Here is a 72,089-nt window from a genome sequence, read left to right on the forward strand (position 1 = left end):
CTACCTTTTATATGACAATAGGTAAGTAAGTAATGAATGAATGTTTCTTTATTCAGGCAATAGACCCATTACATTACAATCATGAGCAAATATCAAAAAGCAAAAATAACAAAAATAAACCGGCCAAGTGCGAGTCGGACTCGCGCACGGAGGGTTCCGCACCATCAACAAAAAATAGAGCAAAAAAATCGTGTTTGTTGTATGGGAGCCCTCCTTAAATATTTATTTTATTTTATTTTTAGGGTTCCGTACCCAAAGGGTAAAAACGGGACCCTATTACTAAGACTCCGCTGTCCGTCCGTCCGTCCGTCCGTCTGTCACCAGGCTGTATCTCACGAACCGTGATAGCTAGACAGTTGAAATTTTCACAGATGATGTATTTCTGTTGCCGCTATAACAACAAATACTAAAAACAGAATAAAATAAAGATTTAAGTGGGGCTCCCATACAACAAACGTGATTTTTGACCGAAGTTAAGCAACGTCGGGCGGGGTCAGTACTTGGATGGGTGACCGTTTTTTTGCTTGTTTTGCTCTATTTTTTGTTGATGGTGCAGAACCCTCCGTGCGCGAGTCCGACTCGCACTTGGCCGGTTTTTAGTATTTGTTGTTATAGCGGCAACAGAGATACATCATTTGTGAAAATTTCAACTGTCTAGCTATCGCGGTTCATGAGATACAGCCTGGTGACAGACGGACGGACGGACGGACGGACGAACGGACGGATAGCGGAGTCTTAGTAATAGGGTCCCGTGTTTTACCCTTTGGGTACGGAACCCTAAAAACTGCCACGCACGACGCAGTACAACCGACTTTGATAATGATAATAATAAAACGTCAATTATTATGACACTGCTAATTCAGTTGGTTCGCCGTTAGAGTCTGTGCGGAAAGAGAAGAGTCGTGGAAGTATGGGGCCCAATACATTCCACGAATTTCCGCACAGACTATGCTCACTGCATACAGTCTACATACAGTAGACACTATAATTAAAGGACAGTTAACAGAATACAACAAAATTGAACTACTTACAACATAAACCATTTTATTTGTACAAGAACACATGTAATAGATGATTAATTCGTATTTTTTATGTAAAAAATATACATACATATATATAAAACAACATACCTACAGCATTCTTCAACAAGCAATTCCTAAGATTGTGACACTTTCCCATAGGCTGTAAAATGTCCACTAAATAATATCAAAGAGAATTTGAAATAGAGGCGTATTGTCAAAGTAAATTATGTAGTCACAGTAAATTTACTGCCATCTTTCATACTCACAGAACACTAGAACTGTTAGAACGCCATTTGACTTTGATCCTTATTCTTTCACTGATGTGTTAATTTATCAAATATCAAAAAATAACGCCATCTACTCGACACTAGGCCAAAGGTATGGTGCACTTTTTTCGAGCAATGGCGCCATACCTTTGGCCTAGTGTCGAGTAGATGGCGTTATTTTTTGATATTTGATAAATTAACACATCAGTGAAAGAATAAGGATCAAAGTCAAATGGCGTTCTAAAAGTTTTAATCTTCTGTCGAAAGATGGCAGTAAATGTACTGGGGCTAGATAATTTTCCATGACAGTAACTCTCTATACACTCTGTTCTCTTTGATAATATCATACACTATAATAATATCCTTCTCAAGCAAAAGTTAGCTTATGCAATAGCCCTGCCTAACGCCATTTATTTATGACGCTTTCATATGAATGTTACTTTTCCTTTAACCTTTCCCTTAACCCTTAACCCCTTAACCTTTTCGACGCCGTGTCAAACACAAAAGCTGTCTCTCAGACGCCACGTCACCGAAGTGTCAAAAGTGAAATTGAACTTTATGCATATGCACCTAGGTCTATGTTGCTCTGTGGTCTATGACCGATTAATACGTGTTTGGCGTTGGACCTGCGGTGCGTATATATCGGTTATTGGCGTCCAAAAGGTTAAAACAACACACTTTCCGAAGTCCAGAAGACATAGTTGCGTTTGTCGAGCGACAATGATACGGCAAAAGACCAGTGCCTTTCTACCTATCAAACGGTGTCGCAAAGAGACACGTGGTTTACAGTGCCAAGCGAACACCGTTACTATTTTGTAACAGAACTGATATATGTTAACCCAGTGACATATATCTAAGGACGGGCCTTACGGGCACTAAGAATGGTGCTAGTTCAGCGGTGTCACTCACGAATTCGAGCCAATCGTGCAGCCTAACGAAACTAGTTGCGACCAATCGCGCGCGTGATGCGAACTCATCAACCAATCGCGTTGTGGCGTTAGACTGCTCGAATGGCTCGAATTCGTGTGCGTTACACCGCTGTACTGGCCTCATTCTTATTACCTGTAAGGCCCGTCCTTAAATATATGTAAATATGTTAACCTGTGTTATAATAACAGATATCAGTCTGTATCTTAAAAGAGAAAATCGTTACCCTAGGGTTACGGGTTACGTTGTACACTATCAATACTACCATACATTATACTGACAAACATAAAGTTAAGTTTAATAATTATAATACATTGTAATTTGGCAACATTAAATGTAAATGTTAGGTCAATGTGGCTAATTCCGTCATAGGAACTATTCCGTCCACGAGCGTATATTTCTTTGATTTTCAATGGAAAAAAACCATCTGTCTGCTTTTGATTGCTGAAACTAAAAGCAATCGCTGCTTTGACGATGAAATTATCAATTTTGTTCGTTGTTCGAGAAAAACGCTAGTAGACAGAATATATGACGAAATTAGCCACTATGACCTTATATAATATAAACATGGACGAATCATATTAAGTAATACAAACTTTGTATTGCTAGAACATTACTTGTCGGAGCCTAAAATAGATTAAAATACCCGAAAAACATAAAAAATATGTTACCTGTAACATATTAATATTAACAATTAATACCTATAAAAATACCTATAGCTGGTCAACCAAATCTTGTCAGTAAAAAAAGGCGCGAAATTCAAATTTTCTATGGGACGATATCCCTCCGCGCCTACATTTTTCAAATTTGCCGCCTTTTTCTACTGTCAAGATCTGGTTGACCAAGTATAGTTGTTTGTAGGATTACATATAGCGGATTAGATCAATCCCTCTCATTCCGATATGGTTGGAATGCACATATTTGCCGGTAGCTTGCTCCAACACCGTTATTTGAAACAGGAAAGGCTGTCGAAATGACATTTCTAAAGGTAAGTACCTACTAAAAGTTTGTATGGCGGGAAGTAATTTTAATTCATTTTTGCGAAAAGTACTCAATGGTTGATCCCGGATTGCTCCAAAATGGGAACTAACCGTATACCGAAAAACTCAAAACCACTTAAGACAATTTGAGTACTATTTTTACGTACATACCACACTTATTTGAGGCCCAACATACTTGTATCGTTGCGTATCATGAATAGTGGCACAACTCAAAATGAAATGCCATTGCATTTAATACTCTATCTTTTACTGGTACGAATTAAAATCGCATGGCATTTAATTTTGTTTTATGCCACTATTCATGATAAGCAACGATATGTACATAATGATAAAATTGGCTAGAACAGGATTACTACTACTGAGCGTTCATATGTAATAAATACACTAACATATATCCAATTCATAACACCCACTACCCACACCTACGTAGTTGCACAGAGTTTGAGTCAAATAAGTAAAAACAACAATTAAGTTCAAACTCCTATAGACAGAAATATTTTTCTAATTATAATCAAACTCGTTATTATCAGCAGGCGGTCTCGGGTTGTTCATAACCGACTCTAAATTCACCGTATGCACCGGCGGCGGGTTCAGGATCCTGTTTGCGGTGTGGTGCGGCAATCTAGCCAGTTCCAGAAGCGGTAACCTTAGAACATAGTCTTGGTCTAGTGATCTATCAAATTGTAACCTAGATCTTTCGGACCATGGGATGACCCGAAAGTCAGTAGAAGTGCCCGAAGTAGACTGTCCGGAGGTGCTGGCGACTATGGGGTTGAGCCGGGGGATCCTTTGGGCTAAAGCTCGGAGCCTGGAGTTCTCTGGCCGAGATTCGGGGACAAAGTTCTGCCGGGGCGGTTCAGTGCGCTCTCTAGATTGGTTGTTCGTGAACATGTGTTGGTACCTGTAAAAAATTGTTTAAATTGTAATCCGGGCTGACCGTTAAAAAAGTAGTTGAATATCAGTCTTACTCATTAAATGTTTGGAGTGCCGCATGTGGTCGCAAAATGCCTCTGCCTTGATAAAGGTTAGGTCCCGCCAAGTGCGAGTCGGACTCGCACACCAAGGGTACCATTACGCAAAAAACGGCAAAAAAAATACGTTTGTTGTACAGGAGCCGCACTTAAATATTTATTTTATTTTGTGTCTGTTGTTATAGCGGCAACAGAAATACGTCATGTGAAATTTTCAACTGTTCAGCTATCACGGCTCATGAGTTACAGCCTGATGACAGACAAACGGACAGACTGACAGACGGACAGCGGAGTCTTAGTAATAGGGTCCCGTTTTTACCCTTTGGGTACGGAACCCAAAAAATTCAAATCGGTTGAGAAATAACGGAGTTCTGAGGTAGCATACATAGAAAAAAACATACCACTTTTTTGGATGTTTTATATTATTTAGATAACAATAGGGATGATGACACATGTTGAATTTTATAACAAAATCTAGTAAAATAGATAGCAAACGAGCAATTTATCACAATAATTTATTTATTAAAATAAAATATTGAAAAATTACAGGACCAAAATTTAAGTTTTTTTTAACTTCGTAAAACGATAAAAGTAAGGGTACCATTCGATTCCTTACATTTCATCCAAAAAAATATTGTATAGCAACTATATACATAAACGCAATATTTCACCGACAAAAACGCAATTTTCTTGTTTTGTCCATACTACAAGATGGGCGATGACGTCACGGCCTCTGGCCGTTTTGTATAGGGCGTTTCGCGAGTCAAGTGCGACTGTCGGACTACAATTTCTGACTTTTGTGTTACTTTAATGCAATGGGTCCCATATAGACATTTGATCCTAAAAACAAACCCGATCGATTGATACCATAAAAAAAATTAGTCATGTAGCCCATTGATCGTTTATGTAGGTAAGTACCTGGCAATTTCCGAGTGGTTGAGAGGCCTCGCGTCCCGGCCTATCCGCTGCACGGTGACATGGCGCTGGCCCTGCGCGGGCGACGCCACGTCGCCAGTCTGCGTCTGCGCACTCGCCTGACTCGAACTTGGGAAGTTCAGAGCTAGGAAGTCCGGCAGGGGGACGCAGTATACGCCGACGTCCTCCTGAAATGTGCGGGAAGCGACTTTTTAGTGTCCATTGCTGGCATGGTTGCATTTTGAGATGCCACGAATAGTGGTTTAGGCCGAATACCGATACCAAATATTCGGCCATACTCTTGGCCGTAGCGACGACTATTCGGCCGCCGTAAAACAAATGTGTGTACATTTTGTGTACATTTTGAGAAATCAAAGAGGTAACTTCTTATGAGATGTTTGTCAATAAACTAAAAAAATACTTACCTAATCGATAGGGCCTTTTATAGTGTTAATGAATTTTATGGACATTAATAAATTATTATATATTTATTTTAAGAATTTATTTTGCGGTTATTAATATGTATTGTGTAATGTTTTATCTTTTAATTAATTGACAAGTGTATCGTTTAGACTTAAATTAGTTTTAGGTTTGTGTGTGTGTTTCTTATTTTGTATGTTTGTGACAATTGTGATGACATGGACGTTTACACCGTATTAACCCTTTAACCGCCAGAGTCTGATATATAAGACATTACATATCCAGCTCATTTCGCCATAGTATAAATAAGACAAAGATCTGATTTGGTTTTTACAATACATTTATAACTCCCGTAACTATGCCAACCTTACTCTGCGTGGTACAATTACGGTCGGTGGCGACACGAGCAAGCTCGATCAAAAATTGCTGGCGGTTAAACAGTTAAACAATTTGAATTGAAATGAAGTCACATTTGTTAAGTCAACTATTAGCCTTCCATCAATCAATCTTTACAGTATACTATACTCACACTAGCAGTCTGCACTCTCTCCGCACAGTGGTCCGGCACCGGAGTGAGCGCCTTAATCTCGTCAGGTTTCTCTTTGACCCTGTCTTCCTCCAGCACGACCTCGGGCACCACCTGCAGGTCGTCGGGGACGCTCGGGACTATCACCGAGCTAGCTATGATACTCGATAGCTGATCTAGCACCTGGAGAATATTATTATTTGTAATATTGGATTCATTCTTGCATATCCATATTTAGTTTAGAATATGACGACCCGCCCCGGCTTCGCACGGGTTAACAAATTATAGGTACATAAACCTTCCTCTTGAATCACTCTATCTATAAAAAAAAAACCGCAAAATACGTTTCGTAAAAGATCTAAGCATGCATACGGACAGGCAGACAGAGGGAAGCGACTTTGTTTTATACTATGTAGTGATATGAGGCATGGTGGGTGTTGTAGTGACAATGACCTTGCACTTTTGCCACAGACTGACGCTATTGCCCCCCCCTTCCCCTCCCCCTTCCCTCTCTCCCTACCTCCTGTACAATAAAATGGGAGCAGTTCAGCTTAAAGAAGATATATTGATTACGGAAGAGGTGTATAATCAAGGAAAAATCGTGCCACTGATTTTGATAGCTAAACTAGATGGCACTATACGGTGCGGTTTATGTTTTGCGGTAACTTATGACGATCAAAGGTACCGCTTAATGTACGGGGCCGTACGGAGACATCTACTTCTGCTGCCAAATTCAACGAACGACATTTATTCATAAAACGTTACGGGCCTGATTTAGTTAAATTATGTTTTATCCCTTTCTTACAAATACGTAAGGCAAAATGACAGATAAAGACAAACGATTATTAGCTAATTGAGGACTGTAGCGCGTTTATGAGTAAGGGGGTTAGACTTTACACCTCATCTACTATTTACTAATTTACTTTGGTAGTGCGAAAGGTCCATAAATAAAAACATGTCCTTAGCAAGATTGCGTTACAAGGAAATATTTCATTGGGCGTTTTCTAAAATAAATATTGAAAACCTGATTCTTTCAAATCTGCACTTTCTTGGGCTCATTCTACTCAGAATCGACAGCATTCTCCATCCCGCCATTAAAAAAAGATATCCTAAAATGTCCATTCCATTACGTCACGTTTTAGTATGAAAAATTTTTTCACTTGTATGTGCGTGACGTACAATTATTTTCATACAAATTTTTGGGACATTTTATTTTATCATCAGAATTGAATATGCTAGTGATTCTGAGTTGAAAGAACCCAAAAACACCAGGATCTGTGAGAATCAGGTTTTCGATATTTATTTTAGAAAACGCCCTCTTACCTCATCTGCCAACAGTCTGTGTTTCGGGTCTTTCACCAGCAACCTCTGGATAAGGAACACCGTGCTGTCCGAAACTTGAACAGAGTTACCATCGCTGCAATAGTTAAATTTTCTTTAATGTTAACATCTTTAATACCTGATTGCAAAACATTAGAAATTAATTACACAATTCCTACCATAATTGCTCAATTTTTATTTTTTAGTAATATTTATTACACAAAATTGCTTAATCTGCCACTGTGGAGTAAACTTACAAAGGTGAGTCAAATCTATTGCACCTTTTCGTGCAAATGTTGCTGTAGAAAAGGCAATAATTATCTTAATTAAAAAACCAATTACTACATAATTGCTTCTAAATCAATCTTAAGAATATCATATTACCTATTGTATCAATAACATTTGACAACTAATTGACACCTACATTTTATATTAAAGGATAAAATGGAAAAAGTTACGCTTCCCGTAGGACTTGAACCCGCAACCTCCGCAAACCGTGCGTTGCTCTTAACCAATATTTTAAAAAAATTTACACCTGCTTGTTTCGTCACAGTATTTAAGTGTATAATAAAGACCAAAACTTACGGCGGTATATTATAACTGGCCGCCTGTATCCTACTAAACAGCTGCGCGAGACTTGTGTCGCAGAATGGAAACTGGCCATACAACATGGTGTATAACACAACCCCCAACGCCCACATGTCTGATGGCTTGCCAAGGTATGGCTTGCACATTAGGACATCTGGTGATATGTAGGCTGGGGACCCTGGAATGAGAAAACTTGTATAATATTTGGCGCGTTTTACATAATGTATGTTGTAAGTTGTAACATATACTCATGCATGTGACATGACGGGACTGAACAGAAGCCATTTCCGCAGAACTCTGTTTTCTTTGAAGATTAACACTCTTATTCATTAAAACTCAAGAAAAAAAAAGTCGATATATTTTATGTTTAGTATGCTTACTGTTTTCATTAACTTTACTGCTTTGAATAGTACAGTGTATATTATGCAAGGATACTAAGTGAGGGCACCAACTGTGCATTGTATAATTATGTATGACAAAGAAGACACAAATACCTCTTTGATCTTTTAATAAGTCCCTGTCACTGCCCAGGTGAGTCCCGAGGCAGAAGTTTGTGATGGTGATGCGGCCAGTTCTCTGGTTCAACACAATGTTGCCCAGCTTCAGATCCCGGTGCACAACATTTCTCTGTAATATTATAAAGTAAGTGCATTTCAAACCACACTAACAAATATCTCGTTTTCTTTTTTCTGACTGAATAATGTTTTTGGTAAGTTTCATTAAAATGTTATCATACGAAAATTTTATTTAAGTACCTATAAGATGCCCATCAAATGGAAACAAGTTGTTCCAAAATAATTTTATTTTGTTCTGTAGGGCAAAAGAACAAAATAATTTTATTTGTTCTGTAAGGCAAGAGAATGGTGTTTTGGTGATGGAGCAGAATGAAACAATTAATGCTGACTAAATAATTATGGTAAACAATGAGTGAGGCTAAGAATACATTCATCCTTGTTATTACCTAATTGTGGAAGGAGGGGTTATTTGGAATTGGAGAAGATGCCCAGATGCTTTAGGTGTGTTTCCAAAATTAGACATAATATATGAAACTCATTCAGTTTTAAAATAGGTAGACAAAGGGCAGACCAATCATACTGAAATGAATAGCTTCACAAAATGTCTGTGATAACTACACCTAAACTAATAACCCCTTCTGATTCTTAGTCACAAATTGTCATTTTTAAACATTCAGTATTTAGTAATTTTTTCAACAAACTAAGTATATAAAATTACCTTATGCATATTAGCAACAACCCTCACAATATCATAGAAGATCAACAGTGCCTCCTTTTCTGGAACCTTCTTGACTTTTGTAACATATTGCTGGAGATTGATCAGCTCACTACCTTTCTCACTAAACTGGTGAGCATTTACACAGTCAAGTACTAGAAAGAGCCGCTCCCGGACACGCCCAGTGTAGATACGGCCAGATCCGCTGCCTTTGTATGCTCGGTTAGATCCCAAATAACTGGGAGCTTCCTCTAAAGCATAATCCTGGAAAAATAAATATGATGTTTGGAGGTAACTTAAATAATACTACACCTATGCACAAAAACAGTATCATTTACCCAGCTAAAATTGTATTGTTTAACACAATTTAAATTTAATTTTAAACTAAGCCTCAAACAGCAGCAACACAGTGTCATAGTCTAACAAAAAAAAATCATTTGCAGCTACACAAATAAAAAAAGCGGCCAAGTGCGAGTCGGACTCGCTCATGAAGGGTTCCGTATTTAGGGGATTTATGACGTATTAAAAAAAACTACTTACTAGATCTCGTTCAAACCAATTTTCGGTGGAAGTTTGCATGGTAATGTACATCATATATTTTTTTTAGTTTTATCATTCTCTTATGTTAGAAGTTACAGGGGGGGGACACATATTTTACCACTTTGGAAGTGTCTCTCGTGCAAACTATTCAGTTTAGAAAAAAATTATATTAGAAACCTCAACCTCAACCTCATTTTTGAAGACCTGTTCTAATTATGGGGAACCCCCAGAATTTATTGTTTTTTTTTCTATTTTTGTGTGAAAATTTTAATGCGGTTCACAGATTACATCTACTTACCAAGTTTCAACAGTATAGTTCTTATAGTTTCGGAAAAAAGTAGCTGTGACATACGAACGGACAGACAGACGGACAGATGGACAGACAGACAGACAGACAGACAGACATGACGAATCCATAAGGGTTCCGTATTTTGCCATTTGGCTACGGAACCGTAAAAAGTTACAATATGAAATAAGTTTGAGAAAATTCCTTAAAAATAAAAGATCTAAAGGTCCTTAATACCTCGAGTCAAAAAATGAGTCAAAGGTCATGGAAAATTAATAGTGAAAAACAAATTTTCAACCCTTGCCAAATAATCAAAACAGATACAACATATCTTATCATGCATTTCAACACTTTTAATGACATATTATAAAACGTATTTGGCAGTTGGCACTATAATCAAATAATTCAGCCGAAAATGAACATTGAAAATATTGAACACTTGCCGAATATACTGAATACCAATATGCTGCTAGCAAAGTTGTAAATATACATACACAGCTACAAGATTGCATAGTACTGCCTAATCTGTTGTTTTTGTAATGTATTTTAATGTATTGTTATTGCTTATTAATGGTGCAACAACAGAATGAATATGAATGGGTTTTACTGTATTGATTTTAGTGGTTTTATTTTTACCTTAAATAGTCCATGGTGATGTATCACTCCATCTTGATCCTTCAATAGTGACAATAAAGAATACTCAGTGTGCAGTAGCATCTTCCCCTGCCTGTCATCCTGTGTCTCAGCTTGATCCTCATGGCGTAAAGTCAAAATTTTTATTTGATAAAAATCATCAGTCTTTTCTTTTCTAGCCAAACATTGAACTATACTTTTCACAGGACTCGGACCCAGTTTAGGCCCTAAAAGATACGGCCCAGCCTTACGAACACGTTTCTCTGGCACGGGAGTGCCAGAGGCTGGGACATCACTAATATCATATGAAAGTTTATTCTTCTTTGGCACACTGGTCCTAGGACTTTTCTGGCAATTGGTTGATGGTTTGTCGTACATGGACAATCGAGCGATCTTTGGACATGGCTGTAATAAAAACGGCCGTGGCCTCTTTCCAGGGTTTGGTGCGTTTGAACTGCCTTCGGATTTATCTTGATCCATAATGACAATACCTGCGTTTATTTTTACCGAGTTCACTTACTTCACCCACTTTATGTAAAGAAATTGATGAACTAATATTATAAATCTGTACATACACTATTAACACACATATCACTTCATTCATTTACCCGTTGGCAATAGCAGGAAAGTAAAATTAGTAAACCATATTATTTACTTCATATTTCTGCGAAAATGAAATGTCTGATTTCTGTTCTGTTTAGAAATTATTTCTTTTCAATACAATTTCTGAACTTAAAGCTGCAATACAATTTTTATTCACGTTGTGTCATGGATGAATGGACTGTCTGTGTCTCATTTCAAAAATAGATAGAAAGAATCATACTATCTTTGTCTTACACTAGTACTAGCAGCCAAAAGAAAAAGATGTGTAGTTTTTTTTGTTCTTATTTACTGACAAATTTTGTTTGACGAACTATATTATTAATTTCATCGATTATACATTATACTGATTATAAACTGACAAAAAAAGAGTAGAATTTAAAAATTGGCAATACTGTAGTGTCATCCCGTTTTCTTTAGATTGATTTGAAAGGGATGACACTACAGTATTGCCACTATTTAATTTCTACTCTTTTGAAGTAAGGCCCCTTACACACTATCGCACCGCACCGCGACCTTGGAGCGTCGCACCCATGAATCTAGTATTTTAACTGGATCGAGCATGAGGGGGGGGGGGGGGGGGGAAATGACCGAACGGGATAGTCTTATGTATCTTTCAGTAGGAGTAGCAGCGAAAGCGCTATTATTGTTTGTTCTTGTCACAGTCTCACATATTTTTTATTCCCCACCATAAATTATAGTGTGTCAAAGGTCTGTTTGATTTCAAACATAGACAGAGAGAATTATACTATCTTTGTCTTACACTAGTACTAGCACACAAAAGAAAAGGATGAGTATAGTTTTTTTTGTTCCTATTTACTGACAAGATTTGGTTGACCCAGTATAGTATGGATATGGTGGGCAACAAATACTCAACTCACGGAGACACGCGTATACCACTTCTATAGGATCCTACCTTCTATGGTCGCACCCATAAGTGAGAGCGAGAGAGAGATATCTGTTTCTCGCTCTCACTTATGGGTGCGACGCTCCAAGGTCGCGGTGCGGTGCGATAGTGTGTTAACTGTGTTATCACTTTAAGTACAATATTACCGATAAGATGTCTCGTTTCTCGCCCTACCTATAAGCAGTGTTGCCAACTTGGCATAATTAATGCCAGAACTGGCATATTTTCACTCGCCTTGGCATCAAAATTCAAATTTTCTATGGGTCGATTGCCCCTCGCGCCTACATTTTTTAAATTTGCCGCTTTTTTCTACCGACGGAAATGGCTTGACAGACTATAAATAACAAACAACGGTGTAATTTACTGCATATTTTCAGACACCATATTATTTTTAAGTGCCCTTTTCAAGTGAAATTTTAGCATTTTTATTGCATATTTAAAAAAAATAGCAATTTTTTGGCATATTCTCGGCATTAGTCTAGCATTTTTTCAAAATCCGAGTTGGCAACACTGGCTATAAGTCAGTGCTGCACCGAACCGTAAATAGACTGACAAGAAATTTCTTAACCGTGTTTGTCAAATTGTCATAAGTCATCTCACAGTTCTCACACAATAATTGTTATGACGTTATTCTCAGTTAATTTTCAATAGTATTGTGAAATATAAATCAACATTAATCATTGTAAATAGTCATTTCTATATATCAGCATGTGGAAAGGGCTCAGGTTAACCCAAACTCAGTTATCAAAATTGCAATTCAATGGCCATAAAATTCAACCAGTCAGCGTTGCGGCACTGGATTCCGTTCTGAATCAGTGGTACAGATTTTGTGAGAAACCTCCTAAGGGCTTTGAAAAATATTTCCAACCTGGAACAAGTCAAAAGCAACAGAAAAAGCCGGACAAAGATGACAGCCCAGCGCCGTCAAAAAGCTCACCCCCGCCATCCAGACCAAGCTCGTCAAGAGATGACAAATGGAATATGAACATGTTTTCAAACACAGGCCCTGGTAGTAGTGGAGGTCGCGGCTCCTACGAAGGTGGCGACAGGGAAAAATGGATGATGTTCGGTGCAATGGGTGTCGTAACCTTACTCGTCTCGATAGCCTACTTCGAACTTAGATATAGAGAAATAAGTTGGAGAGATTTCGTTAATCAGTATCTGAATAAGGGACTCGTGGAAAAGCTTGAAGTGATTAATAAAAAATGGGTAAGAGTGAAGTTACAACCGGGAGCAGCGCTCGAGAACAAGGTTATCTGGTTTGCTATTGGCAGTGTGGATTCCTTTGAGAGAAACTTGGAAAACGCACAAATTGAAATGAATGTTGATCCACCAAATTTTATTTCTGTGATTTATAAAACCGAAGTGGAAGCATCTAGTTTAACTGGCATGTTGCCTACTCTGCTCATAATTGGGTTCTTAATTTACATGATGCGCCGCTCGGCCGACATGATGGGCCGTGGAGGCCGCAAAGGTGGTGGCCTCTTTGGAGGAGTGATGGAATCAACTGCAAAACTAATAAATCCAACTGACATTGGTGTAAAATTCCAAGATGTTGCTGGCTGTGAGGAAGCCAAGATTGAGATTATGGAGTTTGTCAATTTTCTCAAGAACCCTCAGCAGTACCTAGATTTGGGAGCCAAGATACCCAAAGGTGCTCTACTCACTGGGCCCCCAGGCACTGGTAAAACTCTGCTGGCGAAAGCAACTGCTGGGGAAGCAAATGTCCCATTCCTCACAGTTTCTGGATCTGAGTTCCTGGAGATGTTTGTTGGTGTTGGTCCTTCGAGAGTTAGAGACATGTTTGCAATGGCTCGTAAACATGCCCCTTGCATTTTATTCATTGATGAAATTGATGCAGTGGGTAGAAAGAGGGGTGGACGCAGCTTTGGAGGCCATTCAGAACAGGAGAACACTCTTAACCAACTGCTGGTAGAAATGGATGGGTTCAACACTACCACTAATGTTGTTGTTCTAGCAGCCACTAACAGGGTCGACATCCTCGATAAAGCCTTGTTGCGACCAGGGAGATTTGACAGACAAATATTTGTACCAGCACCAGATATTAAGGGCAGGGCCTCCATTTTCAAAGTACATCTTCAACCATTAAAGACTACCATAAACAAGGAGAACCTAGCACGAAAAATGGCTGCATTAACTCCAGGTAAATCTAGCTAGTGTTTAAATTGTTTCTTTGAAGCTAATTTACAATGTAGATGAATCAAAAGGAGCAAAACTCCTTTTCCCTTTATATTTTAATTAGACAACTCATGTGCTAAAAACTTATGTATCACCAGCAGCAGCAGCAAGCTAAAGAACTATCAACAACTTGTATTAATAATTGAGTAATAATATTTTTATTATTATTTCCAGGTTTCACTGGTGCAGACATAGCAAATGTGTGCAATGAGGCTGCCCTGATAGCTGCCAGAGAGCTGGCGCACAACATCACCCTGAAGAACTTTGAACAAGCTATTGAGAGGGTGGTGGCTGGCATGGAAAAGAAATCGAATGTACTACAGCCGGAAGAAAGAAAGATAGTTGCATACCATGAGGCAGGACATGCTGTTGCCGGCTGGTTCCTGCAGCATGCAGACCCTTTGCTTAAGGTCTCTATCATTCCAAGGGGAAAGGGTCTTGGGTATGCCCAGTATTTGCCAAAAGAACAATACCTTTACAGCAAGGAACAACTGTTTGACAGAATGTGTATGACTCTAGGTGGAAGAGTTAGTGAAGAGCTGTTCTTTGGTAGAATCACCACAGGAGCACAAGATGACTTAAAAAAGATAACTCAGAGTGCCTATGCCCAAATAGTTCACTATGGCATGAACCCTAAAGTTGGTAATGTATCATTTGAAATGCCACAGCCAGGTGAAATGGTCATAGATAAGCCCTATTCAGAGAAAACGGCTGAACTGATTGATGGTGAAGTCAGAGTATTAATTGATTCAGCACATAAGCACACAACAACCTTATTGACTCAGCATAAGGAGAACATCATAAAAGTAGCAGAAAGGTTGCTAAAGCAAGAGATTTTGAGTAGAGATGATATGATTGAGTTACTTGGACCTAGGCCTTTCCCAGAAAAGAGCACCTACGAGGAGTTTGTCGAAGGCACAGGATCTTTAGACGAGGACACCACATTGCCAGAGGGACTTAAAGATTGGAACAAAGACAAACCAACTGTACCAGCCCCAGAAAGTATAAAAGAATCCAAAACGAGTACTAGTACTGCCACTAGTCCAAGTAAAAACTAGGGTGTGATTACGATTAATGATTATAGTAGATTGTTGAATTGTTAGTCAGTTTTATGTGAAATAAATATTTTAATTACCTTTAAGATTTAAAGCTTTTTTTGTTTACAGTCATTGAGATTGTTTTGTTTTATTTGTTGTAGATGAGTGAATTAAAATCTGGAATTAAATCAAAACTTTTACATTTTTCAAGATAGGTTATTTACTCTAAACATCTACAGAAGCAACATGGGTCAATTTGAATTTATTGCATTTATTTGGCAGTTAATAGAACTACTGACTGATATATTATACATAATAACAGTAATACACTAATAAGTAACTGTACGCAATTACGGAAGATCCAAGTAATGTCCCGATCCATGATCCCGCAAGTTAGTAAATCAGTATTTAGTGTATTTATTTATTTATTACTTACTCTTTTAAGAGTTTTACAGACATGTACGCACTCTTTATGAAGTAAATAAATTCCAGTCTATTGTTGTTTCACTTTCGTCCCTAAAATCAACGATTCCTTAGCATTAATTTTATATGGCGGGCAGTACGAGCTAGGATAATCTAGATTCTAGTATACAGGGTGGCCCATTTAGATCGGTCAGTATGGGAAAATCTGAAACTATAAGACATACGACGATCTCTTCTTAGGAACCATGTCATCGATTTTAGTACCTCTAACGAGATAAACTGCATTCATACATTTAAAAAAAAGTATGTAAAATGCATTGAATAAAATGGTGATAATTTCGAACTTACTAAAATAAATTAAAGGATATGAAAACAATGCATTTTATTCATTTCAGACATCATGTTTCATAGTAACATTTACTGCTTAAGACCTACAGAATCGATATCTAAATAGAAATAATTTTAGTTTTATTTTTCAAAACGTCCGGGTTCGATTCCCGAGCGGAGTACAATTTTTTTTTAAATGTATGAATGCAGTTTTTCGTGTTACTAAAATCGATGACATGGCTTCTAAGAAGAGATCGTCGTATGTATTATAGTTTCAGATTTTCCTATACTGACCGATCTAAATGGGCCACCTACCTACATTTTTGGGATATGAGAAAATAAAGTAGGCTCTCTTGACCCAAATGACTTTTTCACCTCAGCAGCTCGAACAAGGGTACTTTGCTACTTAAAAAGCAAAATCGTATTTTGCTCACTGAGTGAGACAAAATGAGCAAAATGCGATTTTGCTCACTGTTTTTAAGTAGCAAAGTACCCTTGTTCGAGCTGCTGAGGTGAAAACTTAATTGTTGGTATATCTTAAGAAAAGATGTGTGAATAGGTAAGTGATGAAGAAGGAATACATTTTTCTCTCTACATTCGGGTTCTCTAATATGTTCTCACTGCTGAGGTCACTTCTTCTTCGCTTCTCACACGAGATCAAAGTTATTTACATCTCGTGCGATTTTGAGTCCCTTACTACGCTCAAGATTCTAAATTAGATTCACTCGCTACGCTCGTGAATCTAGTATAGAATCTTTCGCTTGCACGGGAACGGGACTCAAAATAAGCACTCGAAGAAATATCAAACTTTGATCTCTTGTTGTACAAATAACTATTTCACACGTACCTACTTATGCACGTAAATAATTAATTAACGCCCTCTATCTGTAACAATGATGATTCTCGCTACGTTGTATGACTAAACCTGCATTTTCTATTTATTAGCCATTAATGATTAGATCTTACTGGCTTAAATGGCGTCATTTATACTAACAAAATTAGTGAAACGAACAGTTGGATTTGTTTACACATTTTTATTTTCGACTTAAGTATCAGTCTGTATTGTTTAATGGTCTCTACTCATTATAGTATTTTTTCTACTCCAGCACTTAAATGTGTCAATTAAATGACTGACAGTGATATCTAAAGCAATGTCATTTGAATGCTTTGTCTATAGGCTCATAAGATGACTGCTAGCAGTCATCTTATGAGTATAATACAACTGCTTTATTTTTTTTAAAGATACAAGTTCCGATCATCTTGATTGAAAGAGGTATGTTTTCATTTACAATAATAACTCTTTTTTTTTTAAATAATAACTCTTTTTTTTTTTAAATAATAACTCAACTTTTTTTAAATAATAACTCTTTTTTTTTAATAATAACTCTTTTTTTTTAATAATAACTCGTTTTTTTTTTTTTTTTTTTGCTGCAGCTCGACTACGTCTCGTTTTGTAACTTCGACCCTTGAATTTTAAGAACCCTTATTATATCACTGTTGCATAAACTACTATTATGTAGGGTTGCCATAATTAGTCGGTACTGATAAGGGACAGTGGTATTCTAGAGCAGGGGTCTCCAAACTTTTTTTACCTGAGGGCCATATTGCGCCTCAGAAACTTTCGCGCGGGGGGGGTGTATGTATGGTTGGTGCTGTTTGGAGCTGGGGTTTGGAGAGCCCTGTTCTAGAGCGCTATTAATAAATAAATAAATATTATAGGCAGGGTCAACAAAATACGGGACCAGTAAAATTACGGGACGTGATACTTAAATACGGTGACAGTCCCGTATATACGGGACGTATGGCAACCCTAATTTTATGCAACCGTTGTTTAAGAGAGGTCAAAAAAAGGCGAGTGGCGTGAGTAACAATTAGAGGCCAAGCCGAAAATTGTTAATAAAGACGCCACGAGTATTTTTTGACTCGGTTAAACGTTTTTTTTATTTCACTCATTCTTTTCCCGCCCGTACCCTCCATTCTTTGCTACTTCTTGATGAAAAATATTTGTTAAATTTACAATTTTATTTCAAAGTCGTAGAAAAAGTATTGTATGCAACGTTGTTTAACTGAGTCAAAAAATACTCGTGGCGTCTTTATTATTAACAATTTTCGGCTTCGCCTCAAATTGTTACTCACGCCACTCGCTTTTTTTTACCTCTTTTAAAAAACGGTTGCATAAAATACTATTAAAACATAAACAAAACATTTAAATCATAAACGTTAGTGGGTACCTAATTTTATTGACTTTATTAACAAGTACCTATTCTACTTAGAACCTACTTGGTCTGTATTAGTGACATAATTTAAAAAAAAAAGCTAACTCCCGTGGGAGTAAAAATAAATGGACTTTTAGTTCCCGCTGCACTTGCGTTTACTGCGCAAGTGTGATGTAAATTAATAAGAATTTAAAGGGGTAAAAGGTGCAGTTTCAATAAATTACCACAATTTCGAGTACCAATATATTTAATTGGCCACTGGCTAAAATCAAAATTTACATTGCCTCCCTCTCCAAGTACCTAATTACTGATGATGCTGTACATAAAAATCGGAGGAACAACTTTAACAAAAAAAAAACAGGGTTATATTAAAATTATAATATGAAAATATTATTCAAATACTGACTGAAAATACATCCAGCCTTTATCTGTTTATTTAAATATTCACTACATTACATACTTTATACATCACCAATTTCTTAAGTAAATTCAGTTTTTGTACAATATAAAAAGAATCTTATATTATCATCTATGTTTATTACACGCGTGAAGTGTATAACACGCCCGCTCGGCGCTTTATCCGTGAGACGGCTGTTAAGAGAAATCGTAACAAAATATTAAAATTATGGTAATTATTACGAGTAACTACACTATTTATGTTCAACATTTTATGTTAAAATTTTCAATTATCATCTATACTTATACTATCCTATCAATTAAAATTATAAATGATGAAAACATTTTTCTCATGATATCATTCAACAATAATCCATTAACAATTCACATTCCAATTGCTCATTTACTACCGAACTGAATTTTTTTTATACCTAATCTCAGTAACAATGCAAGGCAATGCAATGCAATCAATTACAGTCTCTGATTTTTTTCTCCTTTTGGTTTACGTCCGCGTTTCTTGCCGGAGGCGACGCCCGCAAGCACCATGGCCTCTCGTTTCGCAAGGCACGACTTGCAGAACCAGTCCTCCGTCGCACCCGGCTCCACCGTGATGCCCACGCACACCCAGTGGTACCAGCCATCGCAGCCGTCGCAGCCTATCATTGATGAGCCATTGTCGGGTCTTCCGCAAGCCGGACAGACCCAGATTTTGTTCCCTTGCTCGTCCATGTAGAACGGCGTCGGTAACGGCCCGCTAGGCGGCTTATCCATCGACATCGGCGGAGCAGCCGTAGCCTCTTCTGACGCAGAAGCTCCCTCGTCGTCGAGTTCCACATGACCCTTCTTTGACAATGGCTTGAACAGTATTCGCTTATACTTTGTGTGACTCGAGGGGGGCCGGTTTTTCCGCGTGGGGGAGCTGCTGGATGGCGGCGGCGATCCCGGACCGTCCACTTCGCTGAGGTGGTTGTGCTTTGATTGCTTCTGCTTCGGTGGTCCTGTCACGAGCGCTGATATTTGCGCAAGTTCCGGAGACCGACTGTGTTCCCGCGAAACGGGCTCCTCTTTGAGAGGTGAGCTTTCTTCGTGCTCCTTTTTAACCACCGGTTTGATGTTAAGTTTGAAAATGTCGGGAGAGCTCGGCGGCATGGGTGAATTCGAGTTAGATGAATTGAGCTTTAGAGTCAGTTTAGGTACCAAGCCGTCGGCAGTCTTTTCTTTTTTCTTATCTTTCTTTTCTTTTTTAATTTTTTCTTTACCCTCCTGTCTCTCCTCTTTATCCTTTTTCTTTTCGCTTTTATCCTTAATTTTGTCCTTTTTATCTTTCTTTTTCTTAATTTTGATACCATCTTTATCTTTCTTTTCTTTTTTATGTGACTTGTCCTTTTTCTTTTCTGGTTTCTCAAAGGTTCGTTCTTGCGAAACCTCGTGAACAACACTGCTCGTTGTTTCTATTGGTCTTGGCCGCGGCTCCGGCTGCGGCGGCGGCGCCGGCGCCGGCACGGGTGAGGCAACTCGCGCAGGCGGGGGGGGCTGTCTCGGCGGCTCTTGCCTCACCGGATCTACTTTAGGAGGATTTAACTCTATCGTAATATCAGGTTGTATAGGGGGCATTTTATACATATTAGACTTGTGTTCTTTATGTGATTTTGTTTTATGTTTCTGAAGAATATTTGGAATGGTTGGTGACTTGTGCTTATCGTGTCTCTCCTTGTCGCGAGACATTGGAGACTTATGCGTACTTCTATCTTCGTCGTTGTCTACAGGAATTACTTCTAAGCTAGGACGCCGCAACATGGGAGGAATCTTACTCGAAGAAGAACGCGAGGAGTGGGGGAAATTGCCTAAGGGCATGAGCGGATTCATGCCATGACCAAGAGCACCAGGCAGAAAACCAGGTCCAGGAATTAAACCTGGACCTCCGCGACCTAAAAATGCGTTTTGTAGTAATCCTGGGGGTGGCAGACCCCTTAACGCTGGGTTATTAGCTAAAGCGAGAAAATCACCTCCCGGTATGAAGTTAGAGTTTGGTATTAACCCTGGGCCAGGCATCAAGCCCCTACCTGAAGGCATGGCTGGAAAGAATGGAAACCCAGAATGCATTTGTGGCAATTTTGAATCATTCTTTGGCCTACTCGATTTTGGTAATTTCATATTGCTTAATTTCATTTTCTGCTTCTCTGCTCTAGCCATTTCATATGCTAACTGCTGTTGTTGTTTCTTTATTAATTTTGCTTCTAGTTTTGCTGCTTTTTCAGCCGCCTTATCTTTTTTTTCTTTGTGTTTCTTTTCTTTTTTATTAATTTTAGGACTGACACTAGCTATATCTTTGGGATATGGTGCTTGAAGGGATTTATTAATTGATAAACCTGGACGCAGATCTAGAGGTATAAATTTGTGACCCATTGGACTTGCTTCCATTGAATCATCATCAATGCTAATCACTTCATTAGCTCTAAGGTCCATATCTTTAGACAAATCTAACGCACTACTATCATTATTGTTCACAATTGCATTTTCAGATTTAACCCTAACATTATCATGGATAACACTTTCACTTGGGTTATCATGTGCAGAATTCTGCATCTTTGAGATCATACTTTCAGACTGTGTTTTATCAGTTACAACCTCTGGAGCGTTTTTATCTTCTTTAGATTTGTTCGATATTCTTTTAAAAATATTGATTTTTGATCTGTCAGGTTGGGAAGCCAATTTTTCTTCCTCATCAATGATTTCTTTTTTAATGTCTACATCACGTAAGAAAGTATTTGATATTGGCTGTTTGTGGGTTGGCATAGAACTTGAAACAAGGGGTGATTTATGAATGGGTATTTTCCTTGGTACTGGAATTGCCTCTTCACCTACTACAAAATGTTTGTTGACTACTGGTGGTGGTGGTGGTGGAGGTATGTCAATTGGTTCCTCTTTTATGACTGGTCGGACAGGCTCCACAACAGGGGCAGGCATTGGTGGTGGCAGCAACGGTCTTGGGCTAGGGCCTGGGCTAGGACTTGGACTGTGCAGCAGAGGTGGCTTATGAGGCGGTGCCACTCTTGGCGCTGGCATTGTCACATGATTATGATGTGTTGGATGGACATCTTTACTTTTTATTGGGTATCCAGGAGGATATTTATCTGATTTACTACTATCTCTAGATTTACTACTCTCACCTTTATGAGTCTTGTCTTTCCTTTTACTTTTCATAATTTTTCCATTTAACTGTTTATTCTTCTTAGACTTTTTATCAGCTTTTTCCAGTGTTGGTGGTTTTGCAATATTTGAATGATGTGAGTTTGTTTTATTTTTGTCATAGTGTTTCTCTGATATAACAGTGGGAGGCCTAGCTTCCGGAAGTTTTCCTTCTCTGGCTGGAGATAGGAAGCCTGACATAGTCATCATGACACTACTGATTTCTCTTGTCCGCTCTTCCTCATCCAACCGTAATCTTGGCCTTTTACTGTTAGGTAATGAGACAGGGTCAATTGGTCTTTTGAAAATATCTTTAGACTTCTTTGGACTATCTGTGACTGATATTTCCGGGCTGGTGCATGTTGTACTAAAAGTTTCAACTGTGTCAATGCCATTTTGACGGATTTCAATGGTGTCTGCCACAATAGGGGTATCCCGTTCTTTTTCAGGGTACATGGGAGGAAGATGTTCATGGACATGCATTGGCCTAGTGACAACTTCATGACTGCCAGGTTTCAAAAAATTCAAATTAGAATCTTTTGGTCTCGGGAACTTCTCAACAGGGACTGGTGGTGGCACAGGTGGAACACTGCGCGTATACTCTGCTAATTCGGGCAAATGTACGTTTAGATCACGAAATACTAATCCTAGGTCATGTAAATTTGGTTCAGTCCTATTAAATTGCTCAGCATATCTGTTGGCTTGTGTCCCAAGTGTATGGATGTACTTTTCAAGCACATGCATCAGAATATCCAGTGGTGTTGAGTTTATACCATTCCAACCAATAGTTTGGCATATTTGCGCAACATTCCTTCGCAGTATCTCACGGGCGTACGCCTCTGACATTATGACACCAACAAAGTTATCTGGAACAAGTTAAAATACCGGATTTATTAAAACAAATGACACGTACGTAATCCACAAATAAATAAACTGCGGCGTTTTTTGTTTTATATCACATATATTATCATGTTACACACGGCAGAAGGGCTAAAACAGCAATTCTCAGGACTCCAGTACCTGCAAGTGTCTAGTAGTACAGAGATGAGATTGCGAATGGACGTAAACTTGAAGTTTGGGACACACATGTATGCAGTACTGCAATTTTCAATAGTTACGGATAATTTATAAAAACACTTAAATGGATTACAAAGCAAAATAATGAAGTGTTTACGTAAAAACTTCTCAGCATTCTAAAAACACAGTACCCCGTGCGCCATGATTGCATTTTGGGTTGTCAATGTTTGGTGTTACTAGTGCAAATTATAAAAATGGCGGTCTCATTACAATGCGTTCAGTGATGAATAAAATATTTTCTTTAAGGCGTCTACACACCTTGGCAATATCAGCCCAACGTCAGCTCAATAGAGATGCAGCTACAGCAAAGCTACAGTTATGGGCCAACCGCCAATTACATCCACACTTGCGAACGGGCCCGATAGCAAGCGTGGATCTAATGGCCCTTTAGGATGAGACAAGCAGGGGCTTACCGCGAAAACCTAAATTTGCAAACTGCGGGGATCTTTCTCTTTTACTCTCCGAGAAAAATGCCCGCTATAGGGAATTTACGCGAACTCTGCATAGGGGGCGCCACTCCCAAAATAAGTCACAATCTAAGGGTCTACCGCAAACGAGAGAGTAGAAATTTTGTTATCTAACCTCTCTATCACTCTTGCATATTCGAGCGATAAAGAGGTAGATAGCTGAGTTTCGATTTCGCGTTTCCCGGTATGCCCTCAAGGTCTAACATGGCATCAACACATCATCAACATTTGGATTCATTCAAGATTCGTTATCATAGACATAAACAAAAATGTTGCAAGTCAAAAAACACATTAGTAGAAAAACGGTTAATTTGTCTATGGTAATTGGTGTGTTCTGTCATGTCAGTTTTGTCAAAACTGCAAATGGTCGACTGATGTGGTTTTTGTTAAATAATTTCATAATTTCATCGCTTTGTATTTTAGCATTTATCAACCACGGAATTTGGACCAAACTATTTATTTACCCACTAAAAGTATACTGGACTATACCTGAGGAGACACAGCGTCCGTGATCTTGAACTCTAATCATTGTCATGGGGCAATATTTATACCTATTTCATTAGAGTTATTAAACCAATAGGATTTTTGGGTTAATACATCGATAGCTTAAACACTGTAACAATGACAACGTCTTCTGAAGACGTTTTGTTGAGTGTAGGCTACGTACGATATAAGAAGGGTGACGGTACCTTGTATGTGATGAATCAGAGGTTGGCATGGATGCTGGAAAATAGAGACACTGTTGCTGTATCGCACAAATATGCTGATATTAAAAGTAAGTCTATAATAAGAACAATGTGTATAATATGGATACCAAAGTTATTGTGGCGGCTAGTATTCTTAATACATAGAAGTACAAGTTAATAGTAGATACAAATACAATATCTTCCAACATAATACTAGTAAATTTCATGCAATACATATTGTAAGAAATAATGGAGTAAAAAAATTTAATTTTTAGCACAAAAGATATCACCAGCTGGTAAGCCTAAAGTGCAACTGCAAGTGGTGCTCCATGATGGAACATGTTCCACATTCCACTTCGTCAACCCTGCAGGCCCAGAGGCGCAGGCTAAGGACCGGGACCAGGTGAAAGGCTTGCTGGTGAATCTGTTACCTAAGTTTAAGAGGCAAATTGATGGAGAACTAGAGATGAAGTCCAGGTATGGTTCGCACAACGCAACAAATGGGGCAGAATTTTAAGATTATTTATTTTACCGCATAAAATATTCAGAGTAAAATAATGATAAAAACTTTAATATGGAATTGAATTCATTATTAACCCGTGGAGTGCCCCAGAATTACCGTAGTATGGAACTCCTATACTAGTTACCAGGACACGTGCCTTGGTAGGGCGCTCCACGGGTTAATTTGTAAATGCACACAAGTTCTATCATGAGAATGAGTGATTTGGTTGGTTGTATAAAATGGTTGTATAATATAGTTGGTATAAAATGCACTGAATATTATGTTATGGCCAAGTAATTAATGTTCTCTCTTCTAGGCTCTTGTCTCTTCATCCAACTCTGAAGCATTTATATGAAGACTTAGTAATATCAAAAGTGATTAATAGTGAAGAGTATTGGAACACACCCACTTTGAAACATTATACTGAATCTAATAATATTAAGCAGGAGGCGGGTAAGTGATGTAAAATTGAACATGAACTCATCATACATAACATAACATAGTAAAGTAACACACAAAAGTCTATAGTATTTATAGTTATTTGCGGTTAGCATGATTAAAGACATGTTTTTTTTTAAACAATGGTAGTGCCATCTGTGTTAATTATTATTGCATAACAACTTTAAAATATATTGATTGAAAAGGCCAACATTAGAATACAGAGTTACCAACAAGAAGTTTTTAAGAGTAACTATCAACTTAATTGTATCAATATGTATGATATTAGACATTTAAATATTTGTAGGTGTCTCTGGAGCTTTTCTAGCCGACATCCAGCCCCAAACAGATGGCTGCAATGGCCTCAAATATAATCTCACACAGGATATAATAGACGCTATTTTCAAAACATACCCTGCTGTCAGAAAGAAACATATAGACTATGTGCCCAACAAGATGACTGAAGCGGAATTCTGGACCAAATTCTTTCAATCTCATTATTTTCACAGGTAAATATTGTTTATACAATTTTTGTTATGTTTTTTTATTTTTGTTTTTTGTTTTTGTTAATTTTTTGTATTGATGAATTACTTAAAAACTACATTCGTCATGGCCATTTAACAATAACACATGCTTACAGGTTTAGTATAAGCAATAACACCTTACTGAATGTTAAGCCCTTCAAGTATGGCGGAACGTAGATCCATGCAGTAGATATTGAATTCTACTTCTTAATTTAAAGTTTAATAATATAATAATCGCGGTCCATATTCCCAATATAAATGTAATAAACATAGTTATTGTTTTATTCCACAGAGACCGCATAGCATCATCTTCTAGCAAAGATTTATTTGGAGAATGTGCAAAACTAGACGACCACGCCATTGCCTCAGCTATGAGACACACCACACTGGACCTCACGGTTTGGTTTCCTTTTGATTTCATCTAAAGCATTCACAGCACAGACCCATTAGAGCCCGACTGAGTCGAAGTGCGCCTTAATAGATGCCAAAGGAATTTGAAACTTATACATTTTAGTAGTTAGATCGTATTTATTTTTGCCGTTGCCTATAATCGACACCTGTAGGTTCGGCAACGCTCACGCCCGGTCGGCTGTACGGCAAAATACACGAATAAACGGGTCCACACAGAACGAAACGCCTCGTGAGGAAATTGAGAAGCGTAAACTTGCCTAGTAATATTTATTTATTTAAATATCTATGGCGCTGTCATTTAAATTTGGAGTGGTACTGTGAAAATCTTCAGATTCCATTGACTATAATAGTGAAACGCGATCCAATCCCGATTTAGTATGTACCTCATTTTCTCCAAAATATAACATAAGCTTGTTACATAACATTTCCAGGTGGATCTGCCTAAATTCTCGGAGCCTATTCCTCTCTTACCGACGGAAGACGACGCCCCCGTTGAGAAAGACAAAGGCGACAGCACGTCCATACATAGGAATATGATCAAACGGTTCAACCAACATTCTATTATGGCAAGTATGACTTCTGGGAACATTCTATTTAGGAATTTTTCTACGTATTACATTTAAGTCTGTGTTGTTTAGTATCCATTGGTCGACGTGATTGAGAAACTGGCTATCTAACTGCAGAGCGGACCCCTTGAGACATGAAACAAGTATACGCGAATGTCGTGAATCAACTGTAGACGGGACTAGATTTTTGGCCTGTAATCTGTAACGGCTGTAACCAATCTTAAAATGAATTCACCATTATGGTGTGCAATCCGGATTAAAATTCGACGGAAGATACTACGGATTTGGATCCAGATCTGGATAATTAAATACTAGTCAGATCTGGATTGTGAGGCCATCCCCTGCACTAAGCGATGTATTCACGCTTAATTAATTTTATGAGTGCTTTAATTTAACTGTACGAGGAGAAAGGTAATGTATTGTTTTTTTTAATAATAAATATATTTTTTGTTTCAACAGGTGCTCAAAGCTAGTCAAAAAACAAATTCTAGTAGTAGTGATAGCAATAGTAAAACTACAAACAATAACAACAAAGTGGTAGAAAATGGGGTTAAAGAAACGAATGGCACCGCTGAGAAGAGGCCAGCTGATGAAAAAAATGCTTCAGAGCCCGTGGACAAGAGAAGAAGGATATTAGAAAAGATACATTATGAGGATCTAGAAGATTCAAATAGGAATGAAGATGCACAGGAACTGAAATTATCCAAGGTAAACTACGATCAATTAACACATTCACTGCCAGGAACCCTGGTGGGCGCTCGTGAACTTTGCTCAGATGCCCGGACAACCCGCTGGGCGGGTTGCGGTTGTTTTATACGCAGCTATAGACGACCGGTTTCTGGGGTAGTGCGCCGTTGTTTGTCTGGCAGTGAATGTGTTAATACAGTTATAGGTGCTCTTCGTATTTTACTGTGGCTCATTATCATTATAATAAGTAATTTAGCGCCTGTGCTTGCACAGACAATATCTATACAAGGTCTGCAATTAAAGCTAGTACCCGTTCGCTTCAAGTTGGCCGTTGGCGACCGTTACATGATAACGTCACAGGTAGAATTACTATTACTGTTGACAATAAATAATTTCTTACAATTATTTATTAATGCTTACTTTATTTATTAAATTTTGTGATGGTATTAAATGTAAATTTTGTTTCTTTTACAGATTGAAAGGTATTTATTAGGACCGTCGTCGCAAGTGAACCAATCAAGTTCGAGTACGAATCACCCACCGCCTTTGTCCGCTCTAGCTTCAATATGTCAGGTAATAGTACATTATTGTCGAGGTTCGGAAGTAGCTACTTGCTGGCTGAGGATTCGTTTTAAACGGACGACCTTGGGAGTCCGTTTAATTGAATCCGAAGCCAGCAAGTAGCCTTCCAACCGAGTCATATATAGTGCTTTTCTCAAAAATGGTGCAAGAAATAGAAATATTTTACGGAAGCAACGTTCTAATTTTCACATAAAAAAGTAAAACCATTAAAAAGATATGCTTGCCGCCTTTAAAAAAAAAAAGAAGTGTATTTTTCTGCTGAAAGTACGCTAACCTATTTGAGACACCTAAATAGTCGCGGTACCAACGTCGCACTCATAAGTGAGAGCGAGAAACAGATATCTCTTTGTCGCTCTCACTTATGGGTGCGACGCTCCAAAGTCGCGGTGCGGTGCGATAGTCTGTTATAATAATAATAATAATAATTATGGGTCAGATGCAGAAGGCGGTGATCTTGGACACGGCGCGGATAGTCCGCCGGTTCCTCTCTCTGCAGCCCTGACCACCGGCAGCTTGGGCCTTGCCCCGCTGCTGGCGGCACCCTAGGTTAGGTTTTTTATAATATGTTTATAAGTATTTTGTATTGTTTTTGTAAGTGTTTTTGTATTTTATTTTTATATCCATATTATAAAATAACCTAACTTAAGACCAAAAATAAATAAAGAGAATAATAATTAAAAAATTAAAAAGTTAAAAACATTGCAGTCTCGATTTCGGGACTGCAATGTTGCATACAAATTCCATTATTTAACGAGTTCCAAACTTTTTAAAACTCGTTAAATAATGGAATTTGTATGCAACATTGCAGTCCCGAAATCGAGACTGCAATGTTTTTAACTTTTTAATTTTTTGAATGACCATAAACTACGCACTTCGCGACCTATTGTTTAACCTGCAACGTCGACTTTGCCGTCCATTTTTGAGAAAAATAGTTTTGCCAAATAGATAATACTGACGTAGAAATCTAAAATAAGTGGGAAGGAATATAACAATCAAAATAAAAGTAACTTAAATTATATACATCCAGCCACAAAATTGTATGGCCACTTTATTAATGCAGTCATGTAATTTTGCAGCTCGCTGTACTTTTCGATATGGTGAAAATTTTCTACAATAATATGCAGGAACTATTCATATTTCGGAAGTTTTATACAAATACAAATGCATTTACTTCATTACTTTTTACATCAGTTCTTAGGTATAATATAAGGGTTAGGTAGGTAATTAGTCCATCTTAGGTATATAAAGTAAGTAGGTAAGTATTTATCTAAACATTGTGCAACAAATTGTGTAAGTAATGAAAAAGGTGCGGGTACAGCTTGCTGAATATAAACCCGCCCTTGGTTTTAGTTTTATTCTATTAGAATAGTGTGACTTCACTTGGTCATAAACCGAGTTTGTCGCTCATGTTCATTTGCTGACGTTGTTATATAATTTAGGCTGCGTTTCCATCAGAGATTTGCGAGGATACGTAGCGTGGCGTGTTTGTTAAGAACCAATAGAATCACTTCTGAAGGTATTCCATTGGTTCTTAACAAACACATCCGCTTACATCAGTATTGTAAATGCAGCCAAAAGCCCTTGCTACACGGTCGCCGACAAGCATTCTAACCGTCTGATCTTGGTCAGTTTTGGTCCAATTTTGTTGGAAACAACTGTCTACACGGTCCGGGACGGACCAAGGCCACGCGGTCTGAAGGCTTGTCGGCGACCGTGTAGCAAGGGCTTTAGTGAGTGTAGCTGTTTGTTGGCAGGCGTGGTCGAGCGGGCAGCAGTGCGCGCGGCCGATCCGCGTCGGCGCGGCGGGCTGCGTGGCCGCGCTCGGCGAGCTCAGCCCCGGCGGCGCGCTCATGCGGCAGCACCACGCCGCCGCCATGGCGCGTAAGTAGGCCGGGAGGGGCGGGAAGGACGTGCGATGCCGCGGTCTGGGCCAGCTGAGCCTGTAGTAAACGGGCAGGGGCCCGTTTCTCAAAAGCTTGTAACTTGTAATACAAGTGGAAGTCCCTTTCTAAGGCCCGAGATACACTTGTAAGTTTTACTTACGTAAGTAGGGACAAGGCTATTTGTTAGAATCAGATAATGATACTCATCTCTACTTGTACTCTTAAGTAAAACTTACAAGTGTATCTTGGGCCTAACAAAAGCTGTCAAAAGTGACATCCGCTTGTATTACAAGTTACAAGCTTTTGAGAAATGGGCCCCAGGTGTAGTAAACGGGCCTCCTGTTCTGGTAGTGCGCTCCTGTAGGAGGCGAGCGCAGGACGCGGCACTAACGCACCGTCACCATAGCAAAGCATGAAAATACAAGTGGCAGATTTCTTTTAACACAAATATAGGTTTATGAGTTTCTATCCTTAGAATTTATTTTAGAGGTATACTAGCGACCCTACTAGCTTCGCACGGGTTAACAAATTATACATAAACCTTCCACTTGAATCAATAATCTCTTTAATAGATAGAGATCTATTAAAAAAAAACGCATCAAAATCCGTTGCGTAGTTTTAAAGATCTAAGCATAAATATGGACAGACAGCGGGAAGCATCTTTGTTTTATACTATGTAGTGATAATATATAGTCACTGGATATATCCTTACTGTTGCAGAACTGATCCCGGCCGACGTGAAATCCGAGCTGAACCGGCTGTACCTGTCCGCGGGGGAGCTGCTCCGCGAGCTGTGGCGCTGCTTCCCCGCGCCCGCCACGCCCGCGCAGGAGGCGGACAGCGCGCGCGCAGAGAAGTTCTACGAGGCGCTGCTGCGCTTCAGGAACGTCAAGCTGAGGCCGTTCGAGGTAATAGGCTACATGACTAATTTTTAGGGTTCCGTAGCCAAATGGCAAAAAACGGAACCCTTATAGATTCGTCATGTCTGTCTGTCTGTCCGTCTGTCTGTCCGTCCGTATGTCACAGCCACTTTTCTCCGAAACTATAAGAACTATACTGTTGAAACTTGGTAAGTAGATGTATTCTGTGAACCGCATTAAGATTTTCACACAAAAATAGAAAAAAAAACAATAAATTTTTGGGGTTCCCCATACTTCGAACTGAAACTCAAAATTTTTTTTTTCATCAAACCCATACGTGTGGGGTATCTATGGATAGGTCTTCAAAAATGATATTGAGGTTCCTAATATCATTTTTTTCTAAACTGAATAGTTTGCGCGAGAGACACTTCCAAAGTGGTAAAATGTGTGTCCCCCCCCCCTAACTTCTAAAATAAGAGAATGATAAAACTAAAAAAAATATATGATGTACATTACCATGTGAACTTCCACCGAAAATTGGTTTGAACGAGATCTAGCAAGTAGTTTTTTTTTAATACGTCATAAATCGCCTAAATACGGAACCCTTCATGGGCGAGTCCGACTCGCACTTGGCCGCTTTTTTTTATGGTATCAATCTATCGGGTTTGTTTTTAGGATCAAATGTCTATATGGGACCCATTGCATTAAAGTAACACAAAAGTCAGAAATTGCAGTCAAAGTCCGACAGTCGCACTTCACTCGCGAAACGCCCTATGCAAAACGGCCAGAGGCCGTGACGTCATCGCCCATCTTGTAGTATGGACAAAACAAGAAAATTGCGTTTTTGTCGGTGAAATATTGCGTTTATGTATATAGTTGCTATACAATATTTTTTTTGGTGAAATGTAAGGAATCGAATGGTACCCTTACTTTTATCGTTTTTGGAAGTTAAAAAAACTTAAATTTTGAAACTTTCAGGTCCTGTAATTTTGTAATTTTTCAATATTTTATTTTAATATCCACATTATTGTGATAAATTGCTCGTTTGCTATCTATTTTACTAGATTTTGTTATAAAATTCAACATGTGTCATCATCCCTATTACATATGTAATATACGACGAGTAAACTTCGATCAAATTGACGACTGGTCTGGCCTAGTGGGTAGTGACCCTGTCTGTGAAGCCGCGGTCCTGGGTTCGAATCCCGGTAAGGGCATTTATTTGTGTGATGAACACAGATATTTGTTCCTAAGTCATGGGTGTTTTCTATGTATTTGTGTATTATATATATCGTTGTCTGAGTACCCACAACACAAACCTTCTTGAGCTGACTGTGGGACTTAGTCAATGTGTAAGAATGTCCTATAATATCAAAGATTTTGGCGGATTTTGGAACAGATTTTGGCGGTGTACGTCAAAAAACAAGTGACGACGTGTCATAAGCTACTTGAGCGGAAATGAATTTCGAATGTGAATATGTTTGAAGATAGGTTAGCTACCTACCTGGCTACTGGTCAATATAAAAATACTATTCTTCCTTAATAATACTGTGATAGGGTTTTAGCGTGCACACGTTACATTCGCCATCAGAGATGCCTGAATGAATAAGGAAAAGAATACAAGTATCAGAATACGTATGAGTTTGAGTGCACACATTATTCAGGCGTTAGGGTATGTACAGTCGCCTACAGATATATCGGAGCGGCCGAGGTGCTCAAAAATATCTGAACACGCACTCTTACGCCTTCACAATAGAGGCGTGTTCAGATATTTGTGAACGGCTTGGCCGCTCCGATATATCTGATGGCGACTGCACAATACACATACTCGCAGAGATATTATGATGCCGGGTATGGCGACAATCAAAATAATCGACTAAGAGGTAAATCTTTGTTTTTATTTGCAGGAGAAAATGCTTCACGACCTGACACCACTAGCAACATCACTTACGAAACACATCAACCAAATGATAGACGTGGCCTGTACGAAGTACGCGCTTTGGCAGCAAAGGCAAGCCAAACTTCGGTAGTATTGTATGTAGTACCAGGGGACTTACTCTTGGTGTCATCGAAATCTATGTTCTTTTTGTGTTTATCCAACAAAGCTGGCACATAACTGCCGTAACCGGTATCTTATTACACAATGGATACGCTAAAATGTCCAAAATGGACATAATCCGCACTGGGTTATATTCGTTTACAACTATAGTTCGTTTTTTTTGCATTAGAAATAAGTTTTTGGCAAAAATTTAATTTTTGGTACAAGCTTTTATCGCTGACTGTACTTTTCTTACGACAGACAACTAATACTCATCGAGACAATTCTAAAAACCCCTAACATAATTAGGTTGCGTTGTTTGATCACAGAGTTCCTATGGCAACCTCCTGTCTCCATCATCAGATCAGTTCGACAGTACCATATTATTGTATTGTCATCAGAACTACATACAGCTGCCAATTTTCATGACGCTACGATCCTTGGAAGATGGTTAAATTAGTTACCTTAGATTCCATTACATTTTAGTTACATACAGGTCGAGTATGGCCACCTCCTGTCTCCATCATCAGATCAGTTCGACAGTACCATATTATTGTATTGTCATCAGAACTACATACAGCTGCCAATTTTCATGACGCTACGATCCTTGGAAGATGGTTAAATTAGTTACCTTAGATTCCATTACATTTTAGTTACATACAGGTCGAGTATGGCCACCTCCTGTCTCCATCATCAGATCAGTTCGACAGTACCATATTATTGTATTGTCATCAGAACTACATACAGCTGCCAATTTTCATGACGCTACGATCCTTGGAAGATGGTTAAATTAGTTACCTTAGATTCCATTACATTTTAGTTACATACAGGTCGAGTATGGCCACCTCCTGTCTCCATCATCAGATCAGTTCGACAGTACCATATTATTGTATTGTCATCAGAACCAGAACTACATACAGCTGCCAATTTTCATGACGCTACGATCCTTGGAAGATGGTTAAATTAGTTACCTTAAATTCCATTACATTTTAGTTACATACAGGTCGACCTAATAAAAGCTTGTTAAAAAAGTAAACAATCTTGACGTCTCTTTTTATCGAAAAACACTTTTAAAAAATAATTCACTGCAAATATGTAACAATTATGAATCATATACGATTATTTACATTCTTTTGCTTTCATAAGTAATAGTAACGGATTATTAAAAAGCGGGTTTTCAATTAAAAGACACGTCAAGATCGCTCTTTTTCTAACGCTAATAAAAAAAAACCGGCCAAGTGCGAGTCGGACTCGCGCACGGAGGGTTAATAACAACAAAAAATAGAGCAAAACAAGAAAAAAAACAAGCAAAAAAACGGTCACCCATCCAAGTACTGACCGCGCCCGACGTTGCTTAACTTCGGTCTAAAATCACGTTTGTTGTATGGGAGCCCCACTTAAATCTTTATTTTATTCTGTTTTTAGTATTTGTTCTTATAGCGGCAACAGAAATACATCATCTGTGAAAATTTCAACTGTCTAGCTATCACGGTTCATGAGATACAGCCTGGTGACAGACGGACGGACGGACGGACGGAGTCCCGGGTCCCGTTTTTACCCTTTGGGTACGGAACCCTAAAAACGAACTATAGGTGTGTAACGTAAAATGAAAATGTATTATTTTGATGGTTTTTCTTGAAAAACCTATCTTTTTTAATTGATACTTGTAAGTGATAGGTTTTGGCTATTATATACCCGTAGATCGATTACGGTGACAACGAGAATAGGTCTACGATATGTTTGAATTATGTAATTAGTGTCAAAAGTAATAAAAACTGTTCACTTTGAATGAAACTTGCCATACAATGTAACCCGTTTTCATTGCTTTACTTGAGGATTAATATCAACTGTAAATTATACTCTAGAGGGCCTTATGGACCGTATCTTTTTAAATTTTATGATCAGGTTAATTGAAGAGAGTAACTACATATGTAATTTGAATAATTATTGGCATAAATGATTTGTGATAACTCAAAAATTTAAATTATATCAATTTTTCCCTATAAAAATGTGCTAAGATGTTTAGCTGACCACCAAATAAAGTAAAATATAATGTTATAAAATTACTTTCTTTTACTGAACATAGTGTTTTATGAAACAATAACCAGAAATTGAATAATTTACTATCCCATTTGAAGCAAATAACCCAATTGATAACCCAAAAACAGTAAATGCTCTCCAGAAACATCACCTAGCTCCTTTAGAATACCAAATGTTACTTATAATCAGACAGGAATCCGTGGGGCAAATTTTCTTGACAGGTAGGGACTTCCTATAGGTATCGATAAACTCAATTATCGATGCTCGTTATATATACTAGTGATCACTCAATGGTTTGCTTGTAGAAATATGTTTTTATTAAAAGTGTAAAAATCAAATAAAATAATAACTCAATTCGCTTTGATTGATAATCAATCAATAAAGAGGTTGAGATAATATTGACTATTTTATAGTGCAATAAGTATTACGCCCTACCTTTATATAACCTAGCGATTATTTAAAATATGCTATGTGTGAATTTCATACTTGTCTTCAAAACAATAGTTACAAAAAACACATAATGTTGGGGGCGATCACTAGTATATAGAACGAGCATCGATAATTCAGTTTATCGATATAGGAAGTCTCTACCTGTCAAGAAAATTTGCCCCACGGATTCCTATGTCTGCTTATAATAGTAAACTCATTATGGAATTAAAGAATGTAATTAATAGTAAATTAAAATTAGGTGATCAGTGATCACTTGCCACTTTCGGTGGTTGAATACTATTTGAAGTGCAGTTATGATTAACACATTCGGTGCCGAAAACCCGACTATTGGGTATTTTATGATTTCGTTCCCAGGCCGGACGACCCGATAGTCGGGATCGTGGTACTACAGCTATATATGACGAAATTTTTGAAGCCTGGCGCGGATGTCTTGTTTGGCTGGGTGGCAATGAATGTGTTAAAACAGAGAGAGCTTGTATATATTTTTCACCTCAGCAGTCTCACTGAGTGAGACAAAATGCGATTTTGCTCACTCAGTGAGCGATTTTGCTCACTGTTTTTAAGTAGCAAAGTACTGAAAATTTAATTGTTGGTATATCTTAAGAAAACATGAGTGAATAGAGGTAAGTGATGAAGAAGGAATACATTTTTCGGGTTCTCTAATATGTTCTCACTGCTGAGGTGAAAAATGTTGTGTACTACACGAGATCCAAGTTATTTACATCTCGTGCGCTTTTGAGTCCCTTATTACGCTCAAGATTCTAAATTAGAATCTATTATAGAATCTTTCGCTTGCACGGGACTCAAAATAAGCACTCGAAGAAATATCAAACTTTGATCTCTTGTTGTACAAATAACTATTGTTGGTCACTATCATTTACACTTATTTGTTGCCAAAAAAATCAGTAGTACAATGGCACGCTGTGTTGTAGCAGCTAACTACCTACTACTTCTAGTGCCGTTAAATTTATCCATCGATTTGATTATGATGGCTCCTCTACACGATGGGCCAACGCCGGCCACTCCAAGGGACGCATTTATGCGTTAGAGGGAGCAAGTGATATTGCTATCTCGTTCTACCGCATGGCTGCGTCCCTTGGAGTGGCCGGCGTTGGCCCATCGTGTAGAGGAGCCATGAAGTGACATAAAGTCTAAATACGATTTGTTTAAGTACTACTTGGAACTGAACATTTTTTAGGTTAGTTTGCTTTCTAATTTTCATAAATATAGAAGCCAAACTGCTCTAAACAAACAGGTGTTAACGAAAATATTAATAATAAAAAATACAACAAAAGCAATAGTTAATGTTGTCTAATACTTTAATCACTATTGTCTTGTAATTTGAAGGATACTATGATGTTAACGAGGGAAGTGTTATCGTAGGGTAAAACGTCAATAACTGGCCACCGGCTAAAAACTGGCCACCCTAAACAAAATGAATTCTATGAAGGCCGCCCTTCAATAACTAGCCACCTGTAATTGATGAATTACCCTATGTCATTTTGTACACAATAAAAAAATGGTTGCCAAATGTTACGGATTTTCACTATTTTAACAATAAGTCCTTATACTGCCTAAGGAGGTCGCGGGTTCGAACCCCGGCTCGTACCAATGAGTTTTTCGGAACTTATGTACGAAATATCATTTGATATTTACCAGTCGCTTTTCGGTGAAGGAAAACATCGTGAGGAAACCGGACTAATCCCAATACGGGCCTAGTTTACCCTCTGGGTTGGAAGGTCAGATGGCAGTCGCTTTCGTGAAAACTAGTGCCCACGCCAATTACTGGGATTAGTTGCCAAGCGGACCCCAGGCTCCCATGAGCCGTGGCAAAATGCCGGGACAACGCGAGGAAGATGATGACTCGCGTCGAATGATGGTTCCTATGACAGTTCATTTTTCAGTTCAGTTTTTTTTTACAAGTTTCATTTTTATATGGAGATAGGGATACACCATTATAAGCGGCATTTTATTTCAAATATGATATGATTAAACCTCATGGCGCATTGGACATGCCTTTAGTGGCCAAGAGCTATAATAGCGCTTATCATATGCACCTATGCGGTTCCATTGCGATCCAACAATATACACATAACTACACAATACACAACATCGACAGGTCAGTTCACGGATTGCCGGAAATTTTTGTTTTCAGGTAAAACACTTAAAAACTTAAATTGAAAATTTTATTAAAGTTATAATTTATTACATCGACTATGAATTCCTAACTAGGATGGGTTATATAACATAACATTATTACCTAAGTATCATCATAGACATAGGAAAACTATAGGAAAACGTGAGGTCAAATACCAAGGCAGTTTTTCATATAGTTTTCTGTTTTCTATATAATAAAATTCTACAGTAATTAAGGCCTTATACACAGCTACATAAATACACAATATTGTAGTTTATTACATAAGCTGATAATACTTATAAATTGTAGAAAACTTAACATTTTAATTTAATTGAATGACACAGGTTCAATGAACCATAATGAAACTAGAGTCAGACCAAGCTAACCCTGCAGCGATTTTGATACCACAGACTGTGCAAGTGTTATGTTAAACGTCTAACTTCTATGAAATGATGACGTTTAAAATAACACTTGCACAGTGCTATCAAAATCGCGCAGAGTTAACTTGGTCTGACTCTTAGGTATTTACAAAAAAGTTCGGAATTAGAAGTACCCGTTAAAGGGGCCCACTGATTACCAGTCCGCCGGACGACATCGGCCTGTCAGTTCGGAGCTGTCAACTTTTTGTTCTAACTGACAGGCCGATATCGTCCGGCGGACTGTTAATCAGTGGGCCCCTTAAGAGGTATTACCGTCAAAAAACAGTAATAAGACTGATGTTTACTTTTTGTTTTAATTACTACCTACTTAAGTAGTATTAGGTATCGTTAGTTGCCAACTGGCGTAACAGGGTGACAAGTAGATACACAATACACATTTGAAAAGTGGTACATTCTGTGCATTATAAAAAAAAACAAAATTATTCAGGGTTATGTTCCCAGCTCTAAATTAAACATGCACATTTTTGTGCCAAACAAAATATGAATAAAAACACATTCACATTTTATCGCATTACATTAATGATGAAATAAATAGAACAATACAACATAACACATTGTGAGGATATTATTTACATTGTTAAGGCTTCGTCACACAGGCGCGTTTTCCGGGCGCGGCGTAAGCATTTTATATGTAAAAGCGCGCCTGTGTGACGAAGCCTTTAACCTCTTGTATATTCAGGTTATTTTCAGAGATTGCGTTTGACATATACATATACACATTGACATACATAATGGTTGATAGAATGCATTAATGAGTTTTACAAGCTCTAGCACAAGTTGCAACATCTTAGCTGCAAGTTGTCAAACATCTAGTTCGAACTTGGCACTAAAAATTATCACAACAAAGAAATCGTCTATCAATCTTATGATATAATATGATTACTATCAGATACATGCGTTTTAATGGGACATTAGAATCGAGTTTCTTTTAGAAAAAAAAAACTGTTTCTTATACACGTACCTATAAATCAGTCGAACTGAGACACAACTACCTCATTGGAGGATATAACCAAACGGAGACGCTTTGTCTGTAATTTTCTGTACAAAACAGCCTGCCGATTTTTGCGGAGGAGGGGCACGTCATATGTATAGGTAACCTAAAAATAGCCATGTCAGATAAACGTCAGTCCATACATTGTGTATGACCAGTGGCCGCTTATTTTCGACAGAGGGGATCGCCTGGCTACTCCTTTAGTTGTATCCTCTAAGACAGCGGTCGGCAACTTTTTAGCAGCCAAGGGCCACATAGTAGTTAACGAAGTTGACGCGGGCCGCACTTTGTTAATATTTATGACTTTATCAGACATTGTCGTTTGTCAATATTACATACAAAATAGCCAGGGAGGCTCGCGGGCCGCAAGTGACAGGTTCACGGGCCGCATGCGGCCCGCGGGCCGCGGGTTGCCGACCGCTGTTCTAAGACTACCCCAATGTCATATTACAAGCCTTCAGTGACTAAAATCATAGACAATACGCTGTTTATCTAAAGGCCTTGATGATCCAAACGATGAATATGATGGCCACGATGCTGCCGATGATGATGATGATGAGCATCTTTTTCCTGTAGCTGCGCTGGTGCTGCTCGGCTTTGGCCAGCTCGTCGACGCCGGCTTCCACGTTGGCGCTGGCCTCCTCTATGTGACCTTCGAGCGTGTCTGGAGAAAAGGTTCATATTTTAGTTATGTAACGGCATAGAGAAATATAGTAAGACAAGAGTGCTCACTCCATACATCAGTTCGGACTATTAATTTCAGTGTCTACATCTAGCATCGAGTAGCGGAACTATCAGTACTGCTACTTGACAATAGATGTAGCACCGACCGGAAAGTCTTATCTCAACAGCATAAGACTTTCCGGTCGGTGCTACATCTATTATCAAGTAGCAGTACTGATAGTTCCGCTACTCGATGCTAGATGCTAATAGTCTTTCTGGTACTAAAACTGATGTATGGAGTGAGCACTCTATGTATTTTTTTCTCTATGGTAACGGTTAACTTGTAATGTCTAATGTCTTTGGAGAGAGAACTAAAAACGATGACATCACAAACCAAAGTCGCGACGGCGTGGGTAATTGTAAACTTTCGTAGCCTACATTCGAATACTACATATATTGCAAATATGTATTAACCTCCTAAGGCCGAAGGACCTACCCATAGTACTTCTTCAGATCGATGAAATTTAAACCATATTCAATCGGAACAGAGTTGCATTTCTACTGTTTCGTTAAATTCTCAAACAAATAAAAAACAACTCTATTCCCTGCACTTTAGTAAGTTCAAATTTTGTGTTTTTCATTTATATGGTTGGGCCTTAGGAGGTTAAACTTATTTGGAAGCATTCAGTTCCCAGTAACTTGCGATAAATTGTTGTTCTTAATATTGTAGCAACTGGCCACTTCATGGCTAAAAGGCTCGGAATAATAAACCAACAGGAACCGCCATTAACAGGCGTTCCCCTCTGCCAAAAGTCGGCGGCCGCCGGTCAAGGAGGTTATATAAAACTAGTTGCCATACGTCATACGCCATTCAGCAAACGTCAGTCTAAGCGGAATGTTAGGAGCAGAAAATGCCGAATTGTAGCATTTCCTCCTGTAAAAACCGATCGGAAACATCTAGCGTACTTAAAGGACACGTTTCTTTTCATATGTAAGTACTATTACATGTAAATATTATCAAATAGTGCACTAATTTAGCAAAAAACTAAAAAACATTGTCAATCTGAAAGTGATACCACTTCATGGTACTAGATCTAATTTAGGGTAATATTTAAAGAGGACTTTCTAAATATTCATTAGGTATACCTAACTTCTAATTTGTGTTGCTTATTATTATATAATTTATATAACACATTATTTTTCTATAACACCTTATTTTTATATCAACATAATCCATTCAATCAAATAAATAGTATAAATCATAAATAACGTGATATTACCGATATAGGGTCATTGTGCTAGTTTCCGTCCATGCTCTAGTTTTCGTCCACATGACAGATTAGCAAATAACATATTTGATATTTAATTTACTACTTGCCAAATACATTTTTTATGTAGATAGATATATTGTCTCGACATTAAGGATTGTATTAAGTCCAAATTTGTGCAGCAATGTAGATTTATATTCAATTTCGTCAAGTGGACGAAAACTAGAGCTGGACGAAAACTAACGCACCTACCCTACTACTGTTTGAAAATTATTTTTTCTCTTAGTTTCTATCGTATATTTTTTATTTGACATGTCCAATATTTGTATTGTATTTTATTTATTTTAAGGTATTTACTGCCGATTTTTTTCCATAAATAGGCACTTTTAATTTATTACTCTGGTATCACTCTACCACAGTTAGTGATGGGACACCATAAAAACCAATATCGATAAAATCTATATGAACATTATAAATATATTGTTATTTTGATTTATTTTTTAGATTTCCAAAAGATGCAATAAATTTTAAACATAAGTAGTTTTCAGCTTATCAAGCCATCCATAACCTAAAAATATTGCAAGATCAGTCACGTTTTAAAGATCTAAGAACTGCATAAGTAAGTTTGTAATTCCATATAAATATATGCTATTACAGAGTTACTGTTGCAGTTCCTACAAATAGTAGGTAAAGTAAAGGTACACTACGATGTATGTACGATGTGAATACGAATAAAGATGTGTTTAGTTATGATATGTGTATACATAGTATGGGTAGGAGTACCCGAAAAGAAGGACTGTCTACAAAAAGAGATGAGATCCCATCAAAAACATTACATGTAAAAAGGTGCAAGTCTCGCAACGCTTCTACTACAAAAAAGTTTTGACATGTAATGCTAATGTGAAACCAAGTCGGTTATTTTAATCAGTGCCAGGGGGTGTTAAAACCGTATCAATAAGATATATTTAATTTGTAATACATATACTGACTTGGCAATCGCACATAATGCTTTACTCGTACCGTACTCGTAAATACGTGTAATGCTCAAACTGCAATTAGTGCTAGCGTTATGTTCAATTAGAATTATTTTTAATAGGTGACGATGATCCTTATGTCATTATGCAGCCGTGCGATGGCCCAGTCATTATACGTATTACAAATTAAAGATATCTTATTGATACGGTTTTAACACCCCCTGGCACTGATTAAAATAACCGACTTGGTTTCACATTAGCATTACATCTCAAAACTTTTTTGTAGTAGAAGCGTTGCGATACTTGCACCTTTTTACATGTAGGTAATGTTTTTGATGGTTATAATTGACTAAAGCAGATAGTTATAATTCAGTCAATAAAATATCGACAATATTATCGACAAGTCCCTCGCACTTCTACGTTTACTTAAAACTGACATCATGTCGTTCACGGACAGGGTTGTCTGTGTTTGTTCTTGTATTTGTGTGAATATAGTTTATGCTAGTGTTTGATAATTTTGTCGTGTGCGTGTGTAGCGACGCATGCAAAAAATGCATTAGTGTTTACATTATTTGTGTGCGTTCCTCGCCCCCCGCGCCGAAAACGGCAGAATTTTTCACATAGAAATTAGTGCGTGTCACCACTCCATATTGGATTATTACTCCGAGCTAAAAGGTTAAATTGTACCTACGTAACGACCAAGCTATTATATAACCTACACATTTTTTGGAATAGCTGTCATTCTGATGCCCGGTCACGGATTTAGAGTTAATAAACTGGATCGAGTACATTGACCAAAAAGTGTGTCCACATGAAAAGTCAAACTAGAGCCCTGCATCTCGTTCTAATTAGGGTGACCATAAGACATCTGTATGTGGGATATTAGGATAACATGGAATATATCAGTAGGGTGTGTAATTTTCTAAATAAAGTGAAATTTTAAGTGGTCAGGTTTTTTTTTCATTTGTAGTCGGCCTCTTTCGCACTCACTCATGGTATGTTCATAAAGGTAGGCTTCCTTTTTGTCCACTTCAGTTTTTTTTTAAGTATAAGCGTCATTGAAGATCTGTTTAGCAAATATGAGGTTTTTTTTAAAGTTGGTGCCTTTTTTCTATTGACGGAAATGTGTCCTACCTATAAAGAATCGATGTCATATATAAACAGTTTAACACACCTAACAAAATATTATGTATAAATGAGAGTCTGTAATGTTTAAGGAGTTAAGCACTTTGGTTTTAAATTTTGGCAATTGAAGGGATGTTTACAAAAACAACATACCTGACTACACTGGTTGACACCTGAAACGATTAACAATGTTCTTAAAAAAAAGTGGCAAATATTAAAACTAAACGAAACAAAGTGGCAAATATTATTCAAGGCACGAAAACAAGATACTACCACAAAGCTTTCAAGGACTGTAAAAATAATCCATCGAAGATGTGGAAGCTTATTAACAGTCTATCAGCGAACAAATCGATAGAACGCTCAGCACCGGCAAAATTGGATTCTGGAACAGCAACTACATCAGACGTAAAAGAAATGTGTGACATTTTTAATACTTATTTCTCTAATATCGGCTCGACGTTAGCAGATGCAATTCCTAAAAACTTCAGGCAAAATACAACATATACTTGTTCTTCCAAGCCAAACCCCTTTAAACTATTCAAATTTGAACCTGCTACCACTGATGAAATTTCAAAAATTATTGATAATCTAAATCTTAATACAAGCTCAGGACTAGATGGTCTAAATACAAAATCAATAAAATATCTAAAGAACCTAATACAAGAAGATTTAACAAATTGCATAAACAGAAGTCTTAACGAAGGTGTCTTTCCTGATAGCTTAAAATTAGCCAAAGTGTCGCCAATCTATAAATCTGGAACCCAATCTGACCCAAATAACTATCGCCCAATCTCTGTTCTCCCAGTAATTTCAAAAGTGTTTGAAAAAGTTTTATATAGTCGCATGAGAACATATTTGGACACTATAAATTTCCTTCATGAAAAACAATATGGATTTCAACCCCAATCAAACACACTTTCGGCAACAATTGATATAGTAACAAGACTAAAAGTTAACATAGACAATAAGCAAATAGCATTAGGCATCTTCATAGACTTAAAAAAAGCATTTGATACCGTCAGTCACAGCCTGCTATTACAAAAACTACGAGCGTTAGGTATTGCTGGTACTGCATTAGATATACTTAAATCATACCTCAAAAATCGACACCAAATAGTCAAAATTCAAAATCATCAAAGCGAGGAAAAACCGATAACATGCGGCGTTCCTCAAGGCTCAATTTTAGGACCGTTACTATTCCTAATTTACATTAATAACATAAACGAACTTGACCTTAAAGGTGACATTACACTATATGCAGACGATACAAGCCTTTTTTATTTTGGAAACTCTATCAGCAGTGTTATAAATGATGCGCAAAATGATCTAGACTTATTAAACACATGGTTTCAATGCAATCTATTAACTATCAACATCTCAAAAACAAACTATATCATTTTTGCAGCCAAAAATAAAAAAATACCGGAATTTCAACCTCTCAAAATAAACAACGTAGCCATTCAAAAAGTGGAAAAGGAAAAATATCTAGGATTAATACTGAATAAAAACTTAAATTGGAAGCCACATATTGATAAGGTAAAATCTAAACTGACGTCATTAACCGGGGCCTTGCGGAGCTTTGCCAAAAATATTCCAACTCAAGTACGGTACACCATATATAACTCGCTTATAAAACCGCACATAGACTATTTAATTGAAGTGTGGGGTACTGCCGCTAAAACGAATCTCGAAGCACTTCAAATTGCCCAGAATAAACTCGTTAAAGTGCTATTTCAATATCATTATCTAACTCCAACAAAAGCCTTATATACCGAAACGAAACTCATGAATATAAATCAAACCTACGTGTACTACAATTGCCTACTAGTAAGAAAAATACTTAAGAACGATATACGAACTCAATTAAACTTCACTAGGAAACACCATGTGCAAAGAATGAAATTACGCAATGCCAATGACTTAATTTTACGTCCATCGCGAACAAACTACGGTCGTAAAAGTATACTATACGAAGGTGCTCAATTGTTTAACAAACTTCCTAGAGTTATTAAAGAAACAAAATCAATGTCCCATTTTAAATCCTTGCTTAAAATTCACGTTTTAAAGAATTTCTAGGTGTTACGCTTAAAAGTTAAAGTATCGTTATATGTAAAAGTATCAAATATTTACTTATTTAAATTTTCTTTAATTTAACTTATCGCTACAAATAACAGCCATAAAATATACCATTCAATAAACAAAATTTATATTATATTATATGTTATTATGTTATGTAATAATATTATGTATTTAAAATACATCCGTAGACCTAACGCAACTTACCATGTTATACTGTAAACTACGCTCAGCGTATGCATGCCGCATCTAGTTTTAACCTTTCCGTGTACCCAATTGTAAACTTGTTTTGCATAGATACTGTGCATTACCGCTGCCCGCCTGGCGGGCGGTCGGTTATTATAAGGACTATTGTAAAACTACCTGTTTTAGTTAAGTTAAATTAAGTATTTATGTATTTGTGCGCTCTAAACGAAATTTAATATACTGTTCTGTATTTATCTCGTCAAGTGAATTGTAAAATTCTTATGAGAATAAATGATCTTAAACCTAAAACCTAAAGTGTCAACCGGTCTAAGCAGTTATGTTGTTTTTGTAAACATCCCTTCAATTGTTCTACAACAAATCTTAAATTAAACATGCCGAAATAAAGACATAAGGTACCTATTATGTTAAACTTACTTTTACATTACCTACGTTAATAATAACTAATAAGAATTCTGTGAGACCGATTCAAAACGTGCCGACATCATAGTCACCCTAATGAGTTTGACAATGTTGTCTTGTATTTTTATAGTAAAATTTAATAATTGTGGCTTTCTTGTGAAACAATATTCCACAATTAGCAATTATTTCACTCCAACAACCTTTAACACAACATTTCTTCACAATTTTTAAGAAATTTCGCATTCACGTGTTTTGAAGAAATGTCATCAAGTTGGGGATACCAATTAATATTTAAAGTTACTACAACTTCTAACCATACTAAAATTTAGTTTTTTTTTGCTGTGTATGCGCTTGGTTTAATCAGTTAATAATATTGACATCATAATTATTTACAAATTACTTAAAAGATATCAGAACTGTAGTCTGAATATAGCACTAAAATTGTATAAGAAGGTAATTAAATTCAGTAGTTTATTGATATAATTTCTACCATAATGGTATCTTTTTAACATTGGCAACATGTGCGAGTGAGACACAGGGCTCGGGTTTTTCTATCTCAAGTGGACCGTTTTCTCTAGTCTGGTACGAACAACTTTCTGTCTCGGTGATAAGGTTCAAATTAGTATGGCAAAAAAAGTGACAACTCGCTCCAGTTTAAAAAATATAACTTCATGTGCCCGGTAGACTTAATTTACATTTAGCCACTTACCTACAGTTTGGCCCTGCTGGTGGACTAGACTAGCTAGGTCTTGCATGATCTGATTTACGTCTAGCACATCGGCTTCTATCTTGTGTATATACTGCTCTCTCTCTAACAGCATGTTCGTCTCGAACTGAACGAGACGCGCCTGAAAAAACACAGGTAACATAATTAATCGCTTTGAACCATAGAGAAATATAGTAAGACAAGAGTGCTCACTCCATACATCAGTTAGACTATTAACTCCAGTGTCTACATCTAGCATCGAGTAGCGGAACTATCAGTACTGCTACTTGACAATAGATGTAGCACCGACCGGAAAGTCTTATCTCAACAGCATAAGACTTTCCGGTCAAGTAGCAGTACTGATAGTTCCGCTACTCGATGCTAGATGCTAATAGTCTTTTTGGTACTAAAACTGATGTATGGAGTGAGCACTCTATGTATTGTTTTCTCTATGCTTTGAACTAAGTACCTATATATGTATTACCAACTCCGCCTGCTTCTGGCCGGGCGTCATCTACATCCTTGTAATGGGCGATAATGTAATTGGTTATCTTTGGTGATAGCGTTTGCAAACCGCTGCTGATTGAACCTCATAAACAAGACAAAGAACGCCGATTCCTTATCGTCGGCCACGGCCTGCCACTTCACTCAGTGCCATTAGGTGTCTGCGATAGTCTGCTTCAGCATCTGAGCTACCATATCTTAGAGCAGTACCTGTGCTTGCTGGTTATCCAGCAACGCAGACTCTTCGTCGTCGGCGATGGCTTGTCGCTCCAGCAAAGACGGGTCGTTGCGGTTGCGAGCTTGCTTCGGCATGTGGGCCGCCATCTTCTCTGATACTTGCTGCAATAATAAGTGGAAATATTTGAACAAACAAGTCATGTCATGAGCCATCTGGTGAAAAATAATCATTGCCAAACTGGGTCTTACACACAAAATATACTCAAAAAGTCGTGGCTGGACCTTCAACTATAGCTGTTAAACATGTAGCTACCACCATAATTAGTGACTTGCAAGTTCTTCTCTTGAGGGTCATAGAAAGTCTGCATAAGCTTCTCTAGTCGCTGGCTTTGCAGCTTAGGTATGCCCGAGCTCGAGCCAACAGTGAGTCAATAAAGTACATGAGAGAATCAGTTAACTCCTGTACTAAAGAGTAGGTACTTCTGAAGCGCGTCTTTACTCTTTACTTGTAGCTTCTGCAGATTGTCCTCACGTCACCGTTGCTCTCGTCTAAAACGCATCATACCTATATATGACATACCTTTTGTACTGAAGAGTACTTGGCAAGCGCATCCTTGAACGCCTGTGTGAGCCTCTCCACCTGTAGCTTCTGCGGCTTGTCCCCGCGTCGCGCCACCACGCCGAGCCGCTGGATGTCGCGCGCCGTTGCCGACACTGACCCGTTCACTGTCTGTTGAGTGTCATGACTGCAAAAAAAAATAACGGGTTGCACTCAGGGAGTGCCGGCAGAAGTGAAAACTCAATGACTAGTGCAAAAAGCACTATGTATAATTGAGGTTAACGCCAACTAGCATTAGCGTTAATTTCTTGAAACCCCTAAGCACATCACTGTTAGTACTCGAGTTATATTAGTACCAGTTAGAGCGAAACCCACTAGATGACATTTAAATCAATAAAGAAAACTCAATGACATTACATGTAAGTTTTTCGATCAGGTCACGTGTCCGTCTTACGGTCACGTGACGGTCTTACGGTCACGTGATCGTCTTACGCTGTCTCGAGTTTAGCATTTTTTTCCCACCTCAAAAAGTGCACAGCACCGCTAAAGAAGTTTTCACTTCAAAAAACAATGTAATGGCGTACAAAAGAATTTTTGACCACTCTTTAAGACTCTCTTTATTATTCCTCCTCCTCCATCCTCATGTTGGTTAGTGGAATTTACTATTTAAGTGATGATTTTGAATGATATATATTTAAAAGCATTCATTTGGATTTCGTTTGTAATATTTTACAGTTATTTTACTTATTATCCTCGCGTTGTTGGTGGAAAAAAAAGTGTTTTACTTGGTGGCAAAGATTGTTTAACCCTTGTGAAACCCTCGCAACGCTCAAGATTCCACTTTTCGTATGGTTCAATTTTGGAATCTTTTGCTTGCTTGGGTAAAAATATTAGCACCAGGACAACAACAACTTTGCCCCCTTGTAAAACCAATACCTATTTAAAACTAGAGTGCAAATCTAACAGCTCTCATCAGATATTATAATATGCTCACATTTTATCCCTAAGTTGTAGATTATCATTAGGCCCTCCAATTTGTTTCATCATCTTCTCCAGAGAGCGCAGGCCAGTGTTGATGCTGTTGACATTGTCAGCAATGCCTTCGCTGAGATTGTACAGCTCTGTGGGGCTGAAGTCCGCAAAGCCGACCGTGGGAGGCGCGGCTATCGCACCATAGTCTCGGCTCGAGCCACTTATAGGCTCACGCTCTGCCATGATCTGAACAAATGAGTTTAACAAATCTTTAAAAACTGCTGTAAAAATATATTTGGTTCATTATAAGTGCATGTATGTAGGAATATAATTATATTCTCTGAAAAACTTGCATGGATCAGGTTAAATATTATTACTAGGAAAAGATAAAAGCACACAATGACTAATTGGTAATGCCCAATACAACTAAATTACGTGATAACTTGATAAGTAAAGTATTATTATAAATAAATATACCAGGTGGGCCCTGTAACAGGAGCAATAAATTAAGCTGTAGACTGTACTCCTCACCCAGACCAATATTTGTTTAGCGACTCTTATCTTTAAAATAAATATAGGAATAAATACAGTACATACATTCTTCAGTTTAAATACATACATTCTTCATTTATCTATTATGAATAAAAGAGTATCCACAAGAGTGGATAGGTACACTGAATTGTATATTATGATGAAAGTAATCATTTACACATTATTGTGGAATGTACTCGTATGTTTGACTCACCAGTAACTCAATTTTCCAGATACAAATAACAATATCTCTTACTTTATTTTAATTGCATATTACTGGAGGAAAGAACATGCAAATACACAATAAATTGTACAAAAAAGGATAACAACTCTTGATATAGACATTTTAAACCAATCACATTACTAATTATTTTCCAAAGGCTGCATTGAACTAAATGTGTTATAAGTTATTGGATCACATAACACTGATTTACCAGAATGTTGGTTGAATCTAGTTTATTCAAATTAGGAATAGCACACTGATGTAATTAACTTAACAAGTTGCGTATTTAACTTATTAACTTAATAATAAGCATTCATCACGAATAGTGTAATACAGTAATAATGATCAATGTGTACAACATCATTATATCATGCTCTATTAAAAATACCATTTAGTTAAAACTGGATACTTATTGCTAAATTTATAGACACAGGTGACTTTTAATTTATGAAAATGCGTTGATTGTCTCACTTAAGAGCATTGACGTAAAAATACTAAGCAGGTAAAATGGTTCACTATTGTTACGAACAAAAGAAAGCTGTGTTTACAGGTATGACGCTGTTATTAAGATCGTTTTGTTTGTTATGATTCTTACTACTCACGTATGAGTCACTGATGCGTATTACAAAAAATACCTAAACGATACGGGAAGTTCACTCCGATATAAGTAACTCAGTAAAAATTAAGACATTGATTACGACCCGATGGTTCACACTATATGCAGTTTGAGTGGAAAAACGACTCATTGAATATGTGATTACATACCTGGCCGTAAGTTAAACTATTTGGCCTATTAAAATTCTGGTTTTGGTCGTGTTTAAAGATTTTCACAACTAGATCGACAATGCGATGAGACGTCAGTGTTCAAATTATCAATAGACTGTCAGAATTGACAGCTGTCAGCTGTTTATATTCTTTGGGTCGTGTTTGGTTCCATGTGTTTACAGCATAGATTAGCAATTTGTGCACTATTGATTTGAATAAACTAAAAAGATAAATAAGATATGATTTATTAACTCTGTTATATCATGTTAGTTTATCTCTTTATCTGTCTGTTAATTTACTGTTAACCTGGAGTTATATACTTGGTCAACCAGATCTTGACAGTAGAAAAAGGCGGCAAATTAGAAAAATGTAGGCGCGAAGGGATATCGTCCCATAGAAAATTTGAATTTCGCGCCTTTTTTTACTGACAAGATTTGGTTGACCAGCTATATTTGATATTTGGATGTTGACCATCCACCTAGCGACATCTACTGGTGGTCTGGGTAAGTTTATAGATTTGCTATTCAAACATAGATGGCGAAAGCATGACGTTTTATAAGAAATAGGGAAAATTACGCGAAACTCTGCGTAGGGGGCGCCACTCCCACAATAAGTCACAATCTAAGGGTCTACCGCAAGTTAGCCGCAGTTAGCCGAGTACTGTACTTAGTAGTTACTCCATGGTTTACTGCACACTGGTTTACTACATGGTTTAAGGCGCTAGTGCTGCACTCTGGCGGCAAAAAATTGCAGTAATACTCCCTATTATCAGGTAAATCACATTTTTAGTTTTGTCCCTATTCACCCCAGCCGTCCTTATTCACCCCGGTTGACGGGCTTCTAATAGTGCGGTATTTCGTTTCGAGTGAAGTCAAAAATAAAGTTCATGCTCATGAAATTTTTCGTAGGTACCTAATATATATGCGATTATTCGATTTCGAGCGCTCGAATCTCAAAAATTTGCCTTGCACCCTTAACGCAAAAAAAAAACAATGCGAAATATGTGCGCACAGTATCTATCTCAAGTAAAATCACAATAAGAGCAAAAATAATTTGCATTTCTAAGGAAGAATGTTCCCACCACCTTAGCCGTATTGTCATCGCGCGGACGCATAAAGCAGCGCGCTGCGCTGCGACGATTAAAAATAAGTACGGAGAAAAATGCCAAGCTCAAGGAATCCCGATGCGCGGAGAATTACAAGTACTTGTTGTATTTTTTTTAATGCTATTTTAATCAAGTATGTAGTTACTTACTCTCTCTTTAACAAACTCCTTAACGAAAAACAGAAAAGGTACTCAATGTTTTTACTGTAAGTATGTTTTTATACGCAATTACTTAGGTACTCCTTTGGTTAATATTACATTGGTATTAAAAAAGTGTGATGTTGTGTGCGAAAGTTGCGGATTCCTCGAAGAGTCAGATCTATTCGCAAATTTCGCAATTGGCCGTTTAAAAAAAATACCTTCGAAATTTAAGCTTAAGTAACCTACTTCATTTCTTGCGATAGTTAGGTAGTTTCTAAAGATACTTATTAGGTCGTTTACATGTTACTTATTAGTCATCCATATGGTAAAATGACCACATAAACTCATTGGTGAATAAGCCAATTATAATGTAATCCTTCAGGAGAAGGAGATTTATTACCCATTCCATAATGAAGCTGGCGACGGTGTCGACATTGAAATAACTAAAATATGAATAAGGGTTCTGCTTTTGTCTCATGTGGCAACAAATAAACAATAAATTTCTTTTGTTTTTGCTGACTGTACAAGTTGACTTACGAGAAAGATATACCTATTAAACATAGGTATGTAGGTACAATTATGGAAGAATATACAAATTGTACACTGATACAATAGTGATGATGACACATGTTGAATTTTAAAACAAAATCTAGTAAAATAGATAGCAAATGAGCAATTTATCACTATAATGTGGATATTAAAGTAAAAAATATGGAAATGTTACAAAAATACAGGACCCGAAAGTTTCAAAATTTAAGTTTTTTTTTTAACTTCCAAAAACGATAAAAGTAAGGGTAGGTACCATTCGATTCCTTACATTTTATCCAAAAAAATATTGTATTCGCTAGGTGCACGACTGGTGCTGCCCTCATTTTGGCAGACTTTCTACGTTAAATCTTATGGAGTAAAATTAGTTCAAGCGGCTGCCGATGCCGCTAGTACCAATGGCGAACATTCCATAAGATTACCTGTGTTTGTGACGATCAGCGCCACTTCCCCCTCCACCGACTTCGCACCTTGCCAATAGCAACTATACGAGTATGTATAATGTATACATAAACGCAATATTTCACGGACAAAACGCAATTTTCTTGTTTTGTCCATACTACAAGATGGGATCTCAGTGACCTTGACGTCACGTTCACTTATCCTTTTGTGAGGGGCATTTCGCGAGTGAAGTGCGACTGTCGGACTTTGACTATAATTTCTGACTTTTGTGTTGCTTTAATGCAATGGGTCCCATATAGACATTTGATCCTAATAACAAACCCGATCGATTGATACCATAAATGAAAATTAGTCATGTAGCCTATTATTGGCAACTAAGTATACTTACTTGTTTACGACTGTTTTAAACTTACTTGGTGTAAAATTCTGAATATTGTGTAGTGTTGCATATCTTCCGATGTAAACCATTAACCAGCTTTACCTACATAACGAAGACTTAAATTCCGTTATAAATTAACGTATTGTAGGTACAATTAGCAGTAGGTAGCTTGGCAGTGATTTTCTTTCATTACGAGTAATTATTTCCTTAAAGTATTTGAAAAACTAGACATAATGATGGTCCTGGATTCTAAATTATGGGCTCATTCGTGGCAATTTTACATCGTCAGTTCTATTAACTAACCCTTATTGCAACGATATAAGGCCTACAAACTGCTGGTTAAGAATGTTGCTGTTAGTATATGTATGTACCTAGTGCGACTAGTATGTACATATTGCTACAACTACATAGAATGTCCATCTTTCTTGACACAGGAAGGAGCAAATTATAGCGGTTTTATATTTTATTAATTACCCACCTACTAGCAAAGGCGGGCCAAATTATTCTTTTCTTAGAGTAATAAAATTATTGGCTCACGACATAAATCTATACTTATTGGTCATAAATAAATCATAATAAACCTCTAGACAGTACCTACAGTACATACAAGTAGTCGCTTTCGCACATTGTATTTAGGATGAATAGGTAGTTATACGTACCTATACTAGTTATCTCATAAATGCTAAAATCATAACTATCGACGGGCGAAGCGAACTTATGTAAGCGCGCTCTTATTTAATTAATTCTCCATTAACTCACGAACTGCTAAGAAGTGCTAATTCTACAACTATGTCAAACATCCTTTCCTGAACCGCTCTAAAGCCACTTAAATTCACTTAACACCCAAAGTTGTTTGTAGAACATTTAGCCATAAAACAATGGAGCTTGTTTACCTGACATCGATCTAGTCGGGTTATTGATGGGCATCATAATAAACATCGGAAGTATGATCAAGAACACTGGCATTCTTGCACAGAAGCGGAAGGCAATAACTGATGTGATTTCTTGTGCCGTTATGAGGTGAGAATAGAGAGGATAGGTTGTATTTCGCGTGGGTTTTGTTTTGGATGTTTTATGCGTCAAAGCTTTTTTTACGGTCTATCAGAACGTTTCTGAGATATATTTATAAAAAGTTGTATACTTAAGCGGCAGAGAAAATGAAAAAATATTATTATTCATCACTTAGTCTGTTATTTACGAATCTTGTGTTTTAAGTCGGTAATTAAGTCTAATATAAGAACAAGTTCTTAAGCTGAGCTTATTTACGTCAATCAGCACGGTAACACGTAATTTATTTAATCATCAATCACTTTAATAACTAATACCTACCTAGGTATATTTTTACCACCCTTTACTATAAATACTTGACACGATGTGCGTGCGCTCATCTAAATCAAGACAATTTATGCGCTATTCGCCAAATAACTTTGCGTAAATTCAACCATACTCCGTTTATTCCGGAAAATAGGGGACCTAATTAGAACTAAGCTAATATTAAGCAACGAATTTAAACCTAGACTGAATCACTGTTGAAATAAATTTATTTGACTAAATTTAGAATACTAAATGCTGTTTGTAAATAAATGCATGCGTAGAAAATTAAAACCATAACTTCGAAACGTTCACATCATTGCGAGTTCTTCGTTTGTGTTACGTAGTTGGAATTCTGGTGTCCAATTGTTACTTTAGAACTTTTATTACTATTCGTACACCTTTATAAATCCGACTATAGTTAGGTACTGCAACTGTTGCAAGTAGGTAAAGCACCTGTGCTAATAATTGATGCGCTAGGTTAATTCACAATACAAACAAAGAGCATAAGTATCAGGTGGACCAATATAGATGTTCTCCCTTAACGTGTATATGTGACGGACAGAGTTCAACTTATACTAGTACTGAGTTATCAGTCGAGGCAATAGGTATGTGTCGTTAGGCATAAAAAGCGACCTTAGGGCGTTCCAATGTGTATTGGAAAGTAGCAAATAATGACGTAAATACCAAATCCTCTAAATTCTCTTTTTAGACTGATCTATTATACATAATAACATGTTTTGTGAATTAGGAGTAGCTAAGCTCGGCGATCTAGTCGTTGGCGCACGTCGCAGGAAGTTTACCGGCGCGCTTCCGCGACTCGTGCGCAGGATGTTTTGCGCCTGCGCCGTTAGTGCACATAGCGCGCGGATTTAGAACTAGGTATGCCTATTTTGGCACGGTTAATTCCGTGGCACCAATGTTTGATGCTGTTTTGCCTTGCTTTATGAAAAAAAAAAAAATGAAAAATGAAAAAAGTTTATTAGGTTAAACATAAGTAATACAATTTAAAAACAATTATATCTGAGTCCTCCTTGTAAGTATATATATATATATATATACCTGTATCAGGAGAACTCGCTCTTTCTTAAAGTAGGTAGGTACATACATTTTAATTATAATATTTGTAATATTCATTTAACTTAAGCTAATTATTATTAAATGGTGAAATATATTTTTTGTTGTGTGTATGTGTGTGTGTGTGTGTGTGTGTGTGTGTGTGTGTGTGTGTGTGTGTGTGTGTGTGTGTGTGATACTTCAATTAATAAGTAATTCCGATTCATTATAGTTAAGGGACTCTAACCACCTTGTTACAGTCATTTGCATTTAAATAGCGGCAGGTGATAAATCTAATACCTTTAAACGAGCAATTCTTGTTTATTTATTTATTTATATATTTATTTGTTTATTTATATATATATTTCGGGGATCTCGGAAACGGCTCTAACGATTTCGAAGAAATTTGCTATATGGGGGTTTTCGGGGGCGAAAAATTGATCTAGCTAGGTCTATTATCTCTGGGAAAACGCGCATTTTCGAGTTTTTATATGTTTTCCGAGCGAAGCTCGGTCACCTAGATATTTGTGATAATTTATTGTTTATTGCATTATACAAGTGAGGTGATTGTGCCGTATTTTGTCTTTTGGCAAACAGAGATCTTACATAAATGGTTCAGGGGCAGCATTATGCTTTCGGCGACGGAATGAAAGTTGTGGTTTGTATATGAGTGATTTATGTAGTTTTAAAGTAGAATTTAGAATGTATAGTTTTCTTACAGTGAGTTTTTTCGAAATTTTATACAGTTCAAAAGTTGGGAATCGGTGCGGTTTGGAGTACCTACATGACTTTAAGTAGGCACCTTTGACCTCGTTCTGTCTGTAAAATTTTCGTTTTGTTGGCGCCTCCCCAGACCGTGATGCAATACGTTATGATAGATTGAGCAAGTGCAGTATACATTTGGCTTAGTAAGGGTTTTGAGTTTTGAGGCGATGTATCTTAATTTTTTAAAAATCCATATAAGGAGTCGCTGATCCAGTATTATTCCAAGGTATATGGTAGAGGTGACTTTGTTGATTTTTAAGCAGTTACATTGTTGATCATTACTAATTGGGTTGCATGTGTGAATTTTAATTTTCAGGCAATCGGGGGGCTGCGAGGTGGTATATTTGGAAAAACACATGTAATTCGTTTTGGAAATGTTTAACGTTAGAAGGTTTTTGTTAAGCCAAGAGGTAATATGATTGAGGCCAGTTTCAGATTTTTTGTAGGTGGATTCCCATGTGTTACCATGGAAAACGATCACGGTGTCGTCCGCATATGAGAAAACACGGCTATCTTCGACGGTAAGATTTGTTAAATCATTGATGTACGCCAGAAATAAGGTAGGGCCAAGAACACTACCCTGGGGCACTCCAAAGGATATCGGTGTTTCTTGACTAATGTGACTACCAACCTTCACCTTCTGAGAACGGTCATGTAAATAGTCTTTCATTAACTCCAACGGTTTACCCCTTATACCCATGGATTCAAGTTTATGTATAAGTGTGGAGTGAAACACGGTGTCAAATACCTTTTTTAAGTCACGGAACACTGCCAGGCATTTTTCTCCGTTATCAACATGTTCAGTGATTGTTTTTGTAAGTGCCAATACTGCATCTTCGGTAGAGCGACCCTTTCGAAAACCAAATTGTGAGTTTGAGATGATATTATACTTTTCGAAATAGTTGATGAGTCTATTGTTAATTAGTTTTTCACCTCAGCAGCTCGAACAAGGGTACTTTGATTCTTAAAAACAGTGAGCAAAATGCGATTTTGCTCACTGAGTGAGACAAAATGACATTCAAGTGACCTTTATAGTCAAATGTCATTTCAACATGCGGGGTCTAATAAAAGTTCGAAATACTTGGGTTCTATTATCTCTGTCCCTTTCACACTGTTAGCAAAAAGAAACAGACAAAAAAAAGTTAAAACGACATTCAACAGTATATTCACGGTTTATAATAGACCCCCGAAAAACTTCAGACCGCATCGTTCCAAACCACGTACGAGTATGAATTCTTAATAATTAATAAATAAAAATAAAGTTTAAGATTTCATAAAAACTGATAAAATACTATATTTTAGGTATTTTATTGTACAATTAAAATAACGAACTCAAAAAATACACAGATCATCACTCAAAATTAATTATTTTACTTTTAAGAATTTTTACCATAGTTGACAAATAGTACGTATCCGCAATTCGGACCGTATCTTACAAAGATTTTTTTTGTTGTCAAAGTTGGCGATTGAAGTGTCAGTTAATGTTTGTTATTTCTATATTATTTTACTGGAATTTATTATTACGTTTTGTTTTTGTGTTCCATTGCGGTAATTAAACTTAATTGTTTGTATATCTTAAGAAAACATGAGTGCAGGTATTATGCATCATTGAGTGATGAAGAAGGATTACATTTTTCAAGTTGTCTAATAGGTATGTTCTCACTGCGCTGAGGTGAAAAATGTTGTGTACTACACGAGATCAAAGTTATTTACATCTCGTGCGCTTTTGAGTCCCTTACTACGCTCAAGATTCTAAATTAGATTCACTCGCTACGCTCGTGAATCTATTATAGAATCTTTCGCTTGCACGGGACTCAAAATAAGCACTCGAAGAAATATCAAACTTTGATCACTTGTTGTACAAATAACTATTTCCATAATTTTCGAGATAGCCGGTAATACTGAAATAGGGCGGTAGTTATACACTTAGGCTCTGTTGGTATTATGAACATGAACTTTGAACGTACAGGGGGTCTATCGGTTACCGTCGTTACCTTTAGGTATTTCCGACATTTCGACGAAACGGGTAAACAATTAAGCGAGCGAAAGTTTTAAATGTTATAGATATAATTAAGTAACGCAATGAGAAACTGAAACATGTGCTCAACCGTCAGTAGGGAAAGTTATAAAAAAAGGTAGGTATTCAAATTTAATATTATTTCCTATATTTTTACGATTTTAAGTTTAGGTTCTAAGTATATTTTCACAGACTATCCAAAAAGTAAGTTTTAAAACTTTATATTTAAATAATATGTTGAGGTATATCTGTTAAACCTACTAATGATGCATACGCTTTGTTTAAAATAGTAGCTATGAAATAGCACTTATCGAAAAGAATGTTTTTCTAACCCCATTCCACCCAAATACTACACAACCACAAATGCAACATTGACCTTGCCCTGCCAGAGTGAAGGAGTACACCTGTTCTCTAATATTAGGTCTGGGACGGGATTGGGATGGTAGCACAATTTCAACAACAGGTATCTACTTAAATACATTAAATAGTGTGTATAATAGGGATAGAAACGTCATCATTAAAGAAAAACTCGCAAATAAAATTAGCAACTTATTTAGTCTAGGATTGCTATTGTGATTTTTAACCTTAAGTTGGTTAGTGTTGTTAATGTTGTTATACATAGATGGTTATACATACATAGAATAATAGAATTCTTGTAAAGCGTAGAGCGGATTATGAAGATGTTGACTCTTTTATTTCTCGCAGGTGTAGCGGGAATTAAAGGCTATTTTATTCCCTAGGGTGTTAATTAGGTACAAGTATGTAATTAAGTCACAATGGACTAAAGGCCAGGCCAGAAGTTACAAGATTAAAATAATTTACCTAATACCACAATGCAAAGGTTAAAGCCCAGAGTTAAGGCCCAGCCTCTATTTAAGAGCAACGGACGCACAGTTTGATTTTTACTTATTAGTATTGATTAGGCAAATGGACAACCCCATGTACCAGTCAACAGAATGACGGGCAATTGGACATCCGCCGCGCTAATCACTGACAAATGCGCTATACGTACAGGACATCCACTTCTTGGTACCTACTCTATAATATGAAGTAGTAATACACACATACATACGTATACTAATACTACTAAAATATTATATAATTCTGTAATGATCGATTTTCCATGTACTGTAACATTCAAAATTGATCATAACATATTGACTGAATAATTAAAAGTTTTGAGGCTATATGTTTTTTTATTAAATACTAAGGGAATTTTTACACAATGTATCGATAAAATATTAAAACAAATTCCACATTATTGATATGAAACAAATAAGAGAATTTGGTTATACCGTGGTTATACCTAACAATAACACTCATCAACACTCTCTTTACCCACGCTGAGTCAAATTTAATATCCATTAAAAAATTGTGCACATTTCTGTTATATATCTAATTGTACGAATACAACGACCCTAAGCAGGGCGTACGAACAAAGCAAACAATACTGGCTATACTTGTACCCGGTGAGATTAATTTATTCCCAACGCGTCGGCTCTACAATCGCACACTGCAATTAAATCCAAGTAATCCAACCCTTTATCTATACGCACGGGCTCTTCCCGACGGTTTCATTTTACGTTAGGTCATTTCCTATAAAATTGGATGTCTGAGCACATTGTAGGTATATTATTATTGAATCCGTGCATCTGACACCCTTAGAGTTGCAAGGGTACATCTCCATACCATACTCATAGTAATGATTTGCGACCAAAGACACCATTACTTCAACCATTTAGCAAAGTGAGAAAAGTAAAGAACTTTTAAATATCCTTTATGTACTTATAATATGTTTTTTCTACTCCAGCACTTAAATGTGTCAATTAAATGACTGACAGTGATATCTAAAGCAATGTCATTTGAATGATTTGTCTATAGGCTCATAAGATGACTGCTAGCAGTCATCTTATGAGCAGGCCTCGGAGTTTTTTTAGCACGGTAAGACTAAGGAGAGCTATGGAGTCTTTGTTAACATTAAAATTAAGTTCATACTCATACTCATCCTCATTAATTAAGTACAAGTAAATTATGTACAGCTCTAGACCTAATAAATATCAGCGATCATCACCAGGCCTCGGAGTTTTTTTAGCACGGTAAGACTAAGGAGAGCTATGGAGTCTTTGTTAACATTAAAATTAAATTCATACTCATACTCATCCTCATTAATTAAGTTCGTCCGAATCGTTTTATAAATACTTAGACTACTTATATGTAATTAATTCTGTTTACATATATTTAATTAAATGTTATATTATAAAAAAGTAATAATATGTATATGTGTATGTTAATATTATTATATTACCCATATTGCAGTGTCATCGCTCCAATATTTTATTTAAGTACTTAACGTACCTACATACTATAATTACTGTTAAGATATTGATATTGGTGTCTTGAAAATGATGCCCATGAATGCGACTTACGACGTTTATACTGCCCATTATGTGTGAACGAACTGTTTTGTAGACGTAAGGAAGAGTAACGCATAACTATTCTAAAATATTGTAGCTCTATATCAACCTTAATGAATAATAAACAGTTTTAATATCTATGGAATATCGTTTTAATATGTCGAATACGTATTACCAATGTTTATAATCATAGGTTGCATGTCTTAAGTACTTTTTTAAGTGATAGGCCACTTATGATTAAACCTCTTTACCTAAATATGTGTATGAGTAAATCAGATGTCACATTATGTCATGAATATATAGTTACGTATTTCGTTATTGTGATGATCGCTGATATTTATTAGGTCTAGAGCTGTACATAATTTACTTGTACTTAATTAATGAGGATGAGTATGAGTATGAACTTAATTTTAATGTTAACAAAGACTCCATAGCTCTCCTTAGTCTTATCGTGCTAAAAAAACTCCGAGGCCTGATCATCACAATAACGAAATACGTAACTATATATTCATGACATAATGTGACATCTTAAGACATGCAACCTATGATTATAAACATTGGTAATACGTATTCGACATATTAAAACGATATTCCATAGATATTAAAACTGTTTATTATTCATTAAGGTTGATATAGAGCTACAATATTTTAGAATAGTTATGCGTTACTCTTCCTTACGTCTACAAAACAGTTCGTTCACACATAATGGGCAGTATAAACGTCGTAAGTCGCATTCATGGGCATCATTTACAAGACACCAATAGTGACGGCAGCAATCTTCACAATATCCAGTTGATTTCATCCCTTCATCTTTAAGAGATATAGCCTCACGAGGTAGTCCTTTGACAGTGCATTAAGTGCATTATCTAAAGCGGCCAGTGACAACGTATAGTTCCTTATCTTAACAGTAATTATAGTATGTAGGTACGTTAAGTACTTAAATAAAATATTGGAGCGATGACACTGCAATATGGGTAATATAATAATATTAACATACACATATACATATTATTACTTTTTTATAATATAACATTTAATTAAATATATGTAAACAGAATTAATTACATATAAGTAGTCTAAGTATTTATAAAACGATTCGGACGAACTTAATTAATGAGGATGAGTATGAGTATGAATTTAATTTTAATGTTAACAAAGACTCCATAGCTCTCCTTAGTCTTACCGTGCTAAAAAAACTCCGAGGCCTGCTTATGAGTATAATACAACTGCTTTATTTTTTTTAAAGATACAAGTTCCGATCATCTTGATTGAAAGAGGTTTTCATTTACAATAATAACTCTTTTTTTTTTAAATAATAACTCAATTTTTTTTAAATAATAACTCTTTTTTTTTAATAATAACTCTTTTTAGGGTTCCGTAGCCAAATGGCAAAAAACGGAACCCTTATAGATTCGTCATGTCTGTCTGTCTGTCCGTCTGTCCGTCTGTCCGTCTGTCTGTCCGTCCGTATGTCACAGTCACTTTTCTCCGAAACTATAAGAACTATACTGTTGAAACTTGGTAAGTAGATGTATTCTGTGAACCGCATTAAGAATTTCACACAAAAATAGAAAAAAAACAATAAATTTTTGGGGTTCCCCATACTTCGAACTGAAACTCAAAAAATTTTTTTTCATCAAACCCATACGTGTGGGGTATCTATGGATAGGTCTTCAAAAATGATATTGAGGTTTCTAATATCATTTTTTTCTAAACTGAATAGTTTGCGCGAGAGACACTTCCAAAGTGGTAAAATGTGTGTCCCCCCCCCTGTAACTTCTAAAATAAGAGAATGATAAAACTAAAAAAAATATATGATGTACATTACCATGTAAACTTCCACCGAAAATTGGTTTGAACGAGATCTAGTAAGTAGTTTTTTTTTATACGTCATAAATCGCCTAAATACGGAACCCTTCATGGGCGAGTCCGACTCGCACTTGGCCGCTTTTTTTTTGCTGCAGCTGTCATAGAAAAAGTAATGTATGCAACAGCTCATAATTGGTTCTTAAAATTCTCGGGTCTTTTTTTACAAAACTCGACTACGTCTCGTTTTGTAACTTCGACCCTTGAATTTTAAGAACCCTTATTATATCACTGTTGCATAAACTACTATTTAAATTCATACTGTTCATCAATTACCATCCAGGTATTTATGATGTTAAAAACATTGGTTTTGGAAATCATATATGTAGGTACCGTAAAATGGGGTGAATAGGGTCAAAACTGAAATTCAAACCTCGATAACATTTTATTTTTACATATGAAAACTGAATGGTGTATATAATAAATGTTCCGGACGTTTGTATTTTAGTTTTTATTTTATTTTGGGTAGTTCCATTTCATAACTTTGACGATAAAGAGGAAAACCCACCTCACCCCGTAGTGCCTCGTACATATTTGGGGTGAGAGGGGTTTTCATACAAAGGTGATTTTGGAAGATTGTTGGATCGATTTTTTTTTACTATGCGTATTACTATAGCTCCATTTTAAATTGGAATACATTATTTTTGTAGCAGTAGCCTTAAAATCCCTTCTCACCCCCATCTCAAACCTTCTCTCCCCATTCATAACCCACCTCTCCCCGCGAAACCTACTCACCCCGTTTTACGGTATATTAATTAATCAAAATTAAATAAATATTATCGTTTTTGCGAAACAGCCACCAGAATGATTTTGGTAAAACTGATTTATTTTAACCTGACCCGTGACGAAATGAAAAGCTACCTTATTGGTTAAAGCTTTTATACCGATGGTCTCTGCCTTAGCAATTAAGACCACGCTATGCGTCTGCGATAGATACACCCAGTCCACATTATTGTTTCATTAACTTTTGTCGTGGGCGAACTCTGATAGAGAAACGTCAAATAGGTATAATGATACACCTAGCATTCGCACCGTACCGAATCGTAAAGAATCATTAATTTCATTTATTATTGAACCAAGGGTGTTAGGCTACATGGGTGAATTTGGAATGCATTTGCTGGCTACGATATTATCTGATAGGTATTTAGTAAGTTTATATCAAATATGCAGAAAGTATGTAACTATTTTTCAATTATTATAGTGTAATATAATTGTCGCTACACGATGTCAGGTGTAAGTATTCGGGTAATTACCCCAATAAACAATAAGTACCTTAATAAATGGAATTGGAAAAAATATATTTAATTTGATTTAGCAATTTTAAATGAAATACAATACAATGTAAGCAAAAAGCTTGCGTCTGTCAAGAAACCGAATATAAAACGTCCAAAAATCGTACCAAAATCTCAAAGGTAGTTTCCCAAATAAAATCCATTTGTAATTAGGACGAGATCTAAAGTAGCGCGTGCGCATACCGCGGCATCACTCATAGCATCAAACGCCGCGGCCGAATCAAAGAGAAAAAAAAACATAAAACACCATCAAACGGTAGCATTGTCGTGATTACAACGACATGTACATTGTTTGTGTAAGAATATCTGTTCAGTGCCGTGCTGGAGGCGTCATCTCAACCGCTTGCCGAGCACGGGCGAGTTGATCTTTGGAACTAACCAGTACAAGAGCGCTCTTCGATTAAGAAAACTGTTACGGGTTACCAGTTCATATTACACAGGTTCACTTGAGAGCTCGACTTACCTGCGCACGTGACAATAGCAAGCTCAGAAGTGACTGAAGAGCGTTGGCTTAAATAAACATCTTTTAAAAAGCGGTTGGCATTTTATCTAAAATTGTAACTAAAATTCGCCGCGGCTTACGTTTGCGAGGTTTAAGAGCCAACAGGAGTGGTCATTTCTCCATACAAACGTACTCGACTGTTTCCTCCGTGGGTTTTGAAGCTAGAGCAATGATTTTTTCAACACAGATTAATATTGTCAATATCTGTGTCGGACCGTTTTGCTTTTTTTGATATTTTTGTTTTTTAAGGCGCTAGAGCCCTTCAAAAATGGCCAAAATGGCCTAATTGACTATGCCGCAATGAGAGGCGTGCTATTCAAAACTGATATCAATTAGTCAAAAAAGCAAAACGGTCCGACACAGATAATGTCATTATCATTTAGATTTCCAAATTTGGTTACGATTGGTTAAGTTTTGGAGGAGGAAACAGTCGAGTACGAAACCTCGATTTTTGAGATTTTTACGCAGGATTTTTCGCCTGGTCCTTATCGCACTAGTTTTAGGAGCCGCTTCCGTTAGCGAGACGGGTATATTTACCTAAAATATTTAAATCTTAGCTTCTGTTGGCTCTTAAGAAATGAAAGCCATACGCAAAAGTGCTGGCTTTTATACCGCCCAGCTAAACATACAAAGTGGACCGATGATCTAGCAAAGATTGCAGGGAGGGGTCGCATCATCCAGAGAGCACTCGAATCACTGAAAATTAAGATCATTAGATGAGGTTTGCGGGTCCCACCTTAAAAAAAAGTTAAAAAACATTTTTTTTTCAAGTCTTGTGTCTTAATTGCCCACCAAGTCAGCCTGTTGCGGCTTGGAGTTTTCAAACACAGCTAATTATTTTTGTAGTACATATACATTTCCTAATTGTACTTACCGGTAGGAATATTTAGCAGTTACTTTATTTAAGAATTGTTTAACAATCCGATGTTTTTTCTGTGAGTGCCTTGATTTCCAACATCTTAGTTACTTTATAATTGAAGCTAAATGAACAAACAATGAGGCTGCATTGTTTGGTTTGTTTAATTTTAACTTTATCACTATAAAGCTAATTTATGAATTTTGTGAGTTAAAAGGTAAATAGGTATATAAATTTTCTAGTTTCTCGCTATTAACTAGGTTTGTTTACTAGGTTAATGTATTCGGGTAGTTCTGTTTTTTTCAATACTGCAGATTGTCGGCAATTCTGAATATTTAGTGTAATACGATGGTTTTATGGATGCCTTTCGGATTTTCCGACGTTCTGAAATAATCGGAATTAGCCGAATACACCTTAGTCGGTTTATTGGCTTACATGTGGGTTCTCCCGATACAGAAAACAAAGGTACCTACGACAGATACTATTTTATTATCATATACTTGAACTAACTCGGAGCACGTTCCAGGGATTTGATATAGTAGCTATATGTGCTCATTGAACATTCTCTATAATCAAGGAGGTTATCCGATATCGGAATAATTTTTTGTCCTAAAATATTTTGATAAATTCGTATTACAGGATCTCGTCTCCATACACACGTCATGTTAATATCAGAGAGGAAAATGGGGCCTAATATTTGTATGGACAAGCGGTCGTCCACTTTCCTATTGATATTGATTAAACTGATTACTGATACGAACTAAAATCGATGAATTTTAATCTTTTTAGAGGACAGTAGGTCGATGAAAAAGCAACCAATCATGACATTGCACAGTAATGTGGGCAAAGTGCCGTCATTGGGCCACAATGCAAGATGTTCAATTGAATAACGAATTTAATGCGCGTACGCACAGGGGAACCAAATCGTTAGTGTTGTCCTAATTTGAGTTATCGATTAAACTTACTATCGATTAAAGCTACGGGTCTTACCGCGACACATTCTACGTTATTGACTGCTTTCTGAAATAAATAAATAAATACTTACTTAAAATTCTTTCATCGCTATTATATTACGTGTTATATAATTATGGGTGTATGTGTAAATGCTCAGCTAGAATAAATTAATATAAGTTCTAATCCAAGCAGTAATGGTTGGGTAAACCAACCTTCTTGTTATTTACAATAAAAAAAACAGAAGTAGGAATACTAATTAGTACCAATATTATGGATTATTTTACGAGGGTATTCAGGCTATGTCATCGTCAGGCTCATTTGATCGATAATCTTACCGACGTCTTCAGTCACAACACTAAACTGAGTAGCTCTCATCACATGCACAAATCGACACAATAGCCGGGTCGAGTGGATACGGGACTAGTTTCGCCACGAGGCCCAATAGCTACCTACGGTGACGACTGCCCATCGACCGACTTCGGGCCCCTGCTGCTAAACATGTCAAGGATTTGAGATCGCGAATTGTTTACATAATAGAATGATACGTTCATGTGTAAACCGTTATATTTAGCGAGCGCGTAGGTATACACACAATTACAAACCTACGTACGGACATGTAGTTGTTGCTAAAATAATGCTCATCTATGCTTCTAACTTCTAACCTAATACCGCAGAAAAATCGTACACAGTCGTCTAGAGAATGATGCGTAAGGTAGGGTTAGTTGTTGATCAATGAAACACTAAAAGTTCAAGCCTTTCTATCTCTGGTGTTTTTAAAGTTACGAGTGTGACATTTCGCATGAAGATAAACAATTTAGTTGGCTATCGTATGGCATTCAAGGTTTCTACTTACCTTTAACAGTTTCTGTATTGTAAACTTTTTTTTGAAAAATGAGTTTTGTTTCATCGTGTACTTGTGCATGTTTTCAATGAAACACTATAATTTTTACAGTTAAACAGATGTAATATATATATAGTCTACCATGAAACATCCTTAATAAACATTGAAACGTTGTAATAAATAAGTTACATTAATACATACATCCTTTCAATCAATTAATGAGAAAGGAAAGGAGAAAATAGTGGTAGGCTGAAATTTGTTATTTAAAAGGTTTCCGAAATATGGAATCGTTATAAGATTGCTGAAATGTCTAAAAGCGAAAGACTTGTTTCATTGTACGCACACCTAAGTTCCATTGTGAACCGAAAATCTGGTCGGCACTTACGGCATGCTGCGAGAAAGGCGCCTTTTATGTCCACGGAGCATGATTGCAAACTAGGTGGACGCGGGAGGGTTTTAAGCATCTCCATGCTCCATATCATACACTTTTGCGACATAGTGTTTATAAACGATTGTTTCAATGTTAGACATGTGACCTTAACCTTGCCATCAATGAAACATTCAACATATAAACTATCCTATCTCAGCCATTTCTAAAGTTAAGTATCTTATATTTTGTCATATAATAGACAAATTATTATCAATTTTCATGGTATTTTAGTTTCACAAATTTCGGACATAGTCTTTAATTAATTAAAAAAATAATGAGTTTGTTTCATTGTGTACTAATACTGGTGTTCAGTGAACATCATGTTTCATTGTTTACTACATAAAAATGTTTCATTGTGAGACTATGGGGTGTTTTTTGAATCAATTAAAAAAAACTGCACCAAAGAGTGAAAGAAATTTTTTCTACTCCCGCACTTTTATTTGTCATTTAAAGGGTCGTGCATACACCTTTAAAGCCCTATCTTATAGTTGTCAAGACTAGTCTTTAGTCTATTCCCCAAAAAAGAATTCGTGCATACACGTAGTATCTTTTTGGCACTTTTACAATACTTTGTGTAATGGCCACTTAAAAAATACATTGATGCCAACCTTATAGCCGTAACACACTGTCGCACCGTAACGCGACCCTGGTTCGTTGCACCCATAAGTGAGAGCGAGAAAGAAATATATCTTTCTCGCTCTCGCTTATGGGTGTGAATGTCATATCTGACAAATAAGTGAACCATAGACATGTTTTTTTTTTAATTTCATTCATTCTTTTCCCGCTCGTACCCTCCATTTTTTGCTACTTCTTGAATATTGTGAATCTTGAATATGAATACTATTGTGCATGTAGAATGAAAACTTAACTTTTGTGTTAAAAAACAGTGTGTCTTTCAAGTTAAAATGGATGAAGACAAAAACTTAGTGTCTACGCCTGAAGAAATATCAGTAATAGCACAAGAATCACTAAAAACAAGTAGATACCGTAGGTAGAAGTCCACTAGATGACATGAAAAATATTTGTTAAATTTAAAATTTTATTTCAAGGTAAGTGTTTGGTCGTAGAAAAAGTATTGTATGCAACGTTGTTTAACTGAGTCAAAAAATACTCGTGGCGTCTTTATTAACAATTTTCGGCTTCGCCTCAAATTGTTACTCACGCCACTCGCCTTTTTTGACCCCTCTTAAACAACGGTTGCATAAAATACTATAAAAATATTTAGCTCCAAAGTAACTTTAATACACATAGAACACAACAAAAAATTAAATAACGCCAAACTAGACTCTATATCTTGGTAAAAAATTGCGAAAAATTGAAAAATATTACTTTTGTCGCACGAATTCACAATAACGCTCGTAGCAACGTGCTCCTTCTCCGAGGCGCGCTCGCATATTGGGGAGGTGCTGGGGGTCCCTGAGCCTGCCCTTGCTTGACAGACGGCACTAGTTGATAACACCTAGTTTCCGACATATCGCAAAGTTTCACTGTGTACGATTGTTTCAATGTTCGACAAGTGACCCTACATGATAAATGAAACAATATGTACATTAAAATTTTTGTTGCAATTGCCATAAATATAAAATTTCAAATTGCGTTATTCATAAAGGCGCTACAAGCCTGAATGCTACCTATTAATCGTCTTAATCTGTCATTTTGACTTACTATTTGTAAGAATGGGATAAAATATGAAATAACTATATAAAAAAAATACATCTTGTAAAGTTATAGAACTTTACAATAATAATGGGTTTTATGAAAAAGGAATATTATTTTACGAAATACTAACACGGGCCCAATTTCAGTTGTCAAGAGATACACTAGTAAAATTTGACCAAGATAAGTCTACGCCATAATTTCATAGAAGTTTGACGTTTAAAATAACACTAGCATAGTCTAGGCTACCAAAACCGCTGCCAACTTATCTTAGCCTAACTCTACATTTTCATTTATGCATCAGACTGAAGATCTCTAGCTGGCCGTCATGGTAAAGCATATGCTTATATGCTCTATATATATAGAGCCTGATTTCTGGCGAAGATGAACGCGGTCAGTTCCCAGCAGCACGCTCCATAAACTAAACAAGAGCGACCAACGCTGACGTGCAAAGTCAACAACTAATAAACCGCAAGTTTTATTTTGTAGCGAAGCTACTGAATCAGTTTTATGGTCTGATAGTGGTCTCGCTTCAAAATAAAGTCCCATTAGTTTTTATGTCCGATGTTGCAAGTTATGTTTTTTCGACGGCGCCGTTAGTGTCAGAGAAAAGAGGTGTTTTATGCTGTTACTCTTTATAATAGAACATAAAGAGATTAGTATATTGGGATAGATAGTGTTTCCGGTAGGGTAAAAACTACCAAAGATTAGTTAAATCCAATGCCATAGTGTTTCAAACAAGGGTACTTAACATATTATAAGTTGGTCATACGATACCTTAGTCACATACTTTAGAAGTACTAAGTACCTATTTAGTTAGAGTCGGATCAAGTTAACTCTCTCAAATTGTGGAAACTTCATCTTAAAATTAAATTTATATGAGAATATGATGTTTATAATAACACTTCTACGCTTTGATGTTCTGTCAGTGTTGGCACTGAGCTTAGCTTAGTCCGTCTACTTTTATACGGTTTACCTAAGTGTAGTTAGTGTAAGTAAGTAGGTACTATATTTAACTGCAAAAGTAATGACACTATAATATGCCATACGACAGTATTAACGTCTACTATTATTAAAAAATAAATAATAAAACAATAAAGATTGCCCCGCTGCACGCCCAACTTGAGCGTCCACTCAGGCCTTACACATGAATTGCTGGGTAGATACTGCTTATTTTAAATTCATTCCATGGGCATTAATAAAGATTTGCGACATTTCGATACATTGATTGCATATAAAGACTGCAGTAATGCCGCGGAGTTTTTGCAGTTTTGGTCACCGGAAATGTTTTACTACATTGCATTGATTCATTGTCCATTGATGCATTGTCGTCTGAGGAGATGGAGAAGAAAATTACGATTCCATTTTTATGTAAAGGGACTTTTACTGGTCCATATTGGGTCGCATATTAATTGATTGTCCTAATGGAATGTTACGCATAAAACTCATTTCGCATAATTGTTATTGTGCTGAAACTATTAACATTTCTGAAACCTAACCTACCCTGCTGTTCTACACAACCTATGCAAAATATTTTTTCAGCTGGAGAAAAATTATACGAAAAGAGTTTTATGCGTAACATTACATAAGGACAATCAATTATTAAATATGCGACGAGAGACGACCCCGACTTTTATGGCTCCTCTACACGATGGGCCAACGCCGTCCACTCCAAGGGACGCATTTATGCGTTAGAGGGAGCAAGTGATATTGCTATCTCATTCTACCGCATGGCTGCGTCCCTTGGAGTGGCCGGCGTTGGCCCATCGTGTAGAGGAGTCATTACCGTTCGGGAATTAGGACATTTTATTAGCTCATTCCCGTCCCGGTTCATTTGTAACTTGTCTAACTTGTCTTCGTCTAACCTCTGATCTTTTAAATCTTGCAAAATAGAAGAAGTAGCACTCAGATACTCTGTCGTTCTGTATATATTTATTTATGTAGTAGCCCATATACAAGTATCAGAACGTAAATACAAACTTATAAAGTATTGCCTATATAAATAGTATTCGTTGCGTTTGTTAGACGAAATGGCGATATGCTGAAATGTGTGAAATGTATTTTATATTATTTTACGTTATTTGATGCAAATATAGATATTTAGTTCATTATATTAAACACTATTGATATTATTATGCTTTTCGAACATTTATAAATTGGAATTATACCAAAAGTGCGTACATATCAGGGATGTTGCGAATATCCGCATCCGCATCCGCATCCGCAACCGCGGAACTTCCGCATGATTTTCAACATCCGCAACCGCATAAAATCGATGCGGATTTAATGCGGATGCGGATGTGGAACAGGTCGGTACAGGAACGTCTTAGCATTGGCGATTGGCGTAAGTGCTAGACTGCTAGGTAATTTAGTCATTAACCAAAAAAACCTATTAGAAATGAGCAATCAAGCGTGAGTGGGACTTAATGTACGGAACCCTTGGAACGCGAGTCCGACTCGCACTTGGCCGGTTTTTTGAAATAAAAATTACTAAAATGACTACTAAAATGATTACTAAAATGATTTGACGTTTTTTATGGTACTATCTTGACATCCGCATCCGCATCCGCGGATGTGAGCCTTTAAAAATCCGCATCCGCATCCGCATCCGCATCCGCGGATGTCAAAAAATCGGCATCCGCAACATCCCTGGTACATATTATGAATTATGAGACGCAGGTACACACCTATATGACGTCTCCTAATTGGTATGGGAAGATTAATACTTGTAATCTAATAAAATGCCCGTTCGAGATGTGCTTGCGCTCGCCCGGAGTCGCGTTATCATTGAACTTAGCGATCAATTGTCCTGTGATCGGCTAAATCGAAACCAATTGTCTTGGCCTTGCTTCCCAGAACGACGCACTTCGGATATTTCTTACACTGTGACACCAGCGTTATGAAACAAAAACTTTTTGAAGTGAAAACTTCTTTAGCGGCGCTGTGCACTTTTTGTGATGGGGAAAATATGTTAAACTCGTAACAGGTGTCACGTGACCGTAAGACGTAAGACGGACACGTGACCTGATCAAAAAACTGTTACTTCAATGTCATTGAGTTTTTCTTTATTGATTTAAATGCCATCTAGTGAGTTTCGCTCTAACTGGTATTAATATAACCCGAGTACTAACAGTGATGTGCTTAGGGGTTTCAAGTAATGCGACTAAATAACGCTAGATGGCGTTAACCTCAATTATTTATATTGATATTGATATTTATTGAAATCAAATTTTACAGCATTACAGCTAACACCAATGCACTGTAAAATTAAGTAAGTAATAATAAAGCGATTAATAAGCTACCTATTGCATTTTTGATTCGCAGAACCGTAACCCCCAATTTAGACTCTCGCGCGAGCCACGAGACGAGCCGCGAGCCGCGCCACGAGACGCGAGTCCACCGCTTACACTCGCGTTCGGCTTGTCATTCGGTTATAAACCTTATGCCGTGCCGTTAGTGTTTAAATTATATTAGCTCGACGAGCTTGCGAGCCACGAGACGAGCCGCGAGCCAACCGCTTACACTCGCGTCTCGTGGCGCGGCTCGCGGCTCGTCTCGTGGCTCGCGCGAGAGTCTAATCCGCCTATCAAAAATCTTTAAAAAGTTTACGACTTTGGTCGGCAAACAAGTCGCAGTCAGGTGCAAAAGATAAAAGATTATTAAGGAGTGTCCGGGAACGGACAATTGGAG

At 37.1% G+C, this 72,089-nt stretch overlaps 5 protein-coding genes across 8 annotated transcripts; 2 read left to right on the forward strand and 3 right to left on the reverse strand.

The window, feature by feature from the left end:
* Nucleotides 1-3,640: 3,640 nt before the first annotated feature.
* On the reverse strand, nt 3,641-11,383 carry LOC134647878 (serine/threonine-protein kinase 40-like). Its single transcript, XM_063502233.1, has 8 exons — nt 10,649-11,383; nt 9,190-9,450; nt 8,451-8,583; nt 7,954-8,134; nt 7,372-7,465; nt 6,052-6,231; nt 5,106-5,290; nt 3,641-4,117 (listed from the first exon to the last, which is right to left on the reverse strand). Exons 1-8 carry the CDS (start codon nt 11,123-11,125, stop codon nt 3,718-3,720), a joined length of 1,911 nt encoding a protein of 636 aa, XP_063358303.1. The 5' UTR covers nt 11,126-11,383; the 3' UTR covers nt 3,641-3,717.
* A 1,353-nt stretch (nt 11,384-12,736) lies between these two features.
* LOC134647882 (AFG3-like protein 2) lies at nt 12,737-15,494 on the forward strand. Its single transcript, XM_063502247.1, has 2 exons — nt 12,737-14,316; nt 14,526-15,494. The coding sequence occupies exons 1-2, from the start codon at nt 12,861-12,863 to the stop codon at nt 15,407-15,409; spliced, it is 2,340 nt and encodes a 779-aa protein (XP_063358317.1). The 5' UTR covers nt 12,737-12,860; the 3' UTR covers nt 15,410-15,494.
* Nucleotides 15,495-18,583: 3,089 nt separating this feature from the next.
* LOC134647892 (transcription initiation factor TFIID subunit 3-like) lies at nt 18,584-23,187 on the reverse strand. Of its 2 annotated transcripts, none has more exons than XM_063502267.1 (2): nt 23,114-23,187; nt 18,584-22,805 (listed from the first exon to the last, which is right to left on the reverse strand). In XM_063502267.1, the coding sequence occupies exon 2, from the start codon at nt 22,783-22,785 to the stop codon at nt 19,222-19,224; it is 3,564 nt and encodes a 1,187-aa protein (XP_063358337.1). In that variant the 5' UTR covers nt 22,786-22,805; nt 23,114-23,187; the 3' UTR covers nt 18,584-19,221. The 2 variants fall into 2 exon arrangements, with proteins under 2 accessions (XP_063358337.1, XP_063358328.1); XM_063502258.1 differs by having other exon boundaries at nt 22,960-23,176.
* Nucleotides 23,188-23,799: 612 nt separating this feature from the next.
* Nucleotides 23,800-32,736, forward strand: LOC134648302 (general transcription factor IIH subunit 1). Its single transcript, XM_063502795.1, has 11 exons — nt 23,800-24,258; nt 24,445-24,646; nt 24,988-25,124; nt 25,417-25,618; nt 25,926-26,031; nt 26,476-26,610; nt 27,070-27,318; nt 27,772-27,870; nt 29,634-29,760; nt 30,483-30,670; nt 32,530-32,736. Exons 1-11 carry the CDS (start codon nt 24,105-24,107, stop codon nt 32,650-32,652), a joined length of 1,722 nt encoding a protein of 573 aa, XP_063358865.1. The 5' UTR covers nt 23,800-24,104; the 3' UTR covers nt 32,653-32,736.
* A 6,432-nt stretch (nt 32,737-39,168) lies between these two features.
* LOC134647904 (syntaxin-12) lies at nt 39,169-49,951 on the reverse strand. Of its 3 annotated transcripts, none has more exons than XM_063502286.1 (6): nt 49,868-49,951; nt 48,371-48,594; nt 47,398-47,563; nt 46,851-46,979; nt 46,140-46,278; nt 39,169-39,382 (listed from the first exon to the last, which is right to left on the reverse strand). In XM_063502286.1, exons 2-6 carry the CDS (start codon nt 48,589-48,591, stop codon nt 39,207-39,209), a joined length of 831 nt encoding a protein of 276 aa, XP_063358356.1. In that variant the 5' UTR covers nt 48,592-48,594; nt 49,868-49,951; the 3' UTR covers nt 39,169-39,206. The 3 variants fall into 3 exon arrangements, with proteins under 3 accessions (XP_063358356.1, XP_063358363.1, XP_063358350.1); XM_063502293.1 differs by lacking the exon at nt 49,868-49,951 and adding an exon at nt 49,632-49,848; XM_063502280.1 differs by lacking the exon at nt 49,868-49,951 and adding an exon at nt 49,628-49,848.
* Nucleotides 49,952-72,089: the final 22,138 nt, after the last annotated feature.

The sequence above is a fragment of the Cydia amplana genome, chromosome 1 (assembly GCF_948474715.1).
Source record: "Cydia amplana chromosome 1, ilCydAmpl1.1, whole genome shotgun sequence".
NCBI classification, from domain to species: Eukaryota; Metazoa; Arthropoda; class Insecta; order Lepidoptera; family Tortricidae; genus Cydia; species Cydia amplana.

Bases quoted from the DNA above. Each gene is read 5' to 3' on its own strand.
- LOC134647882 (XM_063502247.1), top strand. From the start codon at position 12,861: ATGTGGAAAGGGCTCAGGTTAACCCAAACTCAGTTATCAAAATTGCAA. The intron at 14,317-14,525 runs GTAAATCTAGCT...TATTATTTCCAG, and splicing joins AATGGCTGCATTAACTCCAG to GTTTCACTGGTGCAGACATA.
- LOC134647878 (XM_063502233.1), bottom strand. From the start codon at position 11,125: ATGGATCAAGATAAATCCGAAGGCAGTTCAAACGCACCAAACCCTGGA. The intron at 8,584-9,189 runs GTAATTTTATAT...ATAATATTACAG, and splicing joins TTGTTGCTAATATGCATAAG to AGAAATGTTGTGCACCGGGA. The intron at 8,135-8,450 runs GTATTTGTGTCT...TTCTCATTCCAG, and splicing joins CTTATTAAAAGATCAAAGAG to GGTCCCCAGCCTACATATCA.
- LOC134647904 (XM_063502286.1), bottom strand. From the start codon at position 48,591: ATGGCAGAGCGTGAGCCTATAAGTGGCTCGAGCCGAGACTATGGTGCG. The intron at 47,564-48,370 runs GTGAGCATATTA...TTTTTTTTGCAG, and splicing joins CTACAACTTAGGGATAAAAT to TCATGACACTCAACAGACAG. The intron at 39,383-46,139 runs GTAAGTGGCTAA...CCTTTTCTCCAG, and splicing joins CCAGCAGGGCCAAACTGTAG to ACACGCTCGAAGGTCACATA.
- LOC134648302 (XM_063502795.1), top strand. From the start codon at position 24,105: ATGACAACGTCTTCTGAAGACGTTTTGTTGAGTGTAGGCTACGTACGA. The intron at 25,125-25,416 runs GTAAGTGATGTA...AAATATTTGTAG, and splicing joins TAATATTAAGCAGGAGGCGG to GTGTCTCTGGAGCTTTTCTA. The intron at 26,032-26,475 runs GTTTGGTTTCCT...TAACATTTCCAG, and splicing joins ACACCACACTGGACCTCACG to GTGGATCTGCCTAAATTCTC.
- LOC134647892 (XM_063502267.1), bottom strand. From the start codon at position 22,785: ATGTCAGAGGCGTACGCCCGTGAGATACTGCGAAGGAATGTTGCGCAA.